The sequence below is a fragment of the Helianthus annuus genome, chromosome 10 (assembly GCF_002127325.2).
Source record: "Helianthus annuus cultivar XRQ/B chromosome 10, HanXRQr2.0-SUNRISE, whole genome shotgun sequence".
NCBI lineage: Eukaryota > Viridiplantae > Streptophyta > Magnoliopsida > Asterales > Asteraceae > Helianthus > Helianthus annuus.
Window position 1 is genome coordinate 81,370,141 of NC_035442.2, and position 72,089 is coordinate 81,442,229.

Consider the following 72,089-nt stretch of genomic DNA (forward strand, 5'->3'; position numbering starts at 1 on the left):
TTTTTGAGATTTCTGCACCTTTCATTTTTATGATTGGAATCAAATAGTCTTGATTTCATCATGAATGAAAGCTATTGATTGTATGTATATTTGTATACTATTCAGACCAATCATATGTTACACACCACGAAGCTAGAAACTAGTTGATATAACACATACAAAGAATTAACTCATTGATCTTGATCACCCGTAACTACTTTTCAAGCATCTGGAGTGGTTTAGATTAGGAAGAAAATCCAATCTGGGTCAAACCCGCCCATGTAAGACAAGTTAGGACCACCCTATATATGCTTAGAAATTAAAACCGGTCCATAAATGGCTAGCCCTTGACATAGTTGTAGTTTAAGTGTTTAACAAGACCGACCATCAAATCTCTAACCTTGATGTATGTAATCTTCTTCCATCAGAATTCATGTTGGACACCGGAATCTGAGACACCCTCACAATACTATCATCCCTCACGTTACAAGAATACTTACAAGATCCAAACAAAGAGTTCTTTCTCATCAAGCTACTCTTTTTATGGCTTTTGGTACACTCTTTATAAGCCATGAGAAAAGGGTCATCATCTTTATTGCTTCTTCTTGATCTACTACTTTTCAAACGAGGTTGAAAAACACATGGTGGAAGAGGGAGTCCTAAATCTTGACAAGTAGCCTTGTTTAAGTTCTCATAGGGCGGCGGTGGTAGCCACCCTTCTTTGGTGGAAGAGTTGTCGTAAAGCGACACCGTCCTCCCTTCTCTGGTGGAGAAGTTGTCCTGATCTTTGCATGGTGGCGGTGGTAGCCGCCCTTCTTTAGTGGAGGAGTAGTCTTTTCGGACACCAGGCCGATTTTCCCATGAGAAGGGAATATTTCCTTGTGTGTTCATGTTTGGAAAATAATGAAGAAATTTTGTTTATGATGGTGAATATATAGAAAAGTGGGATTAGGGTTAGTTAGGAATGAAGAGAACAAAGTTGAAGAAATATAGAATATTGAAGTGAAGTTTGGGCGAACGCCAGAAAAGTATGCAGAGAAGTTAAAGAACTAACAAACAACTTGACTTGGTACACGGAGTTTGATTGTTTCTTTTAATAACTATTGTTTTTATATAACAACATGAGTATATGTTTGTCTTGATCTCACTTTTTTTCTAAAGGAGTTTTAATTTAATTATTGTTATATTGGTGTAAAACTTTTACAAATGATTAAAGCTAGCTGTATGATAAAAGTTTGTTACTATATTTAGTCATAATAATTTGGAAATTTAAGATGCTATAACAGATAATTGTGATTTGAAACTTTGTTACCATTTAGTAATTAATATTTTGAAATTTAAGATGATACAACAAGTAATTGTGAGATATGAAACTTTGTTGCTAATTATCAATTAATATTTACAAATTTAAGATGATATAACAAGAACAAGTAATTATGAAATAGAAGTTGATAAATAGTAATTAAGTTCCATAATCGTGAGATGATATAACAAGTAATTGTGAAACCGAAGTCGGGATCATAAATAGTAATTAAATTTCATAATTATTACGCTTAGATCACGTAGTTTAACTCGTTTGTAGAGTTTTACAATAACAAATCAATATATAAACTTGAATTGTTTTTGAATTCAACTGTTTGAAGTAATAAAACTATTTGGTTTGGTTATGATGTTATTGTTAGGTGTAAATTAGATGAGTATCAGAAAAAGATAGTATTGGTCCCTCTCAAATTGAAAATAAAATGTGAGAGGACTGCAATTTTTAAAACAACCCACATGTGACATAAGATATACCTATTCGAATGGATTATTAATAGTAGTAGTTCCAAAATATACTAAGAAAAAGCTAAGAATAGTATATATTATTATTATTAATTAATAGATACGATACGTCGATAATCTATATCTAGGGTGGAGATACAATAGGAAGTTTATTTGACTAGGAAGGATAGGAAGTGATCTTGACCATCCATTAAGTTAATCAAGGGCTAAGATTAAATCAGGGAAATTGAAAGTAAGAAAAGAGGCGCGTGAGTTTGTTCAAGGGCATTCTAGTCAATCCAAGCCAATAGTTTCTCTCTCCTCCAATTCCCCCCATTTTTTAAACGTTAATAACTCTTTCATACGACATTATTTTTTTATAAAAATTGCACCAAAAAAACGAGCGTTTTTTTATCTTTAAAACGAGTATACTATTGCTATATTTAAAAAAAAAAATTTAAAACCCAGTTGCGTAAAACGCAACAGAAAAACCACCAGTTACGTAAAACGCAATGAAAAAAAAACCTAAAAAATGACATTTTTCTAAAACGCAATGCACCAAAAACACAAAGAAATGACTTATTTGTAAAACGCAATGGCCAGAAAACACACAGAAATGTCTTATTTGTAAAACGCAATGGCCAGAAAACACATAAAAATGTGTTTTACCTAAAACGCAATGCACAAAAAACACAAAGAAATGACTTATTTGTAAAACGCAATGGCCAGAAAACACATAGAAATGTCTTATTTGTAAAACGCAATGGCCAGAAAACACATAAAAATGTGTTTTACCTAAAACGCAATGCACCAAAAACACAAAGAAATGTCTTATATGTAAAACGCAATGGCCAGAAAACACTTAAAAATGACTCATTCTAAAACGCAATGGACTGAAAACACCCAGGTCAGCTCAACCCCAGCCAGGGGCTCTGCCCCTTGGATCCCGCCAGGGGCTGCCGCCCCTGGGACCCCGCTACCGGGGGCTGCCGCCCCCGGACCCCCGCAAAGATCGTAAAACGCAATGACTAAATCAAAAACCCAGATCATGAAAATGAAATTAAAGAATTTCTTACATGGATCGAAGCCGATGTCTTCATCAATTGACAAATTTTGAATGATAGAAACACTTATCAACGCTCGAATCAAACGAATCGAGTGATTATCTCCAAAATCACCGGAAAAAACGAGATTTTTTATGAAATTAAACTGGGTTTTCTTCAAAAAAAAGCTGAAGAACACGTTGATCGGGTTCTGAATCATTGATTGGTGATGAAAATCGCATTATAATGTAGTGATTATTGAGATAGAAAGTGAAGAAATAGTTGAAAATGGTGGGTTTTGAAAATGGTGGGTTTTCGAATTTACTGGGTTTTGAAAAAGGAAGAAGAAGGAGTTGGATTGACTAAAATACCCTTTCTCTTTATTTTAAAATTTACCACATGTCATAATCCTATGGCTTCCTATCCTTCCTAGCGAAAATTAACTTCCTATTTGATCTTTTCCCTCTATATCTATACTATATAATAAAAGAAACCATTTTAGGGACACTTGTCATTATATTAGGCCTTCTCTTAATACAATAGAAAAAAAAAGTTACGATACACATGGGGCATTAAAATACACAACTATGGATGAGGAAATATGGTATTTGCTTTTATCTTCTCAAAACCGAAAAAAATAAAATATTAATTAAATTACACAAAATTCCAAATTTAGTTGTAGGCCATACAATCTAATATAAAACACAATTCACAATTACAAATGTTATATATACAACTAGGTGATGTTTCGTTCGCGTTGCGGGGCGATGACCGAATAATTATTAACCAACTAAAAAACAGTACTATAGTTTTGCTAGAAAGAAAAAGTAAAAAGAGTGTTAGGCAACTATTTAACACGATTTTTAGCTTTGGGCAAAGTCATATTTTTATTTTTACTTGGGGAAAAAATCAATTTTTCCCTAGGAGTAAAATCCTAATTTTTAGCTAGGGGAAAACCATATTTTCATTTTGTACTGGAGACAAAAACGTAATTTTGAATTGAGGGTGATATCGTAATTTTGAACCGAGTGGAAAATCGTAACTTTTAGCTGGGGGCAAAAGCATAATTTTATTTTAAACCGGGGGCAAAGACGTAATTTTAAACTGAGGGCAAAACCGTAATTTTAAAGTGGGTATAAAATAATAAACTGGTGTAAAATCGTAATTTTTAGCCGGGGGAAAACAAAATTTTATTTTGAACCGGGGCGAAAAGGTAATTTTGGCTGAGGGTAAAAGCGTATTTTTTTTACCGAGGGTGAAATCGTTTTTTTTAGCTCGGGGCAAAAGGGTAAATGTATTTTGAAGTTGGGCCAAAACCGTATTTTTTAATTGGGGGCAAAAACGTAATTTTAAAATGGGTATAAAATAATAAACTGGTTGGTCTAATGGGTATTGCTCGCCACTAATTTGGACCAATGGCATGTAAACACTATTCCGGGGGAAAAACGTAATTTTAAAGTGTGTATAAAATAATAAACTGGTTGGTCTAATGAGAGAGGGCCGACCACCCATTTGAACAAATGGCAGAGAGATACTATTCTTTGCCATATTCTTTATATATGTTAGAATAGAATTTAATAGAATAAAATTCATCTGATATAGAATATAATTATAGATTCACACAAATTTTTATATATAAAAAGAAAGATATTGGGGAGTTTACTTTTTCTTTGTTGAATGTTTAAGTTTAGAATTCACCTTCAAAGTTTATTTTTTATAAGTTTAATTTTAAAATATATATGTTGTCATCATCTTAATATGGCTTCTTTTAGTTAAAGTCTAATAAAAAATAAATAAAAAAGTCGTACCGAGTATTTCATTAGTTTTTTTAAATATAATTTTCTTATTATTTGGTATATAAAATCATATTTATTCAAGCCGTATAATACATGAGGGTTTTTAAAGATATTACTTTTTTTATTATTTGGTAAACAATATTACTTTATTCAACCCGTGTAATACACATGGTTTTAAATATATAACTTTTTTCATTATTAATTATATAAAATTAAATTTACTCAACCCGTACAATACACGGGGTTCTTAAAGATATAACTTTTTTTATTATTTAATATATAATATTACATTTATTCAACCCGTGTAATAAACGAAGTTTTTTAAGATATTTTTTTATTATTTGTTATGTACAATTACATTTATTCAACCCGTGTAATACACAGGTTTCTAACCTAGTTTATACTATATAATAAAAGAAACCAACTTTGGGACACTTGTAATCATATTAGGCCATGTGTTATAGATAATTATTATTTAAGTTTAATCTCTTTTTATTAATTATAAATAACCCTCCTACGAAATATTATTTAGTTTAATATCTTATGAATAATTATTATTTAATTTAATCTCTTCTAAATAATTATAGATAACTCTTTTACTAAATATTATTTTGTTTAATCTCTTCTACTTAACTGTAGATAATTATTATTTAATTTAAATTTAATATATACTTCTCATTTATAATATTATTTATCTGATTTTCTATATCATATGACAAACACAAACTTTTTATTTGTAATATACAAATTTACTCTTATTCTTTTCGATTACCAAATAAACAAAAATTAATATTAAATCTTATTCTACTTTAAATGTCGAATAGAATACTTCTATTTTTCTAATAAAATATTATTCTTAAATTTAAATTGTTAATTTAAGATATTTTTAAATAACCAAATTATTTATCACTAAAATCAAACTTTGTATTAATATATTATTTATTTTTATTTTCATTATTAAAAAAAATATTATATCTATTTTATTACATAATTTTAAACAAATTGTATATAATTTCAATATTACTTTATATATAAAATTATATTTATTACCGGCTTTTTAAATATAATTTATATTTTATCACTCAAATGGCTGCTTATTTGTTTCTTGAATAACATGTTTGACCACTGTATTTTCTTTTCAATAATTATCTCCGCAATCACCATATCTATCGTGTACCGAGTATACCAATTAGTTTTTTTAAATATAATTTTCTTTTTTTTGTATATAAAATCATCTTTATTCAAGCCGTGTAATACACGAGGGTTTTAAAGATATAACTTTTTTTTATTATTTGGTAAACAATATTACATTTATTCAACCCATGTAATACACGTGGTTTTAAAGATATAACGTTTTTATTATTTGATATATAAAATTACATTTATTTAACCCGTACAATATGGTTTTTATAAATATAACTTTTTATTATTTAATATATAAAACTATATTTATTCAAACCGTGCAATAAAGGAGGTTTTTAAAGATATATTGTTTTATTATTTAGTATATAAAATTTATTTATTCAACCCGTGTAATACACGGGGTTATAACCTAGTAAATGTAATATATGAAAGCCTATAAAAGCCTAGCCTTTGTTGAGTGAAGGGCGGGGTTCACGTGTTGCAAAAAGTGACCTAAAACAAACAAACAGAGTCTACTTGCAACATGTTTGTTCGAATTGTTACCTGTCAAAGGAGAAATCTGAGTACCAATAATGGTGCATTTGAAAGTGTTTTTTCATTGGTGTCTTGCGTCTTTTTTTTTAGAACCGCGTGCCTTGCGTTTCCTAAGACCATAGGATGTGGTTTGAGTAGTCTCTTTGGGAACTATCTGCCACGTCACATGGGGTGGAGGACCATCCCCTTAAGGACTACCCAAGGGTGTGGAGTATGGACCATCACCTTATTTTTTATAAATAAAAGTAGCTTCAAGGGGCCTACTTTTCAAACAAAAAAGCTCGTCTCCAACATCTTGCTTGTGCCATTTGCGACGTGACGAGGGAGAGGGGGGCAGTGTGGGACGAGGGGGACGCGCGACGCTGCGGGGGGGGGGGGGGATGGGGGGACGATCCCCACACCCCTTGGTTTAACGCTTCTTACATTTTTAAGTATATTTTTTTTATTCTTAGTATAACTCTCACCTGTATTTTAATAATTAGAAATGAAATGTACTTTTATATAGTTGACTAGTGCTAATACCTGCAAACTTCATGGTTTGAACAAAGTAATATGTTTTCGACGTATTGACAAAGAATATTATACGTTTATGAAGAATAATGTAAAACAGGGGGTCAAAATGCAAAATTAAACACTATTGAAATATTGTTATTTTTATTTTTATTTTTATGGTATTTATAAATTTAAATTTAAAAACATAACTACATCAATCATCTTGTGTTATCGGATGCATTGTTTTGGGCATTTAAAAGTAATATTTAGGACTTGGAACAATATCTATAATACTATATTAAAAGAACTCGGTTTTCTATCCTTTTGCTAATTTTGCCTAGGTACAAATCTTGTAGCACCATGTACAAATGAAACAAGCCATTTTAGATGGAGAAAACTTGGACATTCTCCAAAGTTTTAAGACACTTTGAGGGCAATCTAGACATTTCATCCATAGAATTCATGCTCACTTATTTCTTCCATTAATTGAATTAAATTAAGGAATTAAATAAAACTTTTATAATAATTAAAGAAATTAATTGATTAAACCATGTACAAATGAAGCAAGCCATTTTAGAGGGGGAAAACTTGGACATTCTCCAAAGTTTTAAGACACTTTGAGGGCAATCTAGACATTTCATCCATAGAATTCATGCTCACTTATGTCTTCCATTAATTGAATTAAATTAAGGAATTAAATAAAACTTTTATAATAATTAAAGAAATTAATTGATTAAATTAAATGTTAGACATGCAAATTAATTCTATTTTTCTCTTTACATTTTTCTCCCCTCTCACAAGTCATTTTAGAGGGGGAAAACTTGGACATTCTCCAAAGTTTTAAGACACTTTGAGGGCAATCTAGACATTTCATCCATAAAATTCATGCTCACTTATATCTTCCATTAATTGAATTAAATTAAGGAATTAAATAAAACTTTTATAATAATTAAAGAAATTAATTGATTAAATTAAATGTTAGACATTCAAATTAATTCTATTTTTCTCTTTACGCTTTTCTCCCCTCTCACTCTCAACATTGACCCCTTTTCTGCGACTCCATTCTTCTGCGGAGTGTACGGAGCACTAAACTCATGCAATATACCTCTTTCATCACAAAATTCTTCCATTTTTCTGTTCTTGAATTCAGTACAATGCGATTATCGGTTATCCAACTCAATCGTTCCTTCTTCAATCCACAATTATCGAATGGTACTAATGTGAAACCCTACAAATTGAATGAATCGCCAATTTTAGAGGAGTAACTGCACAAAATTTTAAGACGGTTGAAGGGTTATGAAGGATTTCACCCCTTCTCCAACTCATTTTGAACATCAATCGCCGTTAAGATCCTCCATCTTCTTCAATTACAACCAACAACAATGCGATGAAGATTCAAGGTTTGAGTTCACACACAAGCTCTTACACCAATATAAATTCACATGCTCTTAAACCCTAACATTGATTATCTCATCAATTACAGGTATACTTTACTTTGTTCTTTTTGGTGTAAATTTATGTTATCTTTTGAAGAAATTTGGGTGCTTGCTTATGCATGATGAGGCATCAAATGTGTTTTTTTATGCAAGTTTATAGGTTCGATTGAAGTATGTCTGTGATTGAGTTTTTTTTTTTTTTTTGAAACTAAAACTTCATTAAAAAACCGAGCAAGCCCTCAAAACAAGGGGAAAACTTCTGTGATTGAGGTAATATCCGACTTCTATTAAAATTATAGCATTTGATTTCATCAATATCTATTAAAATAAAATTAGGAGGTTGACGATGTGGTGGAATGGGGTTTAGATATTTATTTGTCATACTTAAATTAAACTCATGCTCCATTCAGTCACCAACATTCAAGGTACCTTCTTGTTATCTAACTTTTTTAATTCTTTTTTCATCAAGCTTTTCTTGATATGTGTGAAGCATAAAACGACCAACCCTAAGAAATATTGTGTGCGCCCAGACATGGGAATTGTCTCACCAAGATCTTTTCATAATGTCACAAGTAAGAACCCTTCAAAATCTTTTTTCATGATAATTAATAAAGTACATCTTTATGTAATTGGTATTTTATCAAAAATTACATTTTTTTACAATATTGAAAATATGAGTCACCAATAGGAGGCACCTGCTGATATGATGGAATGCAAACACAAGTTTCTCTTGCATTCTATAGTTGACCAACTAACGAGGGCATAACAACTAACATGGTGACTCAGTTTTTTATCGAAGTTTCAGTTAAAAAAATGTGGCTAAGCATTTGATTTGTTTTTCTTTTTTTTTTTGCAGTTGAACAACGAGAAGAGAAACGTTGTCAAGGAGTATAAACTAAGAGTTCTATACATGCATGTTAATACTGCTTCAGATGTTCGAGTAAACTCTGAAGAAGGTTCGTCTCTACGGGCAACATGGAAGTCAGAATTCTTTAGGGCCTGATGTTGTAAGCATTTGTTATGGCTTGTTTTCTTTTTTTGTGTTAATAATATTTAATAATATACCTATAACCGATTTCCAAGTTTCTCATTATACGTTTTTCTGTTCAATTAGGGGCAATAGTTTCACTATGGTTTCCTTACAGTTAGATATTTGTCCATATTTACAGCTAGCATTTCACACCAGCCTTCAAATGATCCAAGCAAATCCAGGTTTGCTGATATTTTCCAGAATGAATGTATTTTTAGGGGTGTTTGGTTGTGCATTTTGGAACTGGTTACGCGATATTAAATAATAGCTGATGATAGCTGTAGGAATTATTGTGTGGATATTTTCGTTAAACTAACACTGACTAGATAATAAGTTGTTTGGCAATTCTTATTATTCAAGTAACTTATAATCGGATAAATGACATGAAAGGGACATTCTTTTATATTAACTGTAAATATAAAATATGATAGTATATCTTCAACTAACTATTATAGTGTTCAGTATTCTGCATATAAGCTATATTTATTACTATATCTTATGTAAAAAATATAAAATTGTCATCTTACTATTTTTCATTGTATTAACAATGTGAAATGTAAGTTAGAAAGCATGTAAAACGGGTCAAATGAAGAGAACTGGGTTTTCTACCCTTTTCATAATTTTGCCTAGGTACAAATCTTGTAGCACCATGTACAAATGAAGCAAGCCATTTTAGAGGGGGAAAACTTGGACATTCTCCAAAGTTTTAAGACACTTTGAGGGCAATCTAGACATTTCATCCATAGAATTCATGCTCACTTATTTCTTCCATTAATTGAATTAAATTAAGGAATTAAATAAAACTTTTATAATAATTAAAGAAATTAATTGATTAAACCATGTACAAATGAAGCAAGCCATTTTAGAGGGGGAAAACTTGGACATTCTCCAAAGTTTTAAGACACTTTGAGGGCAATCTAGACATTTCATCCGTAGAATTCATGCTCACTTATGTCTTCCATTAATTGAATTAAATTAAGGAATTAAATAAAACTTTTATAATAATTAAAGAAATTAATTGATTAAATTAAATGTTAGACATGCAAATTAATTCTATTTTTCTCTTTACATTTTTCTCCCCTCTCACAAGTCATTTTAGAGGGGGAAAACTTGGACATTCTCCAAAGTTTTAAGACACTTTGAGGGCAATCTAGACATTTCATCCATAATATTCATGCTCACTTATATCTTCCATTAATTGAATTAAATTAAGGAATTAAATAAAACTTTTATAATAATTAAAGAAATTAATTGATTAAATTAAATGTTAGACATGCAAATTAATTCTATTTTTCTCTTTACGCTTTTTCTCCCCTCTCACTCTCAACATTGACCCCTTTTCTGCGACTCCATTCTACTGCGGAGTGTACGGAGCACTAAACTCATGCAATATACCTCTTTCATCACAAAATTCTTCCATTTTTCTGTTCTTGAATTCAGTACAATGCGATTATCGGTTATCCAACTCAATCGTTCCTTCTTCAATCCATAATTATCGAATGGTACTAATGTGAAACACTACATATTGAATGAATCGCCAATTTTAGAGGAGTAACTGCACAAAATTTTAAGACGGTTGAAGGGTTATGAAGGATTTCACCCCTTCTCCAACTCATTTTGAACATCAATCGCCGTTAAGATCCTCCATCTTCTTCAATTACAACCAACAACAATGCGATGAAGATTCAAGGTTTGAGTTCACACACAAGCTCATACACCAATATAAATTCACAAGCTCTTAAACCCTAACATTGATTATCTCATCAATTACAGGTATACTTTACTTTGTTCTTTTTGGTGTAAATTTATGTTATCTTTTGAAGAAATTTGGGTGCTTGCTTATGCATGATGAGGCATCAAATGTGTTTTTTATGCAAGTTTATAGGTTCGATTGAAGTATGTCTGTGATTTAGGTTTTTTTGTTTTTGAAACTAAAACTTCATTAAAAAACCGAGCAAGCCCTCAAAACAAGGGGAAAATTTCTGTGATTGAGGTAATATCCGATTTCTATTAAAATTATAGCATTTGATTTCATCAATATCTATTAAAATAAAATTAGGAGGTTGACGATGTGGTGGAATGGGGTTTAGATATTTATTTGTCATACTTAAATTGAACTCATGCTCCATTCAGTCACCAACATTCAAGGTACCTTCTTGTTATCTAACTTTTTTAATTCTTTTTTCATCAAGCTTTTCTTGATATGTGTGAAGCATAAAACGACCAACCCTAAGAAATATTGTGTGCGCCCAGACATGGGAATTGTCTCACCAAGATCTTTTCATAATGTCACAAGTAAGAACCCTTCAAAATCTTTTTTTCATGATAATTAATAAAGTACATCTTTATGTAATTGGTATTTTATCAAAAATTACATTTTTTTACAATATTGAAAATATGAGTCACCAATAGGAGGCACCTGCTGATATGATGGAGTGCAAACACAAGTTTCTCTTGCATTCTATAGTTGACCAACTAACGAGGGCATAACAACTAACATGGTGACTCAGTTTTTTATCGAAGTTTCAGTTAAAAAAATGTGGCTAAGCATTTGATTTGTTTTTCTTTTTTTTTTGCAGTTGAACAACGAGAAGAGAAACGTTGTCAAGGAGTATAAACTAAGAGTTCTATACATGCATGTTAATACTGCTTCAGATGTTCGAGTAAACTCTGAAGAAGGTTCGTCTCTACGGGCAACATGGAAGTCAGAATTCTTTAGGGCCTGATGTTGTAAGCATTTGTTATGGCTTGTTTTCTTTTTTTGTGTTAATAATATTTAATAATATACCTATAACCGATTTCCAAGTTTCTCATTATACGTTTTTCTGTTCAATTAGGGGCAATAGTTTCACTATGGTTTCTTTACAGTTAGATATTTGTCCATATTTACAGCTAGCATTTCACACCAGCCTTCAAATGATCCAAGCAAATCTAGGTTTGCTGATATTTTCCAGAATGAATGTATTTTTAGGGGTGTTTGGTTGTGCATTTTGGAACTGGTTACGCGATATTAAATAATAGCTGATGATAGCTGTAGGAATTATTGTGTGGATATTTTCGTTAAACTAGCAATGACTAGATAATAAGTTGTTTGGCAATTCTTATTATTCAAGTAACTTATAATCGGATAAATGACATGAAAGGGACATTCTTTTATATTAACTGTAAATATAAAATATGATAGTATATCTTCAACTAACTATTATAGTGTTCAGTATTCTGCATATAAGCTATATTTATTACTATATCTTATGTAAAAAATATAAAATTGTCATCTTACTATTTTTCATTGTATTAACAATGTGAAATGTAAGTTAGAAAGCATGTAAAACGGGTCAAATGAAGAGAACTGGGTTTTCTACCCTTTTCATAATTTTGCCTAGGTACAAATCTTGTAGCACCATGTACAAATGAAGCAAGCCATTTTAGAGGGGGAAAACTTGGACATTCTCCAAAGTTTTAAGACACTTTGAGGGCAATCTAGACATTTCATCCATAGAATTAATGCTCACTTATTTCTTCCATTAATTGAATTAAATTAAGGAATTAAATAAAACTTTTATAATAATTATAAAAATTAATTGATTAAACCATGTACAAATGAAGCAAGCCATTTTAGAGGGGGAAAACTTGGGCATTCTCCAAAGTTTTAAGACACTTTCAGGGCAATCTAGACATTTCATCCATAGAATTCATGCTCACTTATGTCTTCCATTAATTGAATTAAATTAAGGAATAAAATAAAACTTTTATAATAATTAAAGAAATTAATTGATTAAATTAAATGTTAGACATGCAAATTAATTTTATTTTTCTCTTTACGCTTTTCTCCCCTCTCACAAGCCATTTTAGAGGGGGAAAACTTAGACATTCTCCAAAGTTTTAAGACACTTTGAGGGCAATCTAGACGTTTCATCCATATAATTCATGCTCACTTATGTCTTCCATTAATTGAATTAAATTAAGGAATTAAATAAAACTTTTATAATAATTAAAGAAATTAATTGATTAAATTAAATGTTAGACATGCAAATTAATTCTATTTTTCTCTTTACGCTTTTCTCCCCTCTCACTCTCAACATTGACCCCTTCAATGCGATTATCGGTTATCCAACTCAACGTTCCTTCTTCAATCCACAATTATTGAATGGTACTAATGTGAAACCCTACAAATTGAATGAATCGCCCATTTTAGAGGAGTAACTGAACAAAATTTTAAGACGGTTGAAGGGTTATGTAGGATTTCACCCCTTCTCCAACTCATTTTGAACATCAATCACCGTTAAGATCCTCCATCTTGTTCAATTACCACCAACAACAATGCGATGAAGATTCAAGGTTTGAGTTGACACACAAGCTCTTACACCAATATAAATTCACAAGCTCTTAAACCCTAACATTGATTATCTCATCAATTACAGGTATACTTTACTTTGTTCTTTTTGGCGTAAATTTATGTTATCTTTTGGAGAAATTTGGGTGCTTGCTTATACACGATGAGGCATCAAATGTGTTTTCTTTATGCAAGTTTATAGGTTCGATTGAAGTATGTCTGTGACTGAGGTTTTGTTTTTTTTTGAAACTAAAACTTCATTAAGAAACCGAGCAAGCCCTCAAAACAAGGGGAAAACTTCTGTGATTGAGGTAATATCCGATTTCTATTAAAATTATAGCATTTGATTTCATCAATATCTATTAAAATAAAATTAGGAGGTTGACGATGTGGTGGAATGGGGTTTACATATTTATTTTTCATACTTAAATTGAACTCATGCTCCATTCAGTCACCAACATTCAAGGTACCTTCTTGTTATCTAACTTTTTTAATTCTTTTTTCATCAAGCTTTTCTTGATGTGTGTGAAGCTTAAAACGACCAACCTTAAGAAATATTGTGTGCGTCCAGACATGGGAATTGTCTCACCAAGATCTTTTCATAATGTCACAAGTAAGAAACCTTCATAATCTTTTTTCATGATAATTAATAAAGTACATCTTTATGTAATTGGAATTTTATCAAAAATTACATTTTTTTACAATATTGAAAATATGAGTCACCAATAGGAGGCACCTGCTGCTGATATGATGGAGTGCAAACACAAGTTTCTCTTGCATTCTATAGTTGACCAATTAACGAGGGCATAACAACTAACATGGTGACTCAGTTTTTTATCGAAGTTTCAGTTAAAAAAATGTCGCTAAGCATTTGATTTGTTTTTTTTTTTTTTTTTTTGCAGTTGAACAACGAGAAGAGAAACGTTGTCAAGGAGTATAAACTAAGAGTTCTATACATGCGTCTTAATCATGCTTCACATGTTCGAGTAAACTCTGAAGAAGGTTCGTCTCTATGGGCAACATGGAAGTCAGAATTCTTTAGGGCCTGATGTTGTAAGCATTTGTTGTGGCTTGTTTTCTTTTTTTGTGTTAATAATATTTAATAATAATCCTATAACCGAGTTCCAAGTTTCTCATTATACATTTTTCTGTTCAATTAGGGGCAATAGTTTCACTATGTTTTCCTTACAGTTAGATATTTGTCCATATTTACAGCTAGCAGTCCACACCAGCCTTCAAATGATCCAAGCAAATCTAGGTTTGCTGATATTTTTCCAGAATGAATGTATTTTTAGGGGTGTTTGGTTGTGCATTTTGGAACTGGTTATGCGATATTAAATAATAGCTGATGATAGCTGTAGGAATTATTGTGTGGATATTTTCGTTAAACTAGTCATGACTAGATAATAAGTTGTTTGGCAATTCTTATTATTCAAGTAACTTATAATCGGATAAATGACATGAAAGGGACATTCTTTTATATTAACTGTAAATATAAAATATGATAGTATATCTTCAACTAACCATTATAGTGTTCAGTATTCTGCATATAAGCTATATTTATTACTATATCTTATGTAAAAAATATAAAAGTGTCGTCTTACTATTTTTCATTGTATTAACAATGTGAAATGTAAGTTAGAAAGCATGTAAAACAGGTCAAATGAAGAGAACTGGGTTTTCTACCGTTTTCGTAATTTTGCCTAGATACAAATCTTGTAGCACCATGTACAAATGAAGCAAGCCATTTTAGAGGTGGAAAATTTGGACATTCTCCAAAGTTTTAAGACACTTTGAGGGCAATCTAGACATTTCATCCATAGAATTCATGCTCACTTATTTCTTCCATTAATTGAATTAAATTAAGGAATTAAATAAAACTTTTTTAATAATTAAAGAAATTAATTGATTAAACCATGTACAAATGAAGCAAGCCATTTTAGAGGGGGAAAACTTGGACATTCTCCAAAGTTTTAAGACAGTTTGAGGGCAATCTAGATATTTCATCCATAGAATTCATGCTCACTTATGTCTTCCATTAATTGAATTAAATTAAGTAATTTAATAAAACTTTTATAATAATTAAAGAAATTAATTGATTAAATTAAATGTTAGACATGCAAATTAATTCTATTTTGCTCTTTACGCTTTTCTCCCCTCTAACTCTCAACATTGACCCCTTCAATGCGATTATCGGTTATCCAACTCAATCGTTCCTTCTTCAATCCACAATTATTGAATGGTACTAATGTGAAACCCTACAAATTGAATGAATCGCCCATTTTAGAGGAGTAACTGCACAAAATTTTAAGACGGTTGAAGGGTTATGTAGGATTTCACACCTTCTCCAACTCATTTTGAACATCAATCGCCGTTAAGATCCTCCATCTTCTTCAATTACCACCAACAACAATGCGATGAAGATTCAAGGTTTGTGTTCACACACAAGCTCTTACACCAATATAAACTCACAAGCTCTTAAACCCTAACATTGATTGTCTCATCAATTATAGGTATACTTTACTTTGTTCTTTTTGGCGTAAATTTATGTTATCTTTTGAAGAAATTTGGGTGCTTGCTTATACATGATGAGGCATCAAATGTGTTTTCTTTATGCAAGTTTACAGGTTCGATTGAAGTATGTCTGTGATTGAGTTTTTTTTTTTTTTTGAAACTAAAACTTCATTAAAAAACCGAGCAAGCCCTCAAAACAAGGGGAAAACTTCTGTGATTGAGGTAATATCCGATTTCTATTAAAATTATAGCATTTGATTTCATCAATATCTATTTAAATAAAATTAGGAGGTTGACGATGTGGTGGAATGGGGTTTACATATTTATTTGTCATACTTAAATTGAACTCATGCTCTATTCAGTCACCAACATTCAAGGTACCTTCTTGTTATCTAACTTTTTTAATTCTTTTTTCATCAAGCTTTTCTTGATGTGTGTGAAGCTTAAAACGACCAACCCTAAGAAATATTGTGTGCGTCCAGACATGGGAATTGTCTCACCAAGATCTTTTCATAATGTCACAAGTAAGAACCCTTCATAATCTTTTTTCATGATAATTAACAAAGTACATCTTTATGTAATTGGTATTTTATCAAAAATTACATTTTTTTACAATATTGAAAATATGAGTCACCAATAGGAGGCACCTGCTGATATGATGGAGTGCAAACACAAGTTTCTCTTGCATTCTATAGTTGACCAACTAACGAGGGCATAACAACTAACATGGTATTCGAGTTCGAATGAATAAATGTGGCTAAGCATTTAATTTTTTTTTGCAGTTGAACAACGAGAAGAGAAACGTTGTCAAGGAGTATAAACTAAGAGTTCTATACATGCGTGTTAATCCTGCTTCACATGTTCGAGTAAACTCCGAAGAAGGTTCGTCTCTTCGGGCAACATGGAAGTCAGAATTCTTTAGGGCCTGTGATGTGCACAAAATGCAACATATAAATTACATCAATTGAGGCATAAAACTAACACTTTTTAGTACCAATGTTGGAAAAAGTGTGCTTTTGTCTTCCTTTTGTATTTTCAGGATTAAATGAGCTCAAATAAACAAAAGAATCAAAAAGGCAGCTAAATCTAACATAAATACAAGAAAAGGAACAAACGTGGCATGCCCGACCTCCCGACAGCATCTTCCCAAGCAAAAGAAGAAGACATAAGACTGAACACGCCTCGTGCTCAGTGAGCACGGGGGCGTGCCCAAGTGTCAGCAGAGAAGACAAAGTGGTAGAAGCTTCCATCGCCCACCACGGGGCCGTGCTCAGCGGACACGGAGCCGTGGTCAACTATATGATTCGCGGAATCCAGGAAAATCTTGATAGTACAGATATGCTTCTGCACACAGGGGCGTGGTCAACTAATGCAGACAAACTGCATTTAATGAAGAAAGAGGAGGATGGACACGGGGCCGTGTCCAGCAGACACGGGGCCGTGCCCGAGCTTCTGTTCAGCCTATAAATAGGAGTGCTTGGAGCTCTTGCAACTCATCCCTTGGCACACCACCTCTCCCACACTTCACCCACCACCCACCACCATCACAACACCATCATCCACCACCATCATCCATTGTCCATCATAGAGTGTGTGAGTCGTCTCGGGATCCAAGATTGATCGTAAGAGTTCTTGACAATCAAAGGCCATGTTTGCCTAAGTCTCTTACATCACTTGGTGAAGACAAGTGTTTAGTGTAATACTTATTATTTTTAATCTTTTGCACTTTTTAATTGGTTTTGTATTAATGACTTTAATTACTAGTTTCTTATGTTGAAGGTGATTCTTCCTTATCGTTTGTTCGTGGTGTCTTGGCATTATTTTACTGTCTATATAAAATAAAAGATTTTCACCATTCATATCTCCACGGTCTATATGGAGGTATGTTGGCTAGCTGGTCAGGGGTTAAGGGAACGGTTTGGTAAGAGTCTTGCCATTGTTCAGTGTATAGATCCTGCAAAGGACCTGGGTCAAATTTAGTAGGACCTCCTTCAATACCCAACGGTATTGGATGGCGGGGGTCCAAACTCTTTGATCCCCTCATAAGTTAAACTACTATTAAAACTTTAATCCGGCTACTTAGGACTGTATCCTTGCTGACTCAGACTACTTAGCCGAGGGTAATGTCGCCTTCAAAAGAGGGGCCTACCACATTATGCATTAATAACTTAATTAATTATCTTTCAATAATCTGACCCTTTAGGATTGTATCCTTGCTGACTCAAACTACTGGGTTGAGGGTAACGTCGCCTTCAAAAGAGGGGCCTACTACAATAACTAAGATAATCTCTTAAACAAGTGCAAAAGTGCGAAAATAATCAAAGGTTACACTACACACGAGTCGGATACAAGTGATTCATCTTGTCTATATGTTTTTACTTTTATTTTACTTTTCAGTATTTTAGTTAGTTTCATTTTCTAGTTTAAAAAACCTTTTCTAACATTTTGATTTGATTAGACATTGAGGATAAACCGGTACTAAAAGCTCTTGTTTCCTTGGACGACCTTGGTATCTTACCAACACTATACTACGTCCACGATGGGTGCACTTGCCCATATGTGTGTTTAGTGTTAGTGAATATCGTGTTTATAAATTTAAAACTTGGCTAAAAAGTGTAAAAAGGGCTTAAAATATACACCTAATATATATAACACTTCACACACATCAAGTTTTTGACGCCGTTGCCGGGGACACAAGGATTTTAAGAAAGTTAGGAATCGGCGGCCTAATCATTTTTTTTCTATTTTTTTTATTTTTAGGATTTTCTTAATTTTTCAGCTTCTGCAGAACTTAGCACGGGCCGTGCCCGCTGAACACGCCCCGTGCCCAATCATTGGAACTGACAATCCTGTTTTAAGTCATACAGTACGCTGAACAAGGGGCCATGCCCACTCAACACGCCCCCGTGCCCAAGATTCAGTTACTGAAAACAGAACCGTAAGATCCCGACGGTTGGTAATTTCTGACACAAACATGAGTGATAATGATATTTTTTACTTTCGGCAATCTTATGGTACGTGGTGTCAATTATGTGGTGGCGGTCATAAAGAATTAGAATGCTATTTTCTAAACTATAAGCCCCACTATATAGACCCATCGTTTTCATGTAGCCTTAAGAGGGGCGAAAGTAAAAATAATCCTTCTCTCCCTCGAATGCGCCCAACCGGATATTTTAGGAGAAATGCTTCATGATGAACTATTTCAACTAGAAGATCTAGTTCTTAATTGGTTAAAAGAACTTAAGATGGATTTCCTTAATTTATCTCAAGACGATGACCAAGAAGAATTGTTGGGGTCGCATTCACATGAAAACAACTTCGTTGTTCCTGACATCACCTTCAACTCTAGCGAAGACTTGGACGATAGTCGTCCCTGTGCCGATTGTGCCGTGAAGGAATCTCCATCGACTTCGTTCGGTGCATACATAGACCTGAGCGATTCGGCATACACCTTCTTTAACGAGAGCCCGGGAAAGGGTTGGACTTGTCCACCTACATTTAGCATAGGAATCACCCTCACCGACAACCTCTTGCGTTCTCGTCTTAATCTAGAGCAATTAAGGTATCTTAGGCACTTTGGGGTTGTTCCATCCAGTAAGGAACCGCCCGATCTGGATAAGTTCCTTGAAAATAGACAAACTTCATAATCAGCCTTTCGACACGGGGCCGTGCCCAGCCAACACGCCCCCGTGTCCACCCAAAGATTCCCTTCTGACTTTACGTCAGATTACAGACAAAATGTGTCAGGATCTTGCCTGCACACGGGGCCGTGTCCAGCCAACACGGGGCCGTGTCCAGCATGCTGTCGTTTTCTATAAATGCAGCCAAGAATCCTGCACATTTGGACCATCTAGGGACAGAGATTTGAAGGGATCTTCTCCTAGGTATGTTCTAATAGAAGGTTCCAACAACCATCTTGTCCTTTTCTCTTTTATCCATTTCCTTCTTCTTCATCTTTCTCCAAAACCTCCATTAAAGCTTGAGATTTCAAGCTTTATTGTAAGGATTGTTGAGTTTTGTTCAAGGAATCTGGTTAAAAATAAGTTGTATAACGTTGTTTTAAGTTATTATTACTCAAAAAGGCTTCACAAATTGGAAAAATAACTTGAAACTTCGAGATTCCTTGTTCCAAAATTCTACAGAAAGGTGAACACGGGGCCGTGCTCATTGAGCACGGGGCCGTGCTCATTGAGCACGGAGCCGTGTCCAAGGTACTGTTTCATCAAAATAAGCTATTTTCAGTTTGTTTTCATAGAATGTCAAGTCAAAACAGTGGAACATCTTCTGCACATTCCAGAAACAGTCGAAGGGAGAGAAGGTCTTCAATTGAAGCTACCTTTGTACGCTATGTCATGGCACTACGGGAAGCTCTTAATGAAATGACTTCGGTAGAGGAGGTCCTAACAGACCATAAAAATTATCTTACGGTGGGGCTGGAAAACAGTTTTCAAGAAATTAACCTCTTGCACCAGAGGTTAAACATTCTTGTAACACCTCCCATGGAACCAATCCTCCCTCAAGAGGATTGGAACCTAGCACTTGGAGTCAACAACCCTACCGGATGGGATGACATTCCAGGGGAGCCTCCACTCGAAGATCTACAAGAAGTCCCGGTGGAAGTTGTACCTCCTCAAATCGACGCCAACGAGCCAACCTTCCTCCTCCCAAGGGAGATAGAGGAGTGGCTCGCCGATGTGTGAGGAACCCATGCGCGGAGGAAGGAGTTCTTTGAAGCCACATCTAACCGAGAGAATTATCTTTTCGGAAATTTTGCTAATTAAAATAACTTTTAGGCTAGAACTCCTTGGTTTAAGCTTCTTGTGCTTGCTTATCTAACTTACTAGCTTTTTAGGATTATGTAATTCTCTCTATGATTTTAATGAAATGATGGTTTTAGTGTTTGGATGATGTTGTAATGAATAAAACACACTCAGGATGGTGAAGGATAACAAGGGAAACGAGAAACATCACCCCATGCACGAAAACAGGGCCATCCGACAAAAATTTCTTCATTACAGCAAGTTCGGCACGGCCCGTGTCCACCCGACACGGCCCCGTGCTGCACAATTTGCAGAAAACGCCCAGTTCAGGTAACTGGACACAGGCCATGTTCACTGAACACGCCCCCGTGTCCAGGCTTCTGTTTCTTTTTACAAACTTTTGTTACTGGCACTTGAACACGGGGCCATGCCCGGTCACCACGGGGCCGTGTCCAGAGTACCAGTAACATAAAATTTGCTTTTAACACCCTTTTACACATTCAATCAACCTAAAAACTTATTTCTGGGACACATTGAGGACAATGTGTAATTTAAGTGTGGGGGGGGGGATGCTAAAACTTTGAATCTTGCAAGTCCTAATTAACAAGCCTTACACAAAACTCTATTGGAACCGCTAATCACCCCAAATTTTTTCAAAATTTTCATTTTCTTTTTACTTGTCTAGGTTTAAGTTGGGAATTTCAAGTTCTAACAAGGTTATATTTTTACAAATTTACAACCGATAGCGTCGTGATAAAAAGAACCAACATAAGAAAATAATGAAACGACATGACAAGCTTAGTTAAAATTTGATTATATATACTTGATCACATAAAAAACCCATTCCCACAAAAGTGAGTTTTGAGCCTTTATTGAGCATACAAATACATATCTTTACACTAAATGCTCATTTTTCATTTCTTGTGTAAATAGCCGCTTGGTTCTTACGACTCTAGAACTTGCCACGACAATACATTCCCGGTCCTTACCAACTTAAACGTAAGTAAGTAAATGATGGAGGCATTAAGAGTAACCCTTTTTCTTTCTACACCATTATTTTTAATTTTTTTTTACCACCTACCCAAAATCCCCCTAGTTAACCCCTTTGAGCCTAAACCTTTTCATTTCTTAACCCAAAAACAAACACCCGTTTTACCCACCAAAACCCTTTTTTTTATTTTAACCCTTTCTTTTAGTAACAAAGCTCGGTTTTTCTTATGACTTGAAATATATATATATTGATGATAAAAACAAATAAACAAACAAGTTCATCAAAAATAACTTTGTTTGAAAGAAATGGTTCATCAAAATAAAATAAAATTGTGAAAAAAAAATAAAAAAATAAAAAAAAGTCTTTCAAAACCGACGCTTTTTACGCTTTTCGCCCTTTTACTAACCGCTAACCCAACCACCCACCTTTAACCCAAGCCTAACCCTTCACCCAAAAAAGTCCTCTTGATATTTACAAAGGTATATAGTTAAAAAGGAGGAGGATTGATTGCTTGGCAAGCTTATGGTAGGAGTAAGTTCCATGCCGCTCTCGAGAGATTCACTAAAAATACACCTTCGGCCGAGTGTTGAGTAATCCCCCGTGAGGTATGTGAACTTGTATATAAATAGAATTTTAAAAAGGCATATTATGCCCTAATAAGTAATTTATCTTATGAAATGTTTTTAGTAAATCATGACGAATAGGATTGTAAATAAATAAAAATAGAACTTAAATAAAGAATCTTGGAAATCCCGACACTCTATGATAAGCCCAAAAACCTTCTCTTCTAACCATTCCATTTAGGAGTGAAAAAGCCACATTATAAAGAGTTTTGCTTGAGGACAAGCAAAGATTCAAGTGTGGGGGTATTTGATGTGCACAAAATGCAACATATAAATTACATCAATTGTGGCATAAAACTAACCCTTTTTTAGTACTAATGTTGGAAAAAGTGTGCTTTTTTCTTCCTTTTGTATTTTCAGGATTAAATGAGCTCAAATAAACAAAAGAAGCAAAAAGACAGCTAAATCTAACATAAATACAAGAAAAGGAACAAACGTGGCATGCCCGACCTCCCGAAAACATCTTCCCAAGCAAAACAAGAAGACAGAAGACTGAACACGCCCCGTGCTCAGTGAGCACGGGGGCGTGCCCGAGTGTCAGCAGAAAAGACAAAGTGGTAGAAGCTTCCATCGCCCACCACGGGGCCGTGCTCAGCGGACACGGGGCCGTGGTCAACTATAAGATTCGCGGAATCCAGGCAAATCTTGATAGTACAGATATGCTTCTTCACACGGGGTCGTGCTCAGCGGACACGCGGGCGTGGTCAACTAATGCAGACAAACTGCATTTAATGAAGAAAGAGAGGAGGATGGACACGGGGCCGTGCCCGAGCTTCTGTTCAGCCTATAAATAGGAGTGCTTGGAGCTCTTGCAACTCATCCCTTGGCACACCACCTCTCTCACACTTCACCCACCACCCACCACCATCAGAACACCATCATCCACCACCATCATCCATTGTCCATCATAGAGTGTGTGAGTCGTCTCGGGATCCAAGATTGATCGTAAGAGTTCTTGACAATCAAAGGCCATGTTTGCCTAAGTATCTTTCATCACTTGGTGAAGACAAGTGTTTAGTGTAATACTTTTTATTTTTAATCTTTTGCACTTTTTAATTGATTTTTTATTAATGTCTTTAATTACTAGTTTCTTATGTTGAAGGTGATTCTTCCTTATCGTTTATCCGTGGTGTCTTGACATTATTTTACTGTCTATATAAAATAAAAGATTTTCACCATTCATATCTCCACAGTCTATATGGAGGTATGTTGGCTACCTGGTCGGGGATTAAGGGAACGGTTTGGTAAGAGTCTTGCCATTGTTCAGTGTATAGATCCTGCAAAGGACCTGGGTCAAATTTAGTAGGACCTCCTTCAATACCCAACGGTATTGGATGGCGGGGGTCCAAACTCTTTGATCCCCTCATAAGTTAAACTACTATTAAAACTTTAACTCGGCTACTTAGGACTGTATCCTTGCTGACTCAGACTACTTAGCCGAGGGTAACGTCGCCTTCAAAAGAGGGGCCTACCACATTATGCATTAATAACTTAATTAATTATCTTTCAATAATCCGACCCTTTAGGATTGTATCCTTGCTGACTCAAACTACTGGGTTGAGGGTAACGTCGCCTTCAAAAGAGGGGCCTACTACAATAACTAAGATAATCTCTTAAACAAGTGCAAAAGTGCGAAAATAATCAAAGGTTACCCTACACACGAGTCGGATCCAAGTGATTCATCTTATCTATCTGTTTTTACTTTTGTTTTACTTTTCAGAATTTTAGTTAGTTTTATTTTTCTAGTTTAAAAAACCTTTTTCTAACATTTTGATTTGATTAGACGTTGAGGATAAACCGGTACTAAAAGCTCTTGTTTCCTTGGACGACCTCGGTATCTTACCAACACTATACTACGTCCACGATGGGTGCACTTGCCCATATGTGTGTTTTATGTTAGTGAATATCGTGTTTATAAATTTAAAACTTGGCTAAAAAGTGTAAAACGGGTTTAAAATATACACCTAATATATATAACACTTCACACGCATCAGCCTGATGTTGTAAGCATTTGTTGTGGCTTGTTTTCTTTTTTTGTGTTAATAATATTTAATAATAATCCTATAACCGAGTTCCAAGTTTTTCATTGTACATTTTTCTGTTCAATTAGGGGCAATAGTTTCACTATGTTTTCCTTACCATTAGATATTTGTCCATATTTACAGCTAGCAGTCCACACCAGCCTTCAAATGATCCAAGCAAATCCAGGTTTGCTGATATTTTTCCAGAATGAATGTATTTTTAGGGGTATTTGGTTGTGCATTTTGGAACTGGTTATGCGATATTAAATAATAGCTGATGATAGCTGTAGGAATTATTGTGTGGATATTTTCGTTAAACTAGCAATGACTAGATAATAAGTTGTTTGGCAATTCTTATTATTCAAGTAACTTATAATCGGATAAATGACATGAAAGGGACCTTCGTTTATATTAACTGTAAATATAAAATATGATAGTATATCTTCAACTAACCATTATAGTGTTCAGTATTCTGCATATAAGCTATATTTATTACTATATCTTATGTAAAAAATATAAAAATGTCATCTTACTATTTTTCATTGTATTAACACTGTGAAATGTAAGTTAGAAAGCATGTAAAACAGGTCAAATAAGCAGATAGACGAGGTTGGATGACAAGGGGTGTGGTGACAGATTTTACGGCCAAGCAAGTTAGAAATGAGATCAATACATGGTTGGTTCCAATCACGGGTCAAATTGTTTTTTCAGGAGCAAGTTAGCAGTGTCGAAGGTAAAATGCTTCATTAGGAGAGCCATTAGCTGGAAGATTCTGGCTGCCATGGTTTTAGCAGCTAGAAGCGTGGTGTATGGGGAAGGTAAATGGCCTATGTGCGGTGTGGTGGACGAGACGGCTGACTATCTATTAGCCAGTTGTGTCACTGCCAAAGCAGTTTAGTGGATGATGTGCCTTTGGGTTAAACTAAGATGAAACGGGTCATTTATGATGTGTTAGCTGACCATCTTTGAAATTGTGAGGACGTTGCTCGATCATGCCCATAATGTTAGCAGATCAACTAAGATGAATCGGGTCATTTAGGATGTGTTTTGAAAGACTTTCTAGATTCTGTGGAGACAGAGAAATAATAAAGTGTTTAACGGGAGGACCAGCTCGGATACAAATGTGTTGGAATAGATTAAGGAGTGCTCATACAGTTGGATGGTGTATTGGTGTAGGGCCAAACGCACAACCCTGACTTAGGAAATTGGAGTAGCTTTGAGTCCGTAGTGTCTAATTAGCTTTTGTAATGGCTTACCTGCTTGCTAAGTTTTGTCTATGTTTGGTTTACTCCGTTTGCTTTTGCTGGGCAACAAAAGAGAAAGTAGTCTTAGTTTTCCCATGAATAGTCAGTTTTTAATCTTTCCATTTTTGTGGCTGGTAGGAAATTGAATGTATAACTTATAGTTTATCTTTCCATTTTTTGTGGCTGGTAGGAAATTGAATGTATAACGTATAGTTTTAAGATGATATCATATATATATAACAAATTGGGGTGCTTAGCTACAGTACACCTTAATTTGTTATACATAATAATTTTCTACTGCACCCCTTAATCTTCGATATATTTCCTACGACTTAATTTGTTATACATAATAATTTTCTACTGCACCCCTTAATTTCCTACAGTACACCTTTTGCTTTTGAGTTATTATAAAACATAAAATAATACTGTAATTATTAATCATCGATTCAACCAATTAAGAAACTTATGGTTTGTTCATAGTTTTTAATAACCGATTATAGTGGCTCATTTTCAGTTATACATATTTATTTAACCACAATAACCGAACCAAACTAATATATTTAAAGGAACAAAGTGAATCTGATATCAACTGGGATACCTGCTGCAACGCGTGGGCATTCCCACTAGTATAGGTAAAAATAATACATATATACATGATCAGTTCAAAACTAAATGACATTTTATGATTATTATTAATGTGATTTATTTTTGTAAAATTAGATGACAAAAGTATAGTGTTTTTAATAAGAAAATAATTGACATAAATATTTCTAATTTATGCACCATTATATTATAATTATATCTATACTATATATTATAATGCATAAGAGAGCGGTATTTTAAGATACCCAAAAAATAAGAACTTCCTCCCCTTTATATATAGAAAGACCCCTAAAATGAGGGTACTTTGATCTTTTAAACAATATTTATTTTTTAGCCCCTAAATTTATTACATTTAAATCCCTAAGTTTTAACAAAATTATAGATAATTAGTTCCATTTTTTCCTCCTCCACAACAAACTTATAATTCTTTTACGTATTCTTGTCATATCTTATTAACTATAATGTTTTTTAAAAAAAAATCCAAAGATAGCATGACGACCTATACATTTTTGTTGACGTTTCGATAGTTGTCTTGTCGACGTGCGAATTAAAAGGTACAAGTAGATGATACCTTAGTGTACAAGTGATCATTGCAAAGAAGTAGAATAAGTAAATCAATAAACTTTATGTAATCATTTTAAGAGTTAAATTTATTTATTATACCATTATAGAATAATTGTGTCATGTTTGTATTTGATTACTAGAAACTATAAAATGTATTATAATATAGATTCAATGACTAAATATTAGTTATATTATAAAACTCTAACAACCTACGTGAATATTTCGATTTTGTATAGATATTATTTGACAAAGTAAAAAATGACTAGATTAAGTTATTTATTAGCATGAGTTTGACTCACTTAAGAATAAATATTCCGATCTTGTATAGATATTATTTGAAAAAATCAAAAATTGACTAGATATATATGCTATTTATTAGCATGAGGTTGACTCATTTTAAAATAAATATTTCGCCATATGTTGGCATAGACTATAATGTCTAAAAAAAAATCCAAAGGTGCTATGACGAACTACTCATTTTTGTCGACGTTTCCATAGTTGTCTTCGTCAGTATTGACTTACGAATTAAATGGTACAAGTAGATTATGCCTTAGTGTACAAGTGATTAAAGTCCAATGTACTTGGTCATTCTCACAGAATACTTAATAGCTACGTAAGGTCAAGTGATTAAGTACCGTCAAAGCCACAAAATGTTTAATAGCTAATTTGTTATAGAGATTTATTTAAAAAAATATATATATGAACACATAGGGTGGGGTTCTAAAGTGAACACTAATGTATTTGCGAACTGAGTGAACAAATCCTGGCCATTGATCTACCCACGTGTATGGTCAGAATCTCATCATCAAATCATAAAATACACTAGTGTATTTCAACATTAAATCCTGACCATTGATCTACACACGTGTATGGCCAGGATTAGTTCACTCAGTTCGCAAGCTACACTAGTGTTCACTCTTGAACCTAAATCTGAACACATAAGTGTAAACATATCCATGTGATATTTTATGATGAGTTAAACTTATATAATCATTTAATAAGTTAAATAATTGGTTCTATAACATTTTCGTTCCAAAAATGTTAAAACTAAAGCTATTGTCGAATAATGGATTTATCAATTTCTTTATATTTTAGTTAAATTTTAACAAAACTTCCTAATTTAAAGGATTAGTCAAATGTGAAATGTCAACAAAAACTAACAAAACTCCCTGCTTTAAAGGTTTAGTCAAATATGATAAAAACTAACAAAAATTCCTAATTTAAAGGATTATGCAAATTTCAAAAGAAACTAACAAAATTTCAGCAATCTATATTATATTATAATACATGAGGGAGTGACATTTTAAGATACCTAAAAAATAATACATTTTTTTATTTAATGTACGAGATACAAACTAAAATGACGGTAAATTAATACATGAGTGAGTGACATTTTAAGATACCTAAAAAAATAAGAACTTTTTTTATTTAATATATGAGATACAAACTAAAATGAGGATAAATTAATCTTTTAAACAGAATTACATTTTAATCCTTAGTCTTAATTACCTTTTAACTCCCTCAACTTTAACAACCAAAGCACTTGTAAGCTGGTTACATGAGCGGGACTTCTCAAATTTTGAATTCCATCTTCTGTCGTTCTCTCTCTACATTCAAATAGAAGAAAGGACCTAGATGAAACCCTAAAATCTTCTGTCGTTCTCTCTCTAGGATCACTAGCTACAACAAATCGATAGGTGATTTGTAGATCGTTAACTTGTATTGATTTGTGATGCCACCGATTAAAATGGTTAAAGAGGTCGTCTTCTTGTTTGTCTCTAGCGGTGGTGGTTCACGGTAGTTTTGGCAAAGCTCCGACGGTGGTTTTTAGAAGTGGTGGTCACTGGAATTTAACCATCCACAGATGCTTCCCGTTTTTTGTTATCATGGACCTTCGTTCCTTCCTTTTGTTTCAATCTTTTGAAGATTGTAGAGGTTTGTCTTGCTTTTACAAGAACCCCAATGACAAAATACATTTAATATCTTCAAATAATCTATTATTGATGTTCAAATTCTGAATTTTTTGGTTACATATTTTCTTTGCTTGTAAATTTGGAGATTTACGGCTTGGAAGGCGTTTACTGTTCTTCTTAAAAGTTATACTAATGCGGTTATGTTATTTTTGTTGTTGTTGTTATTATTTTTCCAGTGATGATAATTTAAAATTTAATCAGTGATATGCTATGATTTCTGAATTGCAGAATGTTACGTTTTGGTACAGAGCTCTGTTGGTTATGTTGGGATCCACTACACTGGAGTTGATATGTGGTCTATTGGTTTTCGGTCTGTATTTTGAAATCTATCTCTCTTAGCTTTTGTTATTATTTATAATTTGTATGTTAATTTTTTTTTGGGTAAAGGGTTACCCCGGTGATTCTATATATCAACACAAACAATACAAACCAAGTAGTGTAGAGAGTCTACACTAGTTCGATCATGAGGCATACCCCATGAACGTAAGCCAAAACCAAAACACAAGCAACTAACAAATCAACACAAGAAACAACTAGCCTGACAAACTAGGAACAACTAAAAACAAATCAACACTGATCAGCCCCCATCATCCAAAATCTCTTTGCCATGGACTTCCCATTCGCTCAATAGTCTTCGAACATTAGCAGTATTCTTCAGTCTTGCTCCCATTAACTTGTATCGAACCAGCTGTATTATGTGAGCACCAACAGTTTCTGGCGGTCTTAGTTGATTTTTAAAGATCCGAGCATTGCGTTCCTGCCAAACAACATAAGCCGTAGCCGCTACCACCACTCTAGCAACATAATCCGCGGCTAGTTTAGACTTGGACCGATGAAGTAACCAATTCACAATATCAGCCCATTTAGGTTGAACCGAGTCCATACCCACCTTACGTTTCACCATATCCCAAACTTTTGCCGAGTAGTTACATTCAAAAAACAAATGACTATGGGAGTCATGATTTGCATAGCACAATAAGCAACACATCATGTTCATATTCTTCCGCCTAGACAAATCCCAGCTTAGAATTTTATCCTGCGTAAGTAATTTACCTCGCATGATCAGCCACATGAGAAACGCGTGCCGAGGGATACATTGGTTAAACCAGACAATAGCGCTCCATTCTACTTCCGTTTCTTTATACCGAATCGTATTCCATACACATGAAGTCGAAAAATCTTTCCGATCACTACCATCACGCCACATGATTCTGTCAATTTTGTTCGGGGTTACGTGGAACTGATCTAGCTGAATTAAGACTGGGAATAAATCCCTCCAAGCAACCGGCCATTTCCATTCTCCATTTAACTGAATGTCAGACACCGAATCCTCCAATCGAAATCCTGCATTAGCAATGGTTCTAGGGGAAATAAAGTTACCAAGCGGCCCTATATCGCACCAATAATCAAACCAAGCCGAGGTCCGTGTACCATCACCAACATCCGACCAGAAAAAATCTCTCATTTGCGGTCTAAGTTGAAGGAGCTTTCTCCAAGAGTAGCAACTATTGGAAATAATTTTAGATAACCAGAAACTATTACCTTTTAACCTGTAACTGTGCACCCACTCCACCCACAATGATTTTCTTTTCGTGACAATACTCCAAATATGATTAGTCATGAGAGCTTTATTAACATCTCCTAATCGCCGAATCCCCAATCCGCCTTCATATTTAGGGAGACAAACTACTTTCCAAGAAACCTTCGCTTTACCTTTTTGAAACGTAGAGTCTTGGGCCCAAAGAAAATTCCGCATCTTCGCCTCCAATTCATGAGTGACCCGTATTGGCAATAAGAAGACAGAGGACCAGTAAATGTGCATAGAGGACAAGACGGAAACAATGAGTTGCAATCTGCCAGCAAACGAGAGTAATTTATTTCTCCAATGCATGATACGTTTGTCAAGCTTTTCCATCATAACACTACAGTCTTTATAAAGAAGCCCTGACGAAATTAGAGGCACACCAAGATAGCGCACAGGCAAGGATCCCTCCTTGAACGGCATAAAGTTCAAAATAGCATTTTTAATATAACTCGGGACATTACAGAAGAACACCGTACTTTTCTGAATACTAGGCACCAACCCCGACATTTTAGAAAATTTAGAGAGAGAATTCATAATACCTCTAGCTGAAGCAATTTCCCCTCTAGCAAAAAGGAACAAATCGTCTGCAAAGTATAGATTGATAATTTGTTGCTTCTCACATTTGTTATGAAATTTAAAAGACGAATCAATCCTGACCATGTGATGCAGAATGCCCGTGAGAACCTCCATCACAAGAGTGAACAAATACGGGGACAACGGATCTCCCTGGCGAAGACCCCGATTACCTTGAAAAAACCCGTGCACATTACCGTTGACACAAACGGAGTACGAAGCAGTGGAGACACAAACCATGATCCAATCAACCATCTTACTGCTAAACCCAAACCCCATCAAAATATTCTTAAGGAAGTTCCAATCAACCGTATCATAGGCCTTCTGGATATCTACTTTGAACGCACATCTTGGTGGGCCCGAATTACGATGATAATTGTGCATCAATTCTTGGGTTAACAGAATATTATCCGAAATCTTCCTTCCTGGGACAAACGCCGATTGATTTATGCTGACAATATCATTCAACGCCCCCTTCACTCTGTCCGCAACTATCTTGCTAATGCATTTATAAAGTACGTTACAACAAGCTATCGGCCTGAAATCAGTCACAGTCGACGGAGAGGGCACCTTTGGAACTAGCACAATAAGAGTGTGATTTAATTCTCGGAGAAGATTACCAGTATCAAAGAAATCAATGATAGCCCTTGAGACATCATCACCAACAATAGGCCACGCACTCTTGAAAAACGCCGCCGTATACCCATCAGGACCCGGGGCCTTATCAATGCCAATAGAAAACATGGCCTTCTTAACCTCATCTTCCGTCACCTGTCTACACATATGATTAGCTACACTCGGATCCAAGACGTTAGAGAATAAATCCGGAGCCGGATTCAGCAACGTATCACCCCGGCACCCCAAGAACTTCTCGTAGTGATCAACAAAAGCTTGATGAACATGGTTGCCCTCAAATAAAGTACCCCCAGCATCACGAATGACATCAATCCGGCTATGATGATTTCGGTTTTTTAAAGATGAGTGAAAAAAAGCCGTATTCATATCCCCAGCTCTCAACCAGTCCACTTTAGATTTCTGTTTAAGGAAACGCTCCTCATCCAATAACGCTTCTTGGTATTCAGCACTTACAGTAGCTTCTTGAACCCGAAGACTCTCAACATTAGGCTGGTTATCAATACAACTCTGAATGGCCTCAAGCTTATCACGGAGATTTTCCACTTTTTTATGCAAGTTACCTTGCTTAAATAACAGAGCACGAAGAGGTTTTTTCAGGAGCCGAAGCCGTTTAACAACACAGAACTGATGCACTCCTTTAATTCTAGTACCCCACTATCGCTTCACAATGTCTAAAAATTCAGGTTTAAACACCAGAAAGTTAGCAAATTTAAATGACCGAGGTTTCGGCATACCAGCATCTGGGAGCTTTAAAACGCACGGGCAATGATCCGAGAGCCTATACGGCTGAAAAAGAGCAACAGCATTCGGAAAGGCAGTTACGAACTCGGTATTACCCAACACTCTATCGATCTTTTTCAGCAAGCCAATCCCCTTCTTGGGCTTCTGGTTCCAAGTAAAGTGGAGACCCGATCGATTAATATCAAACATTTCAATATTATCCACACACTCTTGGAATTCCTTCATACTAATAGAAACAGATGAGGCCCCCATCGATTTATCTTCTAGGTTTAGGGCCGAATTGAAATCACCCATAAGCACCCAAGGCTTAGTGCCAACAAAAACTTTGTGCATAGACAAATGGTGCCATAACTCCCTACGTGTCACATAGTAATTAGCCGCGTAGACCACCGAGCAAAAAGCTGTATTGTTATCTTTCTTGAAAAAGAGTTGTAAATGGATAACCTGATCGGTTTGAGACAAAACCATGACATCCAAGATGGCTGGATTCCAGCCTATGATAATCCTTGTACCCTTGTTACAATGAGCCCCATTTGATGTCCAATCCCATGATCGAAACACAGATTTGCACACATGACTCAGCCTACTAACATCAACATGCGATTCTAGAATAGCACATAGACTCAGATTATAATCCTTTACAGCCTGTCGAACCTCCGTTTGTTTCAGAGGGCGGTTCAACCCCCTTATATTCCACGAAGCAAGACTAACCATTGTTAACCGCTGAAGAAGGAGTGCTTGCCCCTTGTTTAGTTACAGGTTTAGTAGCATCATTAACAAGAAATTCAACCGTCTCATTGTATACTTCCTGGACCTCGTCATCATCCGAATCATCTTTCATATCCCCTACTCCGCTTCCACCAGCTTCATGGTCATTCCTCGAATCATTTAACACGTCAAAGGGGTTATTCGAATAAAAACTCGACGTCGTGGCTGATTTATTCGGCCCACCACTGGTTTTTAACCCAACCGGACGGTACTCAAATTGCTGTTTTTGTTTGTTAACCGGAAACCCCTTTCTCTTTGCCGTTTTCCTAGCATCCACATCCGTGAACCCGTCTTTGTCTACCGTTGGTTTTTTCGAAGGCCCTTTTGAGTTAGGAACTTTAGGAACTTTTGGAACAATGGCCGGAGCCTTCGTAACCTGCCTAATTTGCTTCGGACAATCCCCATCGTGATGCCCAAAAACCTTGCAAAAGGAGCATCGATGAGGGCTCCATTCGTACTCCACATACATCTTTTCCTTAACAAACCCGTCCCCTTCCAAAACTGGTACAGCAATCACAATTTCCTCTTTGAACTCCTTGTCTGCCGATATTTCAACTAGAGCTCTCGCAAAACTGCTCCGACCCCAAGAATCCAAGCACATTGAGGTAGTATACGTGTCTAAGGCTATAGGGTTACCAATTGCCGTTGCAATCATACTTAAACCATCCTCTGTATATGCGGCAAGGGGAACCTCGTGAATTTTAACCCACAGCTGCACAGTTTTAACTTCCTTCTTTTCCAGTTTCGAAGATGGAGACCATACATTAAGAAAAAGCGGTTGAGAACGAATGATCCAAGGACCTCCTTTCATAGCATTCATCATACCATTTTCATCAGCAAACTTAAAGAAGAAATAGCCACTAGCATTCATCATAGTCTTTTGGAGGCCAAATTTCTTCCAGTTATTCCTCACGAAATACTCGACTACCGGGTAGGCAACACGATCACCAAGAAAGTATCCATATAACGTATAAGCAAGCTTATCCTTAACAACCCTAACAGATTCCTTCGGCAGAACTACATCACAACCCTCATGAGCTACCGGACTTGCGAGTGATCTAAAATTGACCGTTCTAGCACTAGCAGCCCCAATAGAATCCGCGTAAGATACCGGAGACTTACCTGAATCCCTGCGAACAGTCTGACTTCCTTGCACACCAATCTGATTGCTCCCGAAATCCTTATCGGTTACATTAGGGTTTATGTTAGAAGCTCCACTAGGGTTTGCATGGGAAGGATTCACCACAGCCGATTGATTCCCTCCACATGCAGTGCTCAACTCCACCGGTTTAGAGATTTCCAGAAGCCCATCAATAACAGAATTATTGCTGGTAGAAAAGATACCCCGTCTTGGGGCCAGATTGTTACCCTCAATATTCGTTACCCGCAAACCAATACCACGCATTGGAACAGTATCCGGAGAAGAGTTTGGCTCGTACAATCCGGCATCCTTCAGAACATCAGCAGGAAACGGTGAAACCGGAACTCCATGCTGATCAAACAAACCTTGATTCACAGGTTTATCGGGGATGTTACTCCCCGGAAAGTTACGTTCATTCATTAGCAGAAAACAACTCTCCCTTAAACAGTTTGAAACGAAAATACCATGCACGAAGAACAAATGACCACCACGCCAAAACACCGAAAAACAGCAGCAGAAACACAGAAGACGAAACCCTAATCCTTAACCCTAGCGCCGAAAATCAATCCCAATTTGATTAATCCAGAGTATCAATCTAGCTAAATTTAACTCAGTAAACCGCGACCAATAACAACCGGATTAATTAAACAGGATGTCTAGACAGCAACTATGGCGGCGATTTAAGAAAAACAAAAGAAAAAACCCTAATTTCAGATTGAAAACTATTGCTAACGAGTTCGTTATAGAGTTTTGAAGATCAAAACCCTAATCACAGACTGTTATACAAACGATCTCAAAGAAATTGAAGGGTTTCATGATGAACAAGGTAAATCGCCTAGGAGAGAGAGCATAGGGTTTCTTTCGTCTTGCTTTGTGGCTTCTTTATATAATTTGTATGTTAATGTGTATAATCTATATGGTGTTCTTATTGTTTCGCCTAAAGTGTGTGAGTCATTTCAAATTCTAATATGTATTACTATTAAAGATCAGGATGTTCAGATTTCTTGTTTGTCTCCTTTCCAAAATGAAGCCCAAATATGACAAAGATGATCACAAATAGTTGATATATAACACAATGACTGGAGCTGACTTATTTAAAGGAGAATTGCACTCTAGGTTATCTCTAACTCCAATGGTTCCAAGGCTTAGCCGTCTCTAACTTGAACAGAGAAGAGGAAAGTCCAATTTTGACTTTTGGAAGTCAAATGAGTTGGCCTCTTTGATAAGAAAACTCATGAAAATTGTTTGATTTTAACAAAAATAAATGACTTTTGCATTAGAATTATTTATGTATGTGCAATTTAACTATTTTAGAGCTACATGGGTCAAGATTTTTATGTCAATTTTGAATTGAGAAAGCAACAAGTTTTTTTTTTTGGGTAAAGGGTTACCCCGGTGATTCTATATATTCACAACCAAAAACGCACAAGTAGTGTAGAGAGTCTACACTAGTTCAATCACAGGACATGCCCCATGACTGTAGAACAAAGAACAACAAATTAAACCACCAAAAGGAACAAACAACTAGACTACTCTCTAGAAAAAATCAAAAGACAAAACTTTATCAGCCGCCATCATCATGCAGTTCAGTTCCGTTAATCTCCTACTCCCTTAGAAGCCGACGCACGTTTTCACAATTCTTCAACCTCGCTCCCATCAATTTATACCACACCTGTTGGATAATAAGTTCACTTATCATTTCCGGAGGTCTCAACTGGTTCTTGAATAATCTTGCATTACGCTCCTGCCAAATAAAATATGCACTAGCCGCCACCCCCAATCTCGCAATATAGTCTGCCGCAGATTTCGATTTGGACCGCAACAGAAGCCAATTAACAATATCATCCCATTTGGGCTGAACCGAAACCATACCCACTTTGCACCTAACCATATGCCAAACTTGAGCAGAAAACTTACATTCGAAGAACAGATGACTGTGAGAATCGTGGTTAGCATAACAGAGTAAACAACACATCATATCCATATTCTTCCTACGCGAGAAATCCCAAGACAATATTTTATCCTGAGTGAGTAATTTTCTTCTCATGATCAGCCACATTAAGAACGCATGACGCGGAATGCATTGACCGAACCAAACAATACGACTCCACTCTATCTCCAATTCTCGGTGCCTAATCGATTCCCAAGCACGAGATGTAGAAAAATCATGAATCTGATCTCTTTGTCGCCACACGAGTTTATCAGGTCTGTGCATATCAAAGGACATTTGATCCAGCTGTATAAGAACCGGATATAAATCCCTCCAAGCGGCTGGCCATCTCCACGAATTATCTGAAAACACATCCGAGACTTTAGACTCCATATTAAATCCCGCATTGGCAATAGTTCTAGGCGAAATGAATTGCTCGAGCGGACCCAAAAGACTCCAGGTATCGAACCAAGCTGACGTACTTAAACCATTACCAACATCTGACCAAATGAAGCTTCTCATAGTCGGACGAATCTGAAGAAGCTTCCTCCAAGACCAGCAACAACTAGCAGGAACTCTACAAGCCCAGAAACTTTTACCTTTCAACCTGTATGAGTGAACCCACTGAACCCACAAGGAATCACGTCTCGAAATAATACTCCAAATATGCGCTGTCATAAGAGCTTTATTAACATCTCTGATTCGACGGATGCCTAACCCACCCTCATATTTAGGCACACAGACCGCTTTCCAAGAAACCTTGGCTCGACCTTTTTGAAACGCACTGTCATGAGACCATAAAAAATTCCGCATCAACGCCTCCAACTCGAGAATCACCCGAGCAGGCAAAATAAACACTGAAGACCAGAAGATATGCATCGAAGACAAGACCGAAACAATGAGTTGAACCCTGCCCGCAAAAGAAAGAAGCTTATTCCTCCAATGCATGATACGTTTTTCAAGCTTCTCCACCATCACTTGACAGTCTTTATACAGCAAACGAGAAGATATAAGAGGCACACCCAAATATCTCACTGGCAAAATACCCTCCTTAAACGGCATAATATTCAAAATCGCAGTTTTAATATAAGACGGCACATTAGAGAAAAAAACTGTACTTTTCTGAATATTAGGTAATAATCCCGACATCTTTGTAAACGAATCGAGGGACTTCATGATACACCTGGCCGACACAATCTCCCCTCTTGAAAATATAAACAAGTCATCTGCAAAATAGAGGTTGATAATCTGCTGGCGTTCGCATTTGTTATGAAATTTAAACGAAGAGTCAATCCTGACCGCATGGTGTAAGATAGCCGTAAGAATCTCCATAACAAGCGTGAATAAGTATGGAGAAATCGGATCACCCTGTCTTAGCCCCCGGTTACCCTTGAAGAAACCATGAACATCACCATTAATACACACAGAAAAAGTGGTAGTAGAGACACATACCATAATCCAGTGAACCATATTGGAATGAAACCCGAAACCAAGCAATATATTCTTGAGAAAACTCCAATCCACAGTATCATACGCCTTTTGAATGTCAACTTTGAAAGAACACTTAGGGGGGCCGATATTCCGGTGATAATTATGCATCAACTCTTGCGTTAACAAAATGTTATCAGAGATTTTTCTACCCGACACAAAAGCTGATTGGTTGACACTGACAATATCATTCAACGCCACTTTAATTCTCTCGGCAATAATTTTACTAATGCATTTGTACAGGACATTGCAACAAGCAATCGGGCGGTAATCCGTGACCACAGAAGGGGACGTAATTTTAGGGATCAGAACAATGAGCGTATGGTTTAATTCCCTAAGGAGCCTCTGTGTAACAAAAAAGTCAATAACGACATTCGACACATCATTACCAACGATAGGCCAAGCACTTTTAAAAAATCCAGCAGTAAAGCCATCAGGCCCTGGAGCCTTATCCGAGCCAATCGAAAAGATAGCCTGTCTAACCTCATCAGGTGTGACCGGTCTAACCATGTGAGTGGCAGCATCCATATCCAGCGTTTTAGAAAATAATTCAGGAGATGGAGTAAGCGACGTTACACCCTTGCATCCCAAGAATTTCTCATAGTGCTCAACAAACGCTTTTTGGACCAATTCATCCTCAAACACATTCCCACTAGCATCCCGAATAACATCGATCCGACTGTAGTGAATTTTATTCTTAAGCGCTGAATGAAAGAAGGCCGAGTTCATGTCACCAGCCGAAAGCCAGTGCACCTTGGACTTTTGCTTCAAAAACCTCTCCTCATCTAGCAAAGCCTCCTGATAAGCACGCCGAGTATTAGATTCCTCAACCCGAAGATTCTCACTATTCAAATCCTTATCAAGATCCCGCTGGATTCCATCAAGCCTATCACGTAAAAGTTGCACCTTCTTGTGCAAGTTCCCTTGCTGAAACAGTAAACCGCGTAAAGGAGGCTTAAGCAGCCGAAGTTTCTTAACAACAGAAAACTGATGCACACCACTAATACTCGTATCCCACGCCTGCTTGACAATCCCCATGAATTCAGGTTTATGAACCAGGAAATTAGCAAATTTGAAAGACCGATATTTAGGTTTATTAACTTCCGGAACCTTGAGGACACACAGACAGTGGTCCGATAACCTGGACGGGTAGAACATCGCCACAGCACTTGGAAAACTGGCAATGAACTGGGTATTTCCCATAACTCTATCATTCTTTTTCATTAACCCAATCCCCTTCTTTGGCTTCTGATTCCACGTAAAGTGGATACCAGTTCGATTTAAGTCAACCATTTCAATGTCATCAACGCAAGCTTGAAAATCTTTCATGCTAGCAGAGACCGACGAGCATCCCATAGATTTGTCTTCAAGGTTTAAAGCAGAATTAAAATCACCTAAAATCACCCAAGGCTCATTACGAACGAAGTGTTTGTGCATTGAGAGGTTATTCCAAAGATCCCTACGAGTGACATAATAATTCGCCGCATAAATTATTGAACAAAAAACCATTTTTTTCACCTATTTAAAAAACAGTTGCAGGTGCATAACTTGATCAGATTCTGAGAGCACCATAACATCCAAAATACTAGGATTCCATCCGACAATAATTCTCGTACCCTTATTGCAATGAGCCCCATTAGACGTCCAATGCCACGAACGAAAAATAGTCTTGAAAACTTTAGAAAGATTACTCACCTGAACGTGTGATTCAAGGATTGCACATAAACTTAAATTAAACTCCTTAACAGCCTGTCGAACCTCAGTCTGCTTAATGGGGCGGTTCAAACCCCTAATATTCCATGAAGCAATACTAACCATGGTTCACCGACGAAGAAGGAGTGCTTGCCCCTTTTGTTCCACCCGATTTAACAGTTCCCTTCCTCAAAAAATCATCCATCTCATCTCCATACGATTCATTAAGAACCTCAACAACCTCTTCATCCTCCACCTCTTGATGGGACGCCCCTGATGTATTACCATTCTCATCCACATTAACATTTGGATCATTAAGAGCATCAAATGAGTTCGAAACCTGAACCGACGCAACAGCCGGCTCATCTTTTTTCGTTGAACCGACCAGATTAGAATTAGGGCCCCCACCCTTACCCTTAGACGCCACAGGCCTATATTCAAATTTTTGCTTAGGTTTGTTGACATTGAATCCAACCTTCCTAGCTACCTTCTTGCCTTGAACCGTGGTATAACCATCATCATCCACAATGGGCTGCCTCTTTGGAATACCCCTGTCCTGAATTGGTTGCTTAAACTTCTTATCATTACCAGGGAACTTGCCATGTTGAGGATTTCCATTAGAGCCTTTCGAAGCCTGCTTAGGGCAACAATCCTCATTATGACCAAAAACACTGCAACGACCACATCTATGAGGACACCATTCATACTCGACATAAACTTTCTCCTTGATAAATCCATCTCCATCAAGCCGAGGGACAGCAATGGTTAATTCCTCCTTAAATTCAGAGTCGGCTGAAATCTCAACCAGAGCACGAGCAAAACTGCTTCTACCCCACATATCTACACACATTGAGGTAGTGAACGAATCCAAGGCTTTCGGCTCCCCGATAGTTGTAGCAATTAAACTTAAACCATCCTCAGTATATGCCGCTATAGGGACTTCATGGAATTTAACCCAAACCTGAACCTTCTTCACTTCCTTCTTCTCTAGTTTTACTGACGGTGACCAAAGTTCCAAAAACAACGGCTGTGAACGAATAATCCATGGTCCCTCATTCAGAGCATTCATCATACCTGCATGATCCGCAAATTTGAAAAAGAAGTAACCATTGGCGTTCATCATAGATTTCTGTAAACCAAATCGCTTCCAATTATTCTTAACATAGTAGTCCACAACCGGAAACGCGACACGATCCCCCAAAAAGTATCCATACAAAGTGTTTGCTAGCTTATCTTGCACCACTTGACTGAATCCCTAGATAGGACAACATCACATCCATCCTGCTTCTCATCAGCTTCCAGCGAACGAAAATTCACCTTCCTTTCACTAGCTCCCCTAACAGATTGAGCATATGACAAAGGTTTTACTCCAGTAACATGATCCTACTGACTACAATTTTCATGAACTTGACGTTCCTCTACCCCCTTAATAACCGAACTGACTTTCTCAACATTATCAATAGTAACGGGTTTAGAAATAGCAGCGAGCCCATCTATAACCGATACATTTTCTGAGTAAAACATACCTCTCCTTGGTAACATAGATTTACCTTCAATATTAGTCACCCGTAGGCCAATACCGCGAACAGGAATAGTACCCGGAGTAGAACCTATCTCGTGATTTCCAGAATCCTTCAGAACATCAGCAGAAAATGGAGATAACGGGACTCCATTCTGATCAAACAATCCTTGGTTCACAAGATTTTCAGGGATGTTACTCCTCGGATAATCACGATCATTCATTAGGAAATACACAACTCTCCCTTAATCGACGAAACAGAAAACACCATGCACCAAAAAACAACGACCACAATGCCAAGAAGCCGAAAAAAGTGCACCAGACCCAAAGAAGACGAAACCCTAATCCTTTACCCTAGCGCCGAATGTCAATCCTAACTTGATTAATCCAGAGTATCAATCTAGCTAAATTTAACTCAGTAAATCGCGACCAATAACAACCGGATTAATTAAACAGGATTTCTAGACAGCAACTATGGCGGCGATTTGAGAAGAACAAAAGAAAAACCCTAATTTTAGATTGATAGCTATTGCTAACGAGTTCGTTATAGAATTTTGATAAACAAAACTCTAATCACAGACTGTTATACAAACGATCTCAAAGAAATTGAAGGGTTTCATGAGGAACAAGAAAAATCGCCCAGGAGAGAGAGCATAGGGTTTTTTGAGAAAGCAACAAGGTTGACTTCCAAATAAATTGAAATTGTCAATTTTGTGATGATATATACAGAGGGTTCTCAGTTTGCTTGAAGTGTGCCATATAAGGTCACATATTCCCGCTTTTTATTTTTATTTTATTTGTTTTTTTTTATCTTTTATATGAACACAATCTTAGTTTGGTTATTGAGGAGTGAAAAGATATTTGATCACAAGGAGGCTTAATTTTTTCTTTCTTAGGTATAAACATTTTATCTATACAATATATAACCTTATTTTTGTATTTAATTACTGATTCGATGATCATTTAATTTGGACTTGTGACATTTTTGATAAAGTTCATGAATTTATTGGGTTTTAAAGTTGATTACAGATTGTTTGAATGATGGTTGGTGCAGGTTGAGAATGAGTATGGGTCTATAGGAAAGGTGTATGGAGGTGCAACTACATGACTTGGGCTGCAAACATGGCGGTTAAATTGGACACCCCATGGGTAATGTGCAAGCAAGATGATACTCCTGATCCTATCGTAAGCACGATTTCGCCCGTTCACATGTTAGCCTTTATGAGCTTGGGCTGAAAGCCTACTTAATTTTAAATGTTTTTTCGGACCTTCTTGGCAGATAAACACATGCAATGGTCTTTAGTGTGACTTTTTGCCCAATAAGCCCACAATTTGGACTTAGGCTTGGAGTGGCTGGTATGTAATTTTGTTAACTTTCTTTTGTAACTTCATCAAGATCATCTGCTTATGGGGTCATAATCAAGTTGTAACATGGTGTTGGGTTGTAAGTGTTTGAAGTTGCTTATGACAAGCTGTTTATTACAAAACACCTGCATTTATCTATTGATGATTAAGAGTTTTAAGCAAAAAAACTAAAAAGTTTTATGTTTATTGCAACAACAACAATTCCTGAAAAAAAATTGCATCTGCTTTATTGGCACTTCTATACCACATAGAAACCATAGATTGTACATGTGTGCCAATTCACGCTATGCTTATAGTTTCTCATGCATTTTCATTGTTTATAACTTGTTATAAAAGTATAATGGGATCTAGCCTTTTACAATTTTCTTTTCTGAAATTAATGAATATTCAATGTGTTAATCTTGTTAACAAAACTATGATATTTCAACCAATTTGACATGTTTTAGCCAAGTTTTTATATTTGACCCGGTATAACCCATGTTTGGATAGACTGGTTGAAGTTGCCATATCCAAAGTACACATAAATACATTATCAAGTAATTGCAAAATCTTTATTGTAGTGTGGTCACAATTCAGAAGCTAATGGCACCAAGATGCTTGAGGAGGTTGAGAGGTATGTATTGACTACAGTAAAAAACGAGGATAAAATGGAGTTTAGCAAGATTCTCGAAGCTATTAAGATTTGTTTTGGTTGTAAAATAATTGTTTATTTAGCCTTTTAAGATTAGATGAGTTATAATATGTTTTTTTTTCAACATTTTAGGCCAACTTTAATATGAGAGTATAGGAAGAAGAGGGGCGGTGGAATTATGGGTTCCAAATCTCAGGCAAAAACGAAGGAGAAAGAGCGGGTTTTAGCCAAGGAGGCGAAAACTAAGTGTGTGGTCTTTACCAACCATAAGCGCCTTTAACACATCTTCAACCAAAAGGAACTGAACATGCGTCAACGTCGTTGGGTAGAGTTATTAAACGACTACGACTGCGAAATTCGCTACCATCCAGGAAAAGCGAATGTAGTGGCCGACGCACTTAGTTGTAAAACTCATGTTAAGGGTATTCGTTGTTTCCAACTCGTTAACGATCTTCAAAACCGCATCCGTGAAGCTCAATATACCTCTATTAACGAGGGTAGCCTCTCCTACGAGATACGAGGTGGTGTTGAAGAAGATCTTGTGTCTAAATCCGATGGTATTCTATAATATCTCAATCGCATCTAGATTCCTAATCATGATAACCTTCGAGACTTTCTGATGAAAGAGGCACACAAATCTAGATATTCTATTCATCCTGGTGCTGATAAGATGTATTAAGACATGCGTACATCCTATTGGTGGCCTGGAATGAAGAAAGATATCACCACTTTCGTTGTGAAATGTCTCACTTGTTCAAAGGTTAATGCTGAACACCAACATCCCTCTGGCTTGCTTGAACAAGCAGAAATTCCTATCTGGAAATGGGAGAGCATTGCAATGGACTTTATCACCAAACTCTCTCGTACGTCTTCTGCTCATGACAGTATTTGGGTGATCGTCAATCGATTGACCAAATCCGCTCACTTCCTCCCCAATCGTGAAGATTTCAAAGTCGAGAAATTGGCTCGAATCTACACTGATGAAATAATTTTTCATCATGGTATCCCCATTGACATCATTTCTGATCGTGATGGTCGCTTTACGTCTCGTCTTTGGAAAAATTTTCAATCCATTATGGGTACTCTTCTTAACCTTAGCACCGCTTTTCATCCTCAGTCCGACGATCATTTGTCGTCATGGTATCCCCCATTGACATCAATTCTAATCATGATGGTCGCTTTACATCTCGTCTTTGGCAAACTTTTCAATCCATTATGGGTACTCTTCTTAACCTTAGCACCGCTTTTCATCCTCAGTCCAACGGACAAACCGAGCGTACTATCCAACTCTAGAGGATATTCTTTGTTCTTGCGTAATCGATTTTGGTGGCAACTGGGATATGCACTTGCCTTTGATCGAATTCTCGTACAACAATAGTTATCACGTGAGTATTCAAATGGAACCTTTTGAGGCATTATATGGTTGTAGCCGTTCGCCTATTGTCACACCCCCAAAATCCACCTACGGAATATCACCTCTTGGGAGCGTGACTGACCAGGATCAAGCCACGAATCATATTGAACATGTAATTAATATCAAGTAAAATAAATGCAAACCAATCATTCAATACGATAGGTGTTCAAAACATAATTATAGTATCAAGTGTAGCGGAAGCATAAGTACGAAAACCCAATGTATATCATAGTTCAAATGTTTAAATGTTTTAACATGGCATCCACGATCCAATCTCCACAACGACCTGCTCCTCCCTGTGCAAGCTCCATGTATCTAACGACCTGCAAGGCATGTAACAGAGGATCAACAACTAGTTGAGCGAGTTTACAGTTTATAGTTCAGTAATTGTAATAGTGTAATAAGCCTTGTATTCGTTCATTAAGTCATGTATCGTAATAGTTCGTATCGCAGCCCACCTAGGCATGTATGCGAAGATTAGGGAAAGTTCTCAAGTATTCTAGACTAGGTATGTTTGTATCGCGGCCACCCGGCACCTGTGCGAAGATTTTAGCGCATAGTTCACAGCCTTCCTAGGCATGTGTGCGAAGATTAGTCATATTATCGCAGCCAACCCTGGCATGTGTGCGAAGATCAGTCATATTATCGCAGCCAACCCCGGGCGTGTGTGCGAGGATCAGTTCTATAAGCATCACTAGTCTAGCAGTATCTTAACCAATCACCTTCCTCACCCGAGGATCATATCACTACGTTCCATCATCTAGAGAAGTACAAATAAATAAATCAATCCCATTCCCACCCTGGGAACCCCATGCCTTGGCTGTGTGAACTCACCTTGGTTTGCTCGGTATGCTATGCTCTAGGGTTTATCAAGTGTCTAAGTCCGTTACACACGACCTAGGATATGTTACACATGATATGATGTAAGTGTTTGCATCAAATTAGGGTTTGCAAGTCATGGGTAATCAAGCAACTGTGTTTTGTGTGCTTATTGTGTACATGATGATATCACATAGAATGATTCATACATGCAAGATCATACAGTTGCATTCGGTATCATACGATTATATATAAAGAATCATTCACCACGTAAACAGTTAATCGTATTCACATAATTCATGCGTCACGTCTTTGTTTTCACCGTTTAGTCTAACGTGGATATTAACCTAATTGCCACTGTTAACGTCCTTAGTACATTTAGCAACGTTAATAACTTCACAAGTTTAACGGAGTTGGTTACTTAACAACGTGACATTCCCATCTTAACAGATTCAACATTAAATGACACACATTCATGGCTTCACTTTATCATCACACAAAGTCAGACATGCCTTGCCCTATCTAAAACTCGGACAAGTGTGGGGGGGGGGGTTTCCCCTGTTCAAAAGTCGGACAAGACTAGGCATGAAACTCGGACTAGAGGGTGGTGGGGGTTAAAAGTCGGACAACATAGGTGAGGGGGTAAAAAGTCGGACAGTGTGTGTGGGGTTTAAAAGGTCGGACCCCCTTGATCTCTTGCCAAAACTCGGACAACCCACAATCAAAGAAACTCGGACCAAACAATCCTTGTAAAGCTCGGACACTTAACATCATTACAAAACTCGGACTCCTAGCAACATATTAAAGCTCGGACCCTTCACAATGTTATAAAACTCAGACAATGTTCTTTGGTTTTAAAGTTCGGACTATGCTTGCTTTATAAAACTCAGACATACATTCACATTAAAAGTCGGACAACTTCATTATGTTACAAAACTCAGATCAACAATCATCATCATACGAATATTCAAGTTCACAGTTACGATCTTACGACCAGAAACCCTAATTTCATGATTTTCATAGTGCAATAATCATTTATCCATCGATCATTCTAACATATCTTGTATCTAATCATCAGCAATCGATTTTACAACCAGTCAATCATCATAATCACAATAATCAGCATCACATTAAAGCACAGAACCATCATATGAAAGCTAGGGTTTACAAGTATTACAATAATCAAGAATTGATACAATCAAACAATCAATTAGGGTTTACAAGTATTACAATAATCAATCATTAACAATTTACCTTGGATTGAGTCTAACTAGATTGCAAGATTAAGATTAATGCAGGAGACTTGTGCTTGTGATGGAAATGATGATTGCCAGAGAATGTGAAGTACGTGCTTAGTTTCTTGGGTGGTGATTAGTGAAAGGAATTAGGGTTAAGTATGGTTTAAGTTTCATTATTAGCACTAAGCACCCCTAAGAGTTATATTTTACAATAGCACACCACCTCAAACAGTTTCACAGTTTCACCACCAAGTTTATGCATTTGACAAGTCTTTCACAATTAACACATAACCATGCAAAATCACACAATACACTTCATTGTATCCAAAACGTTACAGTTTCACAGCAAACTAATTGTGCAAATAACAACTAAACAATAAATGAACGTGCAATAAATGCGAAGTAGGAAATCTTGGAAATTCGAGTTGTCACATTATCCCCAACTTGAAAGAAATTTCGTCCCGAAATTTAGCATGCGGTTACTGAGGAAGCTAGGTAAGTTGTATCGTTTACTGGTTTTCCTGGGGTGTCACATCATCCCCCCGTTGATTTGGAATTTCGTCCCGAAATTCCGCAGTAGTAGCTTCAGTCTCAGTAGTGGTTGCATTGGTTCCGAATAACTGGGGGTACTTTTCTGTCATCTGGTCTTCGCGTTCCCAGGTGTACTCTGGGCCATGTTTGGAGTTCCAACGAACTCAGACAAGAGGGATTCTCTTGTGTTTGAGGACCTTAACATCCCGGTCCGTGATTTCTACAGGTTCCTCGACGAAGTGCAACCGCTCGTCGATAGTGAGTTCCTTAAAAGGAACTATGAGGGTCTCATCTGACAGGCACTTCTTCAGATTCGACACATGGAATACATTGTGAACTACACCGAGTTCAGCTGGTAGGTTTAGTCTGTAGGCTACTTTCCCTATTCTTTCAGTGATTTCAAATGGTCCAACATACCGTGGATTGAGCTTGCCCCGTTTACCAAAACGAACCACACCCTTCCAGGGTGAGACTTTAAGTAAAACCCGGTTCCCGACCTGAAATTCCAATGGCTTCCTATGCTTATCCGCGTAGCTTTTCTGGCGGTCGCGAGCTGCCGCCATGCGTTGTCGTATTTGTGCTATTCGTTCAGTAGCAGCCACTACCATTTCTGGACCTGTAATCTGACTATCCCCCACCTCTGCCCAACAGAGAGGTGACCGGCATTTACGTCCGTACAATGCCTCGAATGGAACGGCTTGTATGCTGGTGTGGTAACTGTTATTGTACGAAAACTCCACTAACGGGAGGTGCTTTTCCCAGCTGTTGCCGAAATCGATAACACATGCCCGAAGCATGTCTTCTAAGGTTTGAATAGTGCGCTCAGACTGTCCATCCGTCTGAGGGTGATAAGTTGTGCTCATGTCTAATCGAGAGCCAAAAGCTTTGTGCATTGCTTGCCATAGTTCTGAAGTGAATCGTGCATCCCGATCCGAAATAATAGAGGTTGGCACCCCGTGCCTCGAAACAACTTCTTTCAAGTAGATGTCTGCTAACGTAGAGAACTTATCCGTTTCTTTGATAGCCAAGAAATGAGCAGACTCTGTGAGTCGATCAACGATCACCCAAATGGTATCATTCCCGCGCTGAGATCTAGGCAGGCCAGTAACAAAATCCATGGAAATTTCTTCCCATTTCCACTGTGGTACTCTGTCTTGACTCTCGCACAAGTCAAACATTTGCCGACGTAAGTTGCAATGTGGGCCTTCATGCTAGGCCACCAATATGTAGTTCTAATATCGTGGTACATTTTATCCGACACTGGATGTACCGAGTAGCGAGACTTGTGTGCTTCATCCATTACAAGTTCTCGTAAACCGCCGTATAATGGTACCCAAATACGTCCTGTTACATAGTAGGCGCCGTCTTCCTTTTGTTCTAATCGTTGCCTTGAGCCGCGTAAGGTTTCAGTCCTGACGTTTACCGAGTAGCGAGACTTGTGTGCTTCATCCATTACAAGTTCTCGTAAACCGCCGTATAATGGTACCCAAATACGTCCTGTTACATAGTAGGCGCCGTCTTCCTTTTGTTCTAATCGTTGCCTTGAGCCGCGTAAGGTTTCAGTCCTGACGTTTTCTGGTTTCAATGCTTCAACCTGAGCATTTCGTATCTGTGCAGGAAGATCAGACTGAATAGTGAGCTGCAAGGCTCGTACACGCCTAGGTAAAGTATCCTTTCGACTGAGAGCGTCTGCCACAACATTGGCTTTGCCTGGATGGTACTTGATGGCGCATTCGTAATCATTAAGCAGTTCGACCCACCGTCGTTGACGCATGTTCAATTCCTTCTGCTTGAAGATATGCTCGAGACTCCTGTGATCGGTGTAGATAGTGCACTTGGTACCGTACAGGTAGTGTCGCCATATCTTGAGCGCGAAAACAACAGCTCCCAGCTCTAAATCGTGCGTCGTGTAGTTTCGTTCATGAACTTTGAGTTGCCGCGAAGCGTAGGCAATAACTTTATCCCGTTGCATCAATACACAACCAAGCCCCTGTATCGATGCGTCACAATAGACCACAAAATCGTCCGTGCCCTCTGGCAATGAGAGAATAGGTGCGCTGCATAGCCTATCCTTTAAGTGCTGAAAAGCGGTTTCCTGTGAATCTCCCCAACGGTAGGTGACACCGTTCTGTGTCAACATAGTAAGCGGCTGTGCGATCTTGGAAAAGTCTTTAATGAATCGTCTGTAGTACCCTGCCAAACCCAAGAATTGGCGTATTTCAGTTGGTGTACGCGGTGCAGGCCAGTTCCTGATCGAATCTACCTTGGATGGATCAACATGAATCCCATCCCTGTTCACCACATGGCCTAAGAAGTGGACTTCACGAAGCCAGAAGTCGCATTTTGAAAACTTGGCGTACAGTTGTTCCTTCCGGAGAAGTTCCAAGATAAGACGTAAGTGCTGCTCGTGTTCCTCCTGACTCTTGGAGTAGATCAGAATGTCGTCGATGAAAACGATGACGAACTTGTCAAGATAGGGTTTGCACACCCTGTTCATTAGATCCATGAAAACTGCAGGCGCGTTCGTAAGCCCAAATGGCATGACTAGAAACTCGTAGTGACCGTAGCGAGTTCTGAATGCTGTCTTGGAGACGTCCTCATCCCGGACTCTCAGCTGATGATATCCTGACCTTAGATCAATCTTGGAATAGTAACTCGACCCTTGCAACTGGTCGAATAAATCGTCAATGCGTGGAAGAGGATAACGGTTCTTCACTGTGACCTTGTTCAGTTCGCGGTAGTCTATACACATCCTGAAAGTGCCATCCTTCTTTTCACGAATAATACTGGAGCTCCCCAAGGCGAAGAGCTTGGAAGAATAAAGCCCTTATCCAAGAGCTCTTGTAGTTGCTTAGATAGTTCTTCCAGTTCAGTTGGAGCCAAACGATACGGTGCCCGAGCTATGGGTGCTGCTCCTGAAGCGAGCTCGATCCGGAATTCGAATTGGCGATGAGGCGGTAGACCAGGTAAATCTTCAGGAAACACCTGAGGAAAGTCGCGTACAACGGGAATATCCCCCAGTTTCTTTTCTTTCATTGATGCGTCAGTGACGAGTGCCAAAATAGCAGTGTGACCCTTCCGCAAACATTTCTGAGCCTTCAAGAAAGAGATGATGCCGCCCACAGTACCACTCCTGTCGCCTTGAACTTCGAGAGGTTCTTGACCAGAACGGGGAATACGAACAATCTTTTCTTTGCATAGGATTTCTGCTTGCTGTTGCTGCTGGAGCTTCTGATTTGCAGGCCATGGGCTCCTGAATCCTTAGCTTCATGGCCCATCTTGAGACACCTCTGGCAACGTCCCTCGTTGCACTAACCACTGTGGTGTCCGTTGCATTTGTTACACAGTGGGTGAATTCCCTGATATCCACCCTGCCCCTGACCACCAGAAGTTGGCTGACCCGGGCTCTGGTGATCACTATTCCTGCGCTGCTGCTGTGCTTGAGACTGAACGGTAACGGAACCCTTGCTGGAATACCCATCCCACTTTCTTTTGTTGTCACTGGGAGTAGTAGGTGTAGCGGCTGATGTGGTAGCACTGATGCATTTGGGCAACTTGTTCTGTTCCACTGCCTGATCGGTGAGTCTATGAGCAAGGCGCTGGATGTCTTGGATGTTGTCGAGATTAGCCGATGTCTCATGGCTCTGAATCTCTGAGGCTAGACCCTTGAGGTACAACTCGATGCGCTTGATTGGAGGGTCTACCATGGTTGGACACAAGATAGCCAGTTCGTTCGTATAAGCTTCAATTTCTGACCCCGTCATTTTCAACTGGTAACGCTCCACTTCCAACTTGTGGATGTCATCACGCGTGCAGTATTCCCTTTTTAATGAGTTCCTTAAAATCGTTCCAAGGGGTGGCGTTAGCAGCTGCCAGCCTAATATCTGAACTTGCGCGTTCCACCAGGTTAGCGCGATTCCTTCCAACGTGCCAGTGGCGTACTTGACCCTGTGAGCCTCAGGGCATTCACACATCTCGAATACTGACTTGAGCTTCCCAACCCAACGGAGTAGTCCCACTGCTCCTTCTGTGCCACTGAATGTGCTTGGACGACAGTCCATGAAGTTCTTGAATGTGCAGACAAGTTGCTGTGCGTTCTGACCCGTTGCACGAGAAAGATAGGTCAAGGTTAAGCGCGAGAGTTGGGTCACGAGAGTAGGATCTAACATCCTAGGTTAGGTCTGGAATAGCAGGTTATACCTCCTGCTTGTGCGGCTGCAAACGCCGCAGCAACTTGTTCGTTAATGAGAGCCGTCAACTGGGCTTGAGTCATGTTAACACGTCCAGACATGATCGAGCAGTAAAGGTAGCATAAGTATGAATGGTTCGCGAGTAGTGCGATGACAGAAGTGTGTAAGCACATCGGTGTTCTCAAACAATAACAAGTAATGAGCAGTGTAATCTAAGCATACTACGAGCAAAGTTCTATGCAGTTCTAGCATGTAGGCAACAAATATAAACCTTATTACCTAGGATGTTGAGTCTTGCACGTGGAGCGAAGCGTCATTGTGGATCGTTGAGCACTGTACTGGTTATAGTCTGGTTTTAATAAAAGCGTTTTTCCCTTATTAAAACCAAGTTCTCTATAACCAATGGCTCTGATACCAATCTGTCACACCCCCAAAATCCACCTGCGGAATATCACCGCTTGGGAGCGTGACTGACTAGGATCAAGCCACCTATCGTATTGAATGATTGGTTTGCGTTTATTTTACTTGATATTAATTACATGTTCAATATGATTGGTGGCTTGATCCTGGTCAGCCACGCTCCCAAGCGGTGATATTCCGCAGGTGGATTTTGGGGGTGTGACACCTATTTATTGGCACGAGATCGGGGAAGCTTAAATCACCCGTCCCGAGCATATACAAGAGACAACAGACAAGATTTTACAGGTTTGAGACAATTTGTTGAAAGCTAGAAGCCGACAAAAGAGTTATGCCGACAAGCGTCGTAAACCCTTGGAATTCGTGATATGTGATTTTGTACTTCTCAAGGTATCCCCTTGGAAGGGCATAGTTCATTTTGGTAAGAAAGGAAAACTCGAACCTCGCTACGTGGGTCCTTTCAAGATTCTAGAAAGGATTGGCAAGGTTGCATACCGACTGGACCTACCTGAAGAACTCAACAACGTTCATCCTGTCTTCCACGTCTCAAAATTAAAGAAGTGTCTAGCTGAAGAAGGACTTCAAGTTCCACTCGAAGATCTTCAAATCAACGAGACTCTACACTTCGTGGAGAAACCTGTCGAGATCATGGACCAAGGAGTCAAGCAATTGCGGCGCAGAAGAATTCCTATCGTCAAGGTTCGATGGGAAGTAAAACATGGCGCTGAATTTACTTGGAACTCAAGAGTGATATGAAGACTAAGTATCCACAACTGTTCGTTACATCTTCCTAAATTCCGAGACGAAATTTCCTAAAGGGGGGGAGACTATAACGCCTTGCTTTTCCGTACCTTCCTTAATTAGAAAGGTTGTCTTGTATTTCTATTTTTTGGAATCATGTATTCTTGTTTTTGGTTATTTCGTTGTATCTTTGTAAAATCTGAGACTTAGATCATAAATAAAATTCATATTTCTTACAATTCATGTTTTACATATTCATACTTATTCATACGTTTGAATTCATTATACACATGATAACCTATTCGTAATTCTTGTAAAATGTGTTAAACATACAAATACTTGTATTACATGCTCAATTCATGCGTATACTGTCACACCCCTCCAAAACCCCACCCTGCCTTGGAGGCGTGACATGCCCAGGATCATAGCCACCAATCATATTGAACAAGCATGTAGTTTATTTATAAAATCCAACACAATACAATTGGTGTCAAAACATAGTTTAAGTTTACAGCGGAAGCAAAACATAAGTTTAATATAAGTTTTCCCACAACGACCACGCCTCCCAGTGCAAGCTCCTTAACCTAGGGACCTAATGACCTGCAAGGCATGTAACAACGAGTCAACAACAAAGTTGAGTGAATTCACGGTTGGTTCGCTGGCTTACTAGTCCGTATCGCGGTCTCCCAGACATGTGTGCGAAGGTTTAGTATCCGTATCGCGTTGCGGCCCTACAGGCATGTGTCCGAAGATTAGTGGAGTGGCATCCTACCTCTGGAGGATGGTCGTGCCTTGTAGAAAGTTCGTGAACTCACCTTTGCTTTTGCTTTGCTCGGTTTGCTTATCTTCTTTGATTGTAAGGGTATGGGATAGAGTTTAGCCTACTGATAAGCCTAATAACCTAATGCACACGAAATTAGGTAAGTAACCAATACAGCATTTACGACAATTCACGAGATTAAACCCTCACAACGATTAACAAAGTGCAATACTTAACAATTCAGTGGATTCACAACGAATAACAGAGCATAGTCCGAAATTGGATAATACTCAAATATTCAAGTCGAAATCACGACGAATAACAAAGTATAAACTCAATTTGAGCAGCACTTAATCATACGTTGGATAGTTTCAATCGATCGGACGTTGAATCGTAATAGCGATCGAATTAATACCCTGAAACGTAGCAGCGTTTCGGGATTGGTGTGTGTTTTGGAGTAATCAGACAATAACTCAACGTACAGAGAGAATTTGTACGTCGTTCCAACTCCCAAATTCAAGTCCCAAAGCCCTCTATTTATACTGAAAAATTGACTCCCTCGCGTGTCGCGACAGGGAGATGTGCATCTGTCGCGTGGCGTGACGGGTAACAATTCTAGGGTAGGGTAGGTTCGTGTCCAACATAGCCTTGGGGAGTCATAATTCGACGAAATTCAATTCCTACAACAAATTATAAGGATAATCGTTGGCTAGGGTTTACCCCTCTTGAATTTTAGGGGCCCCGATCCTGATTCTGATTGTTCTGAAACTTTCAGGGTTTGTGTAGAATCACCTGGGGATCTTAATTAGGGTTTCCTTAATAGATAATTAACACCTTAAGTATTGATTTTAGTGAGAGTTGTTACATTCTCCCCACCTTATTTAAATCTCGTCCTCGAGATTTACTGGATTAAGTTAGGATACTTTCGCTTTATTTCTGCTTCGAGTTCCTAAGTATATTCCGGTCCTTTCTTCGAAACCTATTTGACTTTGACCAATACTAATCTTTTATGCTCGAGAACTTAACCTTTCTGTCTTCTAAAAGTGGTTTCTCAACTAATCTTTTAAATTTTTCATTCACTTATATGTCTTGAAGAGGTACTACCAGCTATTCGTCAGATAGATATTTCTTAAAGTTGGATACATGAAATACTTAGGGAGGACTTAACCTTAGCCGTAACACTTAAAATGAATATTACAGAATGCAGTAAAGTATTGAGTCTTGCACTTGGAGCGAAGCATCGTTGTGGATTACTGTACAGGTTATAGTCCGGTTTTATCCAAAAGCTTTACCCTTTTTAAAACCAAGTTCACTATAACTAATGGCTCTGATACCACTCTGTCACACCCCTCCAAAACCCCACCCCGCCTTGGAGGCGTGACATGCCCAGGATCATAGCCACCAATCATATTGAACAAGCATGTAGTTTATTTATAAAATCCAACACAATACAATTGGTGTCAAAACATAGTTTAAGTTTACAACGGAAGCAAAACATAAGTTTAATATAAGTTTTCCCACAACGACCACGCCTCCCAGTGCAAGCTCCTTAAGCTAGGGACCTAATGACCTGCAAGGCATGTAACAACGAGTCAACAACAAAGTTGAGTGAATTCACGGTTGGTTCGCTGGCTTACTAGCCCGTATCGCGGTCTCCCAGACATGTGTGCGAAGGTTAGTATCCGTATCGCGTCGCGGCCCTACAGGCATGTGTGCGAAGATTAGTGGAGTGGCATCCTACCTCTGGAGGATGGCCGTGCCTTGTAGAAAGTTTGTGAACTCACCTTTGCTTTTGCTTTGCTCGGTTTGCTTATCTTCTTTGATTGTAAGGGTATGGGATAGAGTTTAGCCTACTGATAAGCCTAATAACCTAATGCACACGAAATTAGGTAAGTAACCAATACAGCATTTACGACAATTCACGAGATTAAACCCTCACAACGATTAACAAAGTGCAATACTTAACAATTCAGCGGATTCACAACGAATAACAGAGCATAGTTCGAAATTGGATAATACTCAAATATTCAAGTTGAAATCACGACGAATAACAAAGTATAAACTCAATTTGAGCAGCACTTATACGTTGGATAGTTTCAATCAATCGGACGTTGAATCGTAATAGCGATCGAATTAATACCCTGAATCGTAGCAGCACTGAGTGATTGTGTGTGTTTTTGGAGTATTTCTGCTATAACTCAGCGTGTGAATTTTTCCGTCGTTTTTGTGCCAGAAATCAAGTGCCAATGCCCTCTATTTATACTGAAAAATTGACTCCCTCGCGTGTCGCGACAGGGAGATGTGCATCTGTCGCTTAGCGCGACGGGTAACAATTCTAGGGTAGGATAGGTTCGTGTCCAACATAGCCTTGGTGAGTCATAATTCAACGAAATTCAATTCCTACAGCAAATTATAAGGATAATCGTTGGCTAGGGTTTACCCCTCTTGAGTTTTAGGGGCCCCGATCCTGATTCTGATTGTTCTGAAACTTTCAGGGTTTGTGTAGAATCACCTGGGGATCTTAATTAGGGTTTCCTTAATAGATAATTAGCACCTTAAGTATTGATTTTAGTGAGAGTTGTTACATATACGATACTTAATCTTGATCTACACGCTTAATCGTACTTGTCCATACTTATTTTTATGTTAATGATACTTAAACAACCCTTATAATATGCTTTTATTACATAAAATACCCTAAAATACCTTAAAAACTATCAAATATAAACTTCAGGGGCTAAAATGTTAAAACCCTAAACTTCAACCCGAACACAAGGCCCGTCGCGCTGCGCGATGGGTGGCCTTCCTTCGGTCGCGACACGCGAGAACAGTAATCCGCCAGAAAGTTTTCCCAGCTCTGAGATTGGTCCTATTTGTGTTTGTTAAGTGTGTTTCTTGCACTTAATGTTCACCTAACTAACCCTAATCACTTCCTATAAAACCCAACTCACTTCCACACTTCTTCCACTTTACAAACTCACAAATCTCACTCTCTAAACACTCCAAATCAGTTGCAAAACAGTAGCAAAAGACAAATTCATATCAAGTTACAAAAGTGAGTTTAAACTAACTTATCTTCCATCTTTTTCACTTCTTCTTGCTTCTTAGCACTTGGAACAGCTCTAGGGATGTTTCCATAGGTTTTCCATGGAAAACCAAGGATGGAACATCACCACATTGAGGTTAAAAGTGCAAGAACTTTCTGTATTGAACAAAAACTTTGTTAAACATCCTTAAACTCATGTTTTAACCATACATTCCTATGCCACTTATCTATGATTAAGTGTGCTTAAAAACAAGGTTGTAATATACAAATTCAAAGGTTTTACTCCTCTAAACTTTCTGTTTTTAAAAGGGTTTTAACCTACAAGTGTTGAACAAGACTTGAGCTTGTGTATGTGTGATTACTTGGAAAGCTTGGGCTATCCTACTTACAATCTACACCTCACTTGATGTTTTCTTCTTAGTTAGTATGTATATTTCATTTTTATATTAATTCATTCATGACCATCCTTGTTGTCTTATGACAACTTGTGCATTGGTGAATATACAAAAGAGGTTTTAAAATGGAAGATTATCCTCCTACCTCTACGCATGACTTCTATGATAACACTTGTAATATTTGTTGGACTTTAGTCATACTATATACTATATATATAACAAATATAAAATATACTAACCAAACCTTTGATGGTAATCAAGTGATTATTCGTCATGGAACTAGGTTATATCATCCAAGAATTTGTTTTCTCATTACGATTCTAATGGGTATTACACCCATGAAATCATTCTCAACCCTATAGCTTTTTATAGTGTCAAGAACGAGTACTAAGTCTAGATGATTATTTTCTTGTATACTTACTTTTGTTATACTTTAATTCCGAATCTAAATCCTCTGTTATCATCCAAATACTAATACACCTATGTTTCCTCGTGTAGAAGGACTTGGCGTTCCATCCTCAAACAATCAACAAACTCTTCACGAATTAACAAGTGGAAGCTTGCAAAACCGTCACTTGACCCGTTTTACTTTTAAACCACTTTGGGTTGTAACATGTTAATATACCAACTTCACTATCACACACTTAAACATGCTTTATATTCTCAATCCTATATACATGCTACTTGTTTACTTAGGTTCATGCTAGATTATACATGCTTTATGTCATTAACTTTGCTAAGCCCAACCTTAACATATATAGCGCTATAGGAGTAGCACGCCGCCCGTCGGGGTCTTGTTAGGTCTTTATTTATTCTTGAACGGTCTCGCCACTTTTGAGGCGAGGGATGCTAAACACTAGTGGACACTTGGGTTTGACATATTGTGATGCATGCTAGTTACCTTGTTTACAAATTGCCATGTGGATTCGAGAAAATGCTTTTATACTTATGCTATATTTATATAAATCTTGTGTACTCGCTAATGCTTTCGCATTGACACTTTATTTTAAACATGTTACAGGTTGATGATGATGATCGTATGAATCTAGTAGGGATGACTAGAAACACTCTCAAGAAATTACTAGATTTGATTTATTATGTTATGTTGAACTCGTTGTATTGTCTTTGTTTGTTGAGATTTGAATTTCATGTAATGTATTTGACAATTTGGGTTATGCAATGAAAACGGTTTTGATTTAAATATTGCCACAATTAGCGTTATGTGTGATGAGCAATCTTTTTCGTCCCACTCCGATGATTCCACCATTGGTTGGGGTGTGACAAGCCATTCGTAGTCCCAAAGCCGTCCAAACACGCACAATTGTGTACTATTAAGTCTGTAACGCACTACGTCAATTTAGGGTTTTTTATGAACTTTTGTACATAGCATAATTATTGTTTGGTATTGTACGTTCTATCAAGCATATGTCATCACATTTGCAGACTCAATTCCTCACGAGTCTAACTGTTTGCACATCGTGTCCTATCATTAATGATTAACAACAATTAAGTTATCCTGGGATTTCACAGTTGTCACATTCATGATTATCATAACACCAATTGACTCCACAGACCTACAACTCACAAGCCAAGATAAGAAAGAGACCATAGATAGTACTAAACTCCCCCCTCCACCCTAAAAAAACATTCGACAACCAACCTTGACATGCATAACCTAGGTAAATTTATTTTTTGGTTCAATGTGTGTCATAAGCAACAACCTTGTAGACCGGATAAAATTAAAGTAAAAGAGTATCAACTTCCACAAATTCATCCGCCTGTATGAATTCTCGCCATCCGGTTAAAGCAACCTTTTGCAATTCCATGATTTTTCAGACCTCACTCCCGTAAGTAATTATTCTCCCTTAAGATAGTTGAGCGACAAATTAGGTGATTTGGGACTGAGTTACTAAAACAATGAGTGATGAGCCGATTTGATTTAATTTCAAAATGTATCTAAAAGTAAAGTTGGGAGTTGAAACTTAGAGGAATAGATTCAAAAACTTTTGTAATAGTTGGAGAAGCAGCTTTTTATTGTGAAAAATCTCAGATTTAGAAAAAAAATTATTTGGAGAGTAAGATAAATGCAATCTTTAAACATGAAGAAAAACAATAAATCATCTATCTTTTTAAAAGAAGATTCCAACCCCAAGTACTTTATCTCTATGTAACTAATATACCTTAAAAGCATCAAGATGATCGGAAAACCTCCAACTTGAACTATGGTCGACCTTACGGCGACAAATATAGGCCACTACCGTATCAATGTTCGCCCGGTTCTGAAGATTTTGGGTTCTTAGCACTGAATTCAATGAAAGATGCAAAACAAAAGGATTAATCAAAAATCCAATGAACAATTATTATTTTTCATTAGTAATGAACGTAGCTCCTCTATCCCCAAATCCAAACACACATGATAATTTTTTCATTACTAATGATGTTTCAATAAAATACAAAATAGAGATTTAACATCACTGCAATGAAATTTCCATGTTGCCATTGGTTGTATTATTGTCACATAATGCCACCCACCCACCCCAAAATAGTAAATGTGCCATAGTAAAATCAGTAGAAAAAAGGGAAGAAAACTTAACCTCTATGTCATTTGCACCATCTCAAAGCTTATGAGTTGTTGGACTTTCCTCATGAAATCTAAAGTAAAACATCATATTCACCAAATGTTGGTTTATAAATTGTTCATTTTATTATTAATTGCTATTATTTCAATTTTGAGATTAAATTTGAAGTGGAAATTTCTAGATTAGTAGTTTTAGAATAAATTTGAATTCATTCCTTTATTGTTTGTAAAAAATCTCAATATATAATTCAGATTTAACAGTTTCTTCATGAAATTGAAATTAGAAAATCAAAAGTCAATAATAAGTGTTAAAAGAGTGAGTGAGAGATAGCGTACATGGTAAGCTTCATTGATCTGATGGAACTGAACTCCACAATTGCTTCCTCTACACACATCCGGATTATACTGAAATTCGATAAAAAATAAACAATTGTTAATAACGGATTAAATAAAAAAATAAATAAAAATTAAAAGTTTAACAAATTCCTCTACAAATCATCACCTTCAATGCTAGCTGTGTAAACGCCCTTTTAACCTTAGATTCAGAAGGAATTGACACCAAATTATTAAAGAAGTGGCTATCAAACATCAATTGTAATAGTTTGCAGAGTTAATTGCTCGGATGGTCCCTGTGGTTTCAAGTTTTTTCACGTTTAGTCCCCACCTTTTGAAAATAGCAAGTATGCTCCCTATGGTTTGTCATTTTGTTACTCGGATAGTCCCTGAGTAGATGTCAGTTAGTTTGAAAATAGCAGGTATGCTCCCTATGGTTTGTCATTTTGTTACTCGGATAGTCCCCAGAGTAAATGTTGGGGGACTATCCGAGTAACAAAATGACAAACCATAGGGAGCATACATGCTATTTTCAAAAGGTGGGGACTAAACGTGAAAAAATGTGAAACCACAGGGACCATCCGAGCAATTAACTCTAGTTTGCACTATTAATTTGAAAAGGTTGTAATCAATCATTGTAAAAACTATAAGCAGCAAGTACATAATGTACATATTGCAAAGAATTCATGACAAATAGAATAAAAAATTTCAAGGCATATTGCGACGATCGTATAAAAAACAATCATTAAGCACATCAACACAAAAAGAGCATACGTGAAGTAGAAACAACAAATTAAAGTTAAAAATAAAAAATAAAGATTAAGACGCGAAACCTAGAACTGAAATATTGTGATGATGGGAATTTTAGATGAAGCTATGAAGAGTAAGAAATTTAGGGTTTTGTATTAGATCTAAAAAGGGATTTGAAGGGTGGTTAGAAGCAAATTAGGGTTCATGGGCATAAAAGATTTAGAGATTTGAAATCATACCTGGGAAATCCGGGGGAGAACCGCAAGAGATGGAGCGTCAATGGAGGAGCAGAGAATCTAGGGTTTGATCCTGGATTGTAGCAAAGAAGAAGAAGAAGTAATCGCACATGGAGAAACCCTAGAATTTGAAGGAATTATGTGTTTGGAACGGGTTATAAGCTTTAAATACCCTAGCACAAAAACAACCCGAATGTGTGAAACGGGTCCGCATAACCCATGCACAAAAGGGAATTGTATTTTAGGCTGGAAAAACTAAAAAGGAGGCCCTAGATGAGTGTCATGTGTCCCCTAGGTATGTTCTTTATTAGGTAGGATGGATATGGGAAAGGTATTGTCTCAAATGTCGTGCAAACCATGCGCGCGTAGGACCATACCCACACATTAATCCTTAAAACACTCAGTTGGTCCCAAGGTTCCTATGCAGGTGCACTCTGCAGCTGCCCAAACATGACAGCTCATCAAGGTACAACTAGTACAAGTGGCAGCAACCTGCAGCCAATCAGTTGGTCCCAAGGTTCCTACGCAGGCGCACTCTGCCATAACTAATCCCCACAATGATCAATCGTGTAAGGGACAAACAATAGAAAAGTATGTTGACGTGTAACTAATCAGGATACGTCGTTCATTGCTCCATAATCTCCACTAACAGCTGATGACAGACAAGACAACAAGTACATTTAGCAGGCTATGTGTAACCAATCACGTTGCGCCTACTTACCTCCACCTTTGCAGACATTACATGTCGTGTCAGAGGGGAGCAAATGGATATTTCTTAATGGCGACATCTGACCTATGAACCCATCAGCCCATTTCCTTCTCCAAACCATTTGACTATACATATCAACCTCTACCAAAGGTCTGAGTATCCAATTTATCACTCTCTTACTCTTAACACACGTTTTTTCCTTGAAAAACAATACTTATTCTCACGTCGAAGGGTGGTTTTGAGAAGAATCCCCCTACTTCTCCTTCTTGTAATGAGCTCACGGTGTTTTGTTTTGTAGATCATTCAAGCTGTATTAATTGAAGAAGAGATTAAGAAGATAAGCCCTCGGTCGAAATACCACTTCTAGGTCCCAAAAAGCCGCGCAGACCATTTAGGTCGCGTGCTGGACAATACTCCTTACTCAGTAAGCTGATCAATCTTTTAGACCCGCACGAGCTGCTCAAGCAGAGCCCGACCTCGCGCGAGGCCGAAACAAGAGATAACATCAATTTGCATACTTGTGTTTTGAATAAGAGCCTTCAATCCCTACACCCTACGCGTGCTAGTTAGGTGCTCAACAAGGGTCGCGCAGGAGTTAGAGCGCAAGGCCACTTCAGAGAGTACACAAGGTACAAGTGGCAGAAGAAAGAGCCAATCAGCGTCCACCAGGTTGTGCTCTATCGTGCTCCACGATCGTTTGACGGGCAGGAGACAACAAGTACACATGGACATTTATGTGGCACCAATCAGGGGGCGGTGACACCTGCCCCATGATCTCCACTTACCTGCTGATGGCAGAGGGACAACAAGGCCCACAACGAGGACACGTGACCCCAATCAGGGTGCGCCAGCACCAGATATCTTCTAGAAGGCACTAACGGTCTATACCAGTGAGACAGGAGGATATTCCATGTTTGTCGCCTTCCGGCCCAAGGCCCATCAGCCCATCTCTTCTTACACCTCTCCAGCTATAAATAGAGACCTCCATGCACAGGTTAAACATTCTGCTCTCTTCACTCTCACTCTTAACACACACTTATTTCCTCAAAGCAGATACTTATTCTCACGCCGGAGTCTGATTAAGAGGGAAACCCCCATATTCCCCTCTTTATAAGCTAACGGTGTTCTGTTTTGCAGAAAGATCGGATCAAATCGGAGCTCAGGAAAGTTTAAGAAGATTAACCCTCATGTTAGAAACATAAACCAAACTAATTAACTCTAAAATTAGTTCTGTGTTTCTTCATTGGCACCCACCGATTTTTACAATCACTTTCATCTTCTTTTATCTGAGTTTTTTCAGTTCTCTTGATCATGGCTGGTCAATGGATCATTCCTGATTTCGGTTTTGGCACAAACTCTAACGTAGGATTGGGGGAGGACAATCCCAACGTCCAAGTCCAACCTGCTGAGGAGATAGGTGAAATCGAAGCAACAATCACTAGGGGACCCCGCGTGAGCATCACTCGCATCACTCCAACGGGAACCCCAGAAAGTCATGTCGCTGGTCCTTCAAACCCAGCTCCAAATCCGAACATTTCGGCGCTACTAGGGCTACCAGAAGGCGAAACTCTAGGTTCCTGGTACGCCAAACAGATTGCTACCATAAATGCTGCGTATCAGTCTTTGAGCGCACAACAAGCAATTTTGCACGCTGAACCATCCTTGGTTACTCCTCCGGGTCCAAGTCAGGGGGTGCACCAGACACCCCCGCAGCAGAATATTCAAGGAAGAACCAACAGACCTCCTCCCCTCAGAAGGCCAAGTGTGCACGACACGCACGACACACGTGGGGAGACAGGCAGTTATTATGACCATCCGTCAAACGTTCAAAGGGGTCCAATTCATAGCCAGATCGGATCGCGCAACATGAACAACGAATGGGACGACCGGACCCGGATGATTATACTTGGCAAGAGGACGAGGGTTCCTCAGTTTTCAATCGTCTGTAGAAAAATCATGAGTCTTACAAGCCAAGGCAGCGCATCGCATACAGCGAAGAAGCAGAACGAGACTTCAGCCTCGCCTACAGACCAGTTGAAGCTGCGGAAAATTCGAAGTTCATCCCAAAGATTGCTCTAGCCCCGCTGTCAAGAGAAAAATTACCTCCAACAGTGGGAAAGTTCAATGGTCTAACTGACCCAGATGATCATGTTCGAGTATTTACAAGCGTTGGTGTTATTGGTAGATGGAACATGCCAATGTGGTGCCATCTGTTTATCCAGACTTTCACAGGGGCTGCTCGCGCCTGGTTTGACAGCCTTCCGCCTGGAAAAATCACGTCATGGGTTGAGTTCAGAACGCAGTTCGCAAATCATTTTAGCCAGCAAAGACATTAACAGCGCGATACATCTGAGGTGACAAACATCTGGCGCAGAGACAACGAGGGGTTAGAAGATTTTATCACTCGCTTCAACAAGGAGTGTTTAGAGATTGGTGATGTAAACAAGCAACTGATGCGCGCTCACTTCAAGAAAGCCATTCAATGTGATAGTCTAATCAGAACTATCACAGGAAAAGATGGTATGCCCAAAGAGTGGGACAAACTCATGGCAACCGCAAAGATAGTTGCGCAAACTGAAGAGTTACTGGCTGGAGTCAAAAGCTCTTATACTGAAGATCGTTTTTCCAAGGGAAGCTCGCGCGACAACATCAGGCGAAACAGAAGAAGAAACCCTGAATGGAAAGCAAACCAATCCAGCGGTTACGAAGAAAGGTCTCGTTTTTAAAGAAGACGCGCGAGACACAATCGATCGCATTGGTTATCGAAAGGCAGTCAGGAACGAGAATCGAGAAAAGCACTGGACTCCGCTCATTAAGACACCGAAAGAGGTGCTCATGACGGAGAACCATGACTTCAAGGCACCAAAGCCTATGACAAACAAGAAGGGGCAAGACCCGAACCTGTACTGCGATTTTCACAAGGATACAGGTCATCTGACGGATGACTATATCAGTCTAAGGCAAGAAATTGAAAAAGAGCTGAAGAGCGGAAAGTTAAGCCATCTGGTCAAAAATGTGCGCAAGGAGACGCACCAGATTCAGAGGAATGATGATGGAAACACGAAGAAGGTTAGGCGTTTAGAGACACACATGGTCAATGGACCAAGATACAGCGCGAGAGACAAGGGCAAGCGCCCATTCGAACCAGCATGGCAAGAGCAACAAGTCATCTTTCCGGTAGTGCGCGGGGGACCACGCGCCACGTGCCCCATTGTCATTACCTGCATCATAAGTCACTATGAAACAGAATACATCTTCGTCGATCCAGGAAGTACAACTGATATTATTTATGAATAATGCTTCAATCAGTTTGATGATGAAGATAAAGCGCGCCTCGGGCATGTTGATTATCCTCTATCCAGATTCTGCAATGAGATGGTCTTCCCACTAGGCCAAATCAGTTTCCCTGTCACGCTATCTGACGGGAAACATTCAAGAACTACAAACGTCAACTTCATGGTGATGCCAGTCAAATCAAGGCATGATGTTTTAATTGGGAGAGAAACCCAAGGAGAAATGAACATGGCAACTTCCACACCCCACTCAGCCATTGGCTTCCCAACAGAGATGGGGGTGGCAATTATCTATGCAAAGAAAGAGGTGATGGCAGCTGAGGATGCGCGCCCTGTCAAAGCGCCAAAAATTTCAACCACCGAGCCAGAAAAACGGGTCTTGAACCGCAAGTACTGTGACACCTGTGCCTCCACGACCATCAAACAAATACCAAATAAAGGAAATATTATGTTTCATACCTGGGATTTGTAAAGATATGTGTATCGTTTGCACATATCAATTCATGTTCGATTTCGGCTTTAAATCGCTTTCTGGAAGGTTATACGCGATCTGATGCGTAAATATAACCAGTTTAATGCAACAAACACTCCGGAACAGTGACATAGACTTCGTGGTTCAAACAAATGATCGCAATTTTTATGCAATATCATTCTGTTTTCATTTCCCTTGTTTGCTCCCATATCTTTCATCATCTTCATGATGCCTCTTCATCGCAACAACACTCGAGTGTCCGAACCAGGTGCTGCAATTGCCCAGCAAATAGGCGTCGTACTCCAGAGGACCGTTGATTTAGCTATCACCATGACTCGCCTCAAGGATGAAGCCATATAAGGGAACTGCTCCTTGGTGCAATCAATGCCACCGTCATCATCCGAATCAAATACCCTGTTTCAAATGTAGCCACAGTGGACGATGGGGACATTTGGTTAATATGTGCCGCTTTGCAATCCAAAGCAAAGCTGTTACAAATCCTGCTGCTGCTCAACCTTCAAATTCTGCTTCATATGTCGCCTTGGCATATCTAGCGCTGCAACCTCGTGAACTTTCTACCTTGTGTATCGACTTAAGCACGCCTAGTGCAAGGTGTCGAAACACCTCTCGTTACACAAATTCCATAATCCATATAGGATCTTTCTATCCTCATAATTAGATCCTTGTCGATGGGTATCGTTCATCGGAGCCCTTAATTGAATTCTTTGTATGATTCAATACGTACATTACGATTCAATAAAGACAGAGTCGGATTCCTATTAAGTTATTCCTATCTTCATAGATAGATTCTTGAAAATGATTAAAGTGCCAAATGAAATCCACGGATTGGATTCCTGGTGTGCTTTAAGTTTTCGCGTCCAAAGACAACAAATTAAAGGTCAAATTAAACAATTATGTGATTATGTGCTTATGTGTTCCTTTTATGTTTTTGTGTGATCCAAATTTTTGTTATCCAAATCCTCGTAGAATCTTCCATATCTTCGTATAAGGGATTCATAGTAGGATATCCAAAGGTACTAGCTTAAATCCTTAATGGGCTTCAACGTTATAGTTAAAACCCTTGGATCATAAAGTACTATTCCAAAGTTTAAAGACATCATGTGTTGATGTAGTTAAAGATTCCTCTTGGGTAGTTTAGTTAAAGAGATTGATTCGTCAATCTAGTTAAAGACATCCTCCGTTGATGTAGTTAAAGAGATCACTCGTCGATCTAGTTAAAGGGATTGAATCGTCAATCTAGTTAAAGATATCATGTGTTGATATAGTTAAAAAGGCCTCTAGTGGTCTAGTTAAAGAGATCATTCGTTGATCTAGTTAAAGAGATTGATTCGTCAAATCTAGTTGAAGATATCATGTGTTGATATATGTCACACCCCCAAAATCCACACGCGGAGTATCACCGCTTGGGAGCATGACTGACCAGGAACAAGCCACCAATCAAATAGAACAATGTAATAGTAAAAGTAAATGTAATTTAACCAAACCAATCCATATGAAAGGTGTCCAAAACATAAGTATAAATTCAACGTTTAGCGGAAGCACATGAGTAAAAGCCCATTCATAAGTAAAGTATAAAATGTCAAATGTTTAAATCAAAGCATTCACGATCCTTGTCCACAACGACCGCGCCTCCCCATGCAAGCTCCATGTATACCTAACGACCTGCAAGGCATGTAACAGAGGGTCAACAACTAGTTGAGCGAGTTCACAGAAAGTAAGTTCATAATAGTAAGTTCGTTTGTAACGTGTGGCTCTACTGGGCCGATAGTATGTTCTATTGGTGGGGGCTTCCCATAGTTGCATATACACTAGACTATTTGTAACCATAAGTGTTCTTCTTAACCTGAGAACAGTAATACGTACAAGGTTTACGTAGGTTTTACGTAAGTGTCCTTCACAAACCGAGGACGGTGGTACGCGGGGGAATACGTAGGTTTTACGTAAGTGTCCTTCACAAACCGAGGACAGTGGTAAGTATAAGTTTACGTAGGTTTTATGTAAGTGTCCTTCGCAACCTGAGGACAGTGATGAGTACAAGTATACGTAGGCTTTACGTATGTATCCTACGCATCCGAGGACGATGGTAGATAGTCTAGTAACAGTGTAAGTACAGGTATCTATTCAATCTTATTTCTTCAATCCCATTCCCAAACCCCGGGAATCCCATGCCTTGGTAAGAGTGTGAACTCACCTTGGTTTGCTCGGTATGCTAAACTATGTGCTCGCAACAATCAATCAATCAATTAATCAAGGCCTAAGGTAATGCATTTACACACAGTCAGTTCATGTTGGTCAAGTTTCACATACAATCTATGTCACAAAGTGCTTGACAGTTAATCTCATGTATCGTATAAGCAGTTAATCAATTTTGTGTCATACATACTTCACATCAAAGTCTTTCACAGTTTATTCAAATATCTTTATCCAATAATACACTTAACTGAGTTAATAAGCTTAACTGGATTATCATATATGACAGGGTTACATTTTAACAAAGTTACATGCATAACTTAACTCAGTTAACATGCTTGACAGAAACAACATGCCCTCCAGTATTAATAGGCTATACATAATTAACAAACTAATAGAGTTAACCACTTAACAACTTAACAGACAACAAAAACTCAGACCATACACAATACATAAAACTTGGACCAAATCCTCTTAACAAAAGTCGGACTTAGTGTGCATCATAAGAAATTCGGACCCTTTGCCCTTAAAATTCGGACTATGTGCAATTCCCCTCATAAAATTCGGACAAGTGAGCATTACATAAAACTCGGACTCAAGGGCCTTCATAAGTTCGGACCATGTAACACTTCAAAAAAGTCGGACTAGATCATCAAAGCATAAAACTCGGACTACATCATCCTCCTATAACTCGGACCTACATAGTAAACAAAGCTCGGATCCACACACCCTCATGAAGTTCGGACTTAACAACCCCACACAAAAGTCGGACCATCTATGTATTGATAAAAATTCGGACCTCTTATGTATGTTCAAAACTCGGACCATATGTGATAAACAAAAGTCGGACCCCTTCATGTATAATAAAATTCGGACAATACACCTCTTTGCAAAGTTCGGACCACATGAAATTATAAAAGTCGGACCCTTTATACTCTTACAAAAATTCGGACACTTCATGTATGTTACAAAAGTTCGGATCATACAATCAATCATGCGAAAGTTCATGTTCAATGTAACAGTTACGTTTCACCATCAAGAAACCCTAATTTCATACATTGGCCAGCGCTGTAATCCAATTAACAATCAACAGTCTTAACATATCATGCATCTTAACATCAGGCAAAAGATTACACAACAAGATCAAGTTTCGGATGGACGATCAAGTTTCCAGCAAGATCAAGTTTCGGCAGTCCTGGTCAACGGTAATCCAGGTTAGGGTTTATTCTGCTCGTTCTTTCTGATTGACGGCAGCTAGGGTTTGTCGAATTTGGGATGGACGATGTTAGTGGTTCTGGTGGAAAGCAACAGGATTTTCATGCGACACCGAGGGCAACGTTTGAAGAAATTGCAGCAAGGTTTAAAATCATTGGCGATCTATCGGCTCAAACTGAACCTCATAATGTCAACATAATTGATGAATTGTTAGAGAATTCAGTTCCAATTGAAGCTGAAAACCTGCGGTCAGCAACTAAGGTTTCGGATTGGGAAGGGATTAAGCAAGCTACCAAGCGATATGAACAAAGATTAGAATCCAATGCTGCTGCTTTGGCAGGTCATGGTAATCCGCAACCTTCAGCAACGACGGAACCGGTATCATTTGCAAATGCTGTTAAGAACTCGAAGGAGAAGGTGACGGTCAACTTTAGGGAGATGGAGTCTTCTGAGGTTGTCGAAGGAGCTGATGTTGTTATTCCGCTGGCTTCGGTTCAGCAAGTCACGGACAGGTATGCAAACACCCTCTATGGGTATTTCTTGGGTAAACGGCTAGCGTTTCCGGTGGTGGATTACTTTGCTAAGAACAACTAGGTTAAGTACGGTCTGGTTAGATTGATGATGAATGCGAACGGCTTCTTTTTCTTTAAGTTTAAAACTAAGGAAGGGATGGATAAAATGTTAGAGGATGGGCCATGGATGATAAGGAATGTTCCGATTATTTTGAAGATGTGGTCGGCCTCTATCAAACTGGAAAAAGAGGATATCAAAGCTATTCCGGTGTGGGTTAAGATGCACGATGTGCCGTTAACGGCATATACTGAGGATGGTCTTAGTTTGATTGCATCAAAGATAGGGGTGCCTAAGATGTTGGATACGTATACTGCTACGATGTGTGCTGAATCTTGGGGAAGAAGTAGTTACGCCAGAGCTCTTATTGAAGTGCAGGCGGGGGCTGACTTAAAAAGAAGTGTCACTGTTGCAATTCCATCTTTAGATGGTAATGGGTATTCTAAGGTGGAAGTTAAGATTGAATATGATTGGGAGCCGTTACGGTGTTCATCTTGCTGTGTTTTTGGTCATGATGATAGTTCGTGTCCAAAGAACCCTCAGGTTGTTCCAAATGTGGATTCTGGAAAGAATGTGGATGATTTCCAGGATGTGGGTGCGAGAAAGAAGAAAGCTAACATCCAAGGTCTACACATGAAAAATCAGAAACCTAAATTTGTTTATAGACCAGTTACCAATCCTAAACCAAAACCGGCCTTGAAGAGTTCGAACCGGGTTTCAACTTCAAATCCGTTTGATGCCCTTAGGGACGATGATGGTGATCAGGAAGGTAAAACTGTGGGGCGAATAGAGAAAAAAGAGAAACAGGTGACCGATAGGCAGGATTCGGATGAAGAGGAGGTCGTTGAAGTCTACAATGAAACGAGTAAATTTATGACATCGGGTCTCCATCCTTTTTCTTCGAAAGCAGGGGCAAACACCTCTTCCACAAAATGCTCAAATGGATAGGCTGTCTTTGGTTCGTTTGAAGGGGTTGCCGGTTTGTGGCAGCTTTATTTTTGATGATGGCGGTTGAGATTTTGTTTTTTGTTTTGCATTGTCTCGTCTACTAGATCTCTTCTTTGATGTATAGTAGGCTAGGTTATGGGATGTCATAGTTAATTTGTTTGCTTTGCTTTACATATATGGGGCATGTCCTATATATGAACTAGTGTGGAACTCATCCTCACTACTTGTACTTATTTGCGTTGGAATTTTATAGAATCACCGGGGTAACCCTTTACCCAAAAAAAAGATTACACAACAAATCATAACCATTTCACAATAATCAGAATCAATCAATAACCACAGAACTATCATATGAAGAACTAGGGTTTTTGCATGAATCAAACAATCAATGATTAACAACAAATAACCATTAAACCATTACCTTGGATTGATTCTAGATAAAGAGAGGGATCAAGATTGATGATTGAGAGCTTGTGCCAATGATGAAGAAGATGATTGTAGAGAGAATTGTAGAGGAATGGTGAAAGTACGTATGTTGATTTTTTTGAGATGATTAGTGAAGGAGGTTAGGGTTAAGAGTTGTTAAGATTTCACTAACTACTCTATTCACCCCTAAGTATCATCTTTTACATAAAACACACCCATCATAATATAATTTACAGTTTCATCACCAAGTTCATGTATTTGTCAAATCTTTAACACATAACCATGCACAATCACAATACACTTTATTGAACCAAAACATATACAGTTACATAACAAACTAATTGTGCAAGTAAACAACTAAACAAACAGTGAACGTGCAATAAATGCGAAAGTGGAATCTCGGAAACTCGAGTTGTCACATTATCCCCAACTTGAAAGAAATTTCGTCCCGAATTTTAGCATGCGGTTACTGAGGAAGCTAGGTAAGTTGTGTCGTTTACTGGTTTTCCTGGGGTGTCACATCATCCCCCCGTTGATTTGGAATTTCGTCCCGAAATTCAGTAGTAGCTTCAGCCTCAGTAGCAGCTGCATTGTTCTGGAATAACTTGGGATATTTGAGTTCCATTTGGTCTTCTCGTTCCCAGGTATACTCTGGGCCACGACGGGACTTCCAACGAACTCGTACAAGAGGTATTGTAGTGTTCTTGAGGACCTTAACATCCCGGTCCGTGATTTCAACAGGTTCCTCGACGAAGTGCAACTGTTCGTTGATAGTGAGTTCCTTCAAAGGAACTATGAGGGTCTCATCTGACAGACACTTCTTCAGATTCGACACGTGGAAAACGTTGTGAACTGCACCGAGTTCAGCTGGTAGGTTCAGTTTGTAGGCCACTTTGCCTATTCTTTCAATGATCTCGAACGGTCCAACGTACCGCGGATTGAGCTTGCCTCGTTTACCAAATTGAACCACACCCTTCTAGGGTGAGACTTTGAGTAGCACTCGATCCCCAACTTGGAACTCGAGTGGTTTCCTACGCTTATCAGCGTAACTTTTCTGACGGTCGCGAGCTGCCGCCATGCGTTGTCGTATCTGTGCAATCCGTTCAGTAGCATCAACTACCATTTCTGGGCCCGTGATCTGACTATCCCCCACCTCTGCCCAACAGAGAGGTGACCGACATTTACGTCCGTACAATGCCTCGAATGGAGCGGCCTGAATGCTGGTATGGTAACTGTTATTGTACGAAAACTCCACTAACGGAAGATGTTTTTCCCAGCTGTTGCCGAAATCGATAACACACGCCCGAAGCATGTCTTCTAGAGTCAGGATAGTGCGCTCAGACTGCCCATCTGTCTGAGGGTGGTAAGCCATGCTCATGTCTAACCCAGAGCCAAAAGATTTGTGCATTGCTTGCCATAGTTCTGAAGTAAATCGTGCATCCCGATCTGAAATGATGGAGGTTGGCACTCCGTGCCTTGAAACAACTTCTTTCAAGTAGACGTCTGCTAAGGTAGAGAACTTATCCGTTTCTTTGATAGCCAAGAAATGAGCAGACTTTGTGAGTCGATCTACGATCACCCAAATAGTATCATTCCCACGCTGGGATCTAGGTAGGCCAGTAACGAAATCCATGGAAATTTCTTCCCATTTCCACTGTGGTATCTTAGGTTGCTGAAGTAGGCCTGAGGGTTTCTGGTACTCCGTCTTGACTCTTGCACAGGTCAAACACTTTCCGACGTAAGTTGCTATGTGGGCCTTCATGCTAGGCCACCAATATGTAGTTTTGAGATCGTGGTACATTTTATCCGAACCTGGATGTACCGAGTAGCGAGACTTATGTGCTTCGTCCATTACAAGTTCTCGTAAACCGCCATATAGTGGGACCCA

At 38.1% G+C, this 72,089-nt stretch overlaps 1 protein-coding gene across 1 annotated transcript; it reads right to left on the minus strand.

Moving 5' to 3' along the window:
- Positions 1–29,417: 29,417 nt before the first annotated feature.
- Positions 29,418–34,704, minus strand: LOC110882016. Its single transcript, XM_022130127.1, has 3 exons — positions 33,087–34,704; positions 32,369–32,980; positions 29,418–32,269 (listed from the first exon to the last, which is right to left on the minus strand). The coding sequence occupies exons 1-3, from the start codon at positions 34,702–34,704 to the stop codon at positions 29,418–29,420; spliced, it is 5,082 nt and encodes a 1,693-aa protein (XP_021985819.1).
- Between the last annotated feature and the right edge of the window lie 37,385 nt (positions 34,705–72,089).

Excerpts from the sequence above, each read along its gene's own strand:
- LOC110882016 (XM_022130127.1), bottom strand. The coding sequence starts at position 34,704 with ATGAATGAACGTAACTTTCCGGGGAGTAACATCCCCGATAAACCTGTG. Across the intron at positions 32,981-33,086 it reads TTCTTCAGCGGTTAACAATG|AATCGCATGTTGATGTTAGT; the intron begins GTTAGTCTTGCT and ends GTGCTATTCTAG. Across the intron at positions 32,270-32,368 it reads TTTAAAGCTCCCAGATGCTG|GAGTGCATCAGTTCTGTGTT; the intron begins GTATGCCGAAAC and ends CTAGAATTAAAG.